A 72,089-nucleotide genomic window follows, 5' to 3' on the forward strand; every position below is an offset into this window, starting at 1 on the left:
CCTCAGGTTTCATGTGTCTGGGTATATTTGTAACTCCTAAATTCCAGCAAATGTACAAAGCCAATTGTGTTCCCTTGTTTGATACAATAAGACAGGATCTGGAGTGCTGGAACTCTCTCCCGATTTCTTGGTTGGGTAGAATATCCCTCTTGAAAATTAACATTTTACCTAGACTACTTTACCCAATCCAAATGATCCCAGTATTACTCTCCAATAAGGTAATAAAGGATGTAAATGGATGGCTAAGTTCCTTTATATGGAGTAAACGCAAGCCAAGACTTAAGATGGCAATATTGCAGCTGCCAAGTTCTATGGGCGGCTTGGACCTGCCCAATATCAGGTTCTATCAATGATGACTCCTCTATTTGGTTAGACATTGAGACTTCTCTTTCAAAATACCCCTTACAGGATCTTTTATTTTTCAGAAGTTTCAAGTCTGTAGAAGATCACTGAAATAATCCTGTTACACTTAACACACTCAAAGTATGGAGGTCAGTTCAACGCTTCCTGGGAAGGTCCAAACTAACCTCTGCTCTTACCCCAATTCTTAACAACCCAGATTTCAGTCCAGGATTGCTGGATGCTGGCTTTAACTTGGCTTAATAAGGGCATACGCAGGCTAAATTACTTATTTGCTGATAAGATTTTATTGTCATTTGAGCAGATAGTAGAGAAATATCGACTCCCAAAGCAGGAATTTTTCTGCTTCCTTCAAGTAAGACATTATATTCTGAAGAGCACCACCTTAATTGGTAACCCTGATGTGTCTGTCATTGAAATAATGCTTTTTTCCCACAATGGAAAATGTCTGTAAGTCTGTTTTATGATACTTTAAGATCCTTTTCTGCTGTCAACACACAGAGGGTGAAACAAGTGTGGGAGAAAGAATTGTCTGTTACTATTGATGAAGAAATGTGGGAGGACATTTGGAGATATGCAAAAACAATATCTATATGTAATCGTACTAGAGCAATCCAATTAAGAATAATACACAGATTGCATATATCCCCAAATCGCAGACATGCTTTTAGCCCCACTTCCTCTTCCCCTCAGTGTCTTAAATGCAAAACTGATACAGGCACCCTAACACATTGTTTATGGTCATGTACCAAAATACAAAGATACTGGTCTGGTGTTCTGCAAGAAATTGAAAAGATCCTAGGGGTTGATCTAGAATTGGACCCAGTTTCTTTACTGTTAGGTCTCCCTAGTAGGCATGTTACTTCTGTGGGTAAAAGAAGGCTTTACAACTTCCTTACCTTCGCAGCGAGGAAAAACATATTTTTACAGTGAATTAGTGATAAGGTTCCTTCTATTAAAGATTGGCATAAGATACTATTTGAATGGGTGCCTCTGGAATATCTAAAATAGACCAGTTCTACAAAGTATGGGAACCTTATCTAAATGACCTAGAACCTGAGGTATCAGCTATTATGCTGCAAGTATTCTCCTAGAATGACGGGGATCTATGTATTTCAGAACTACACTGTACGTTCCATGTGTGGAACCTAACTTCTTGGTTTAAACGGAGCTTTTTTGTTTAATTTCTGTTTGTAAGTTTGTTTAAAATGTATGTATTGAGAGACGCAATGATGGGGATGGGGTGAGAGAAGCACCGAGCGGGAAGAGGAAAATGGTGTACGTATGTATGGGTGTGTGTGGTATGTATGTATGTGTGTGTATGTATGTGTGTACGCGTATATATGTGTATATGCATGTGTGTATGTATATGTATGTGTGTGTATGTATGTATATATATATATATATATATATATATATATATATGCGTAGGTATGTGTAAGTGAGTGTTGTTTTTTTTGTGTGCTTTGTCTCTGTTGTTGTATCTCTTAATATGGGTGAAAATTGTGAAATTCCAATAAAAATACTGTTACAAAAAAGCCAGACTTTCCAACTGCACATGGGAACAAAGATCGTACTTTTTGGAGAAATTATAAAACAAAAGTAGAACTGTTTGGCCATAATGACCATCGTTATATTTGGAGGAAAAAGATGGAGGCTAGCAAGCCGAAGAACACCATCCCAACCGTGAAGCACGGGGGTGGTAGCATCATATTGTAGGGGTGCTTTGCTGCAGGAGGGACTGGTGCGCTTCACAAAATAGATGGCATCATGAGGTAGGAAAATGATGTGGATATATTGAAGCAACATCTCAAGACATCAGTCAGGAAGTTAAAGCTTGGTTACAAATGGGTCTTCCAAATGGACAATGACCCCAAGCATACTTCCAAAGTTGTGGCAAAATTGCAAAAGGACAACAGGTCAGGGTATTGGAGTGGCCATCACAAAGCCCTGATCTCAAACATATAGAAAATTTGTGGGCGCTACAGAAAAAGTGTGTGCGAGCAAGGAGGCCTACAAACCAGACACAGTTACACCAGTTCTCTCAGGAGGAATGGGCCAAAATTCACCCAACTTATTGTGGAAGGTTACCTGAAACGTTTGACCCAAGTTAAACAATTTAAAGGCAATGCTAGCAAATATTAATTGAGTGTATGTAAACTTCTGACCCACTGGGAATGTGATGAAATAAATAAAAGCTGAAATAAATAATTCATATTATTCTGACATTTCAGATTCTTAAAATAATGTGGTGATCCTAACTGACCTAAGACAGGGATCTTTTATTAGGATTAAATGTCAGGAATTGTGAAAATCTGAGTTTAAATGTATTTGGCTGTGTATGTAAACTTCCGACTTCAACTGTATATTTGAGGCAAGTGTATTGCAGTTAATTTTGTCTTTGACTTAACAAATAAAATATCTTTGAATAGTTAACAAGGGAACAACAACGAGTCCCAGACAGTTTGCAATAGAACATTCCAGAGGGGGCATCTTTTACAAGGCTACCTAAATTATTGGGATCATCTGGTTACCACAAGTCTTTGGAATTACATTGCTCATTGACAAAACAGACCATGTAACGCCTTTTCACATGCAGATCCATGGTGGGTCTATGTAAATTATGTGATTATATTGGAGACAGGTTTATAGCAGTGAATGTCATCAATTCATTTACTCTCATAGTATTTCTAAATAGTACCCATATGAGCAAGGGAAACTTTATGAAACTATCACTTTATGATAGAACATTCAGATTTGTCTGCCTGGGGGGCATTTTACTGGAATTATTAGGATTTTCTTGTGATCACAACAAAACTACACATTTTGCTCAAATAGATATGTAATTAAATTGTGTTTTCTTTGAAAAGATGGCCCTGGCTGAGAAGAGAATATTCAGTTTTCTGCCTGATTGTTGTGCTGTTTACTGCAATTTTCTGGATTATTGTCACCAGAACAAAACTACTTATTTTACTCAACTAGAGATTGAAATAAATTGTGTTTCTTAAAAGAAAAAAAATGGTCCTGACTGACATGGACTGTTTCCTCACCTTATTCTCCTTGTGGTTACCCATGGTTGTTGGTTATTTACCAGGTAACTAGAATATAAAAAATATTCAAGGAATGAAGCAATAGACTCCTTACTCAACTAGAGATTGAAATAAATGGTGTTTCTTTGGAAAGATGGGTCTGGCTGACATGAAAAATACATTAAGGGGAAAGGATCCAAAGACACAAAGGCTGATTATCTTTCTGCACATCTCTTTATTTACAATGCTGGCTGCCATGGTTAACACAAATGCAGGACATTAAATGCTACCTGAATTGAAAAGTAACATAAGTAGGCCCACAGTATCACAGCGAGATCAAACAGACGTGTGTATATATGTGTTAGTCAGAATATCCAGTGTCCACAGAAACACTATTGGTTATTCAACAACACCACACACAACTGCAATGCAACTAATTCATCTCATTGGTACATGAGTGTTCAGTCTGTTGAATATTTAATCAATGAAAATATGGATTTCTTGGCTGAATTAAGGTTTTATTAAAACTTCAAAATGGGACACACACACAATAAAGGGTGTTTTTCAAATAAAGTAATTTGTTTGCTTAACTGGGGGAATGGGATGGAGAAATGGTTTACAATAGGTAGGGTGGGGCTCATGGCTACATAGAGCCATGACTACATGGAACTCTATTCCACATCAAGCAACTTATGCAAGCAGTAAAATCACATATTTTAAATTTTTTAATTGTTCATTTAACCTTCATTTATTTAACTTTTATTTAATATACCCCTTGTGCCTTATTGCTTAATTATACAATGGATGGGTCTAATCCTGTACGCTGATTGGTTAAAACCGCATTCCAGCTGGTGTGTATTTCACACGTTACCACCAGCTAAAGCTATGGCGTTGCAATTCTTATTTACCAGTGGCGTGTATTTGTGGGGAGGGAAGCCAAAAATAATTTACCATTAAACATCCATTCAGTCAAGTGACATCAGGCGGCCTGCTGTTCTGTAGTTACGTCATGATGAGCCCAGCACCCACATCCTTCCAAGAGAGAGAGCGCCCATGATATCTAAGTGCCTGCTAGTCAAAAATTGTTGAGCTCTCTGTTCCCATGTATCTGACTTCCCTAACATCAGAGCAGAGAAGCAGAGAAATATAACACATCTCACCCTGCTCCAACAATAGCAGTGTGTACCACAATGTGCTCACCTGACTCCAAGAACATACCTTTGACTTTGGAGATTCCCCTGAGCCTGCAGAGTGGAAAAATAGGGTTACTGTCAGACCCTATCCTTTTCAAACAGAGGCCAAGGCCTATCCACCCATCTGACTGTAAGGCTGTGACACTTCACCTAAAATAGCATCAAGCTGCAAATATAATTTATGAGTCTGAAAGCCCCTTCGCATCTCCATTGTGGTTGTGAAGAAGAAGAGTGGAGCAATTGGGCTGTGCATATACTACCAAAAGCTAAACAACCAAGCAATCAAGTATGCATATACCTTGCCAAATATAGAGGAAACATTCTCTGCACTGATAGGCTCTAAATGGTTCTCTGTCGTGGATCTAAAGTCTGGATACTACCAAGTGGAAATGGAAGAAGAAGACAAGCAAAAAAAACACTTTTATTACACCTATGGGGTTCTATGAATTTAACAGAATTGCCAAGGGAGAAACAAACACACCCAGCACCTTCCAGAGAGTTATGGAGAAGTGTGTGAACCTCGAAGTTCTAGTCTTCCTCGACGACCTGTTTGTTTTCTCTAGCACCCTGGAGAAACATGAGTACTGTCTGCTACGGGTACTGAATAGGTTGCGTCCCGCCTATCCCAGTGAGGTTAAGAGGGCTGTCACTGACACATTTTTTGACTACCTTTTGTGGGGCAAAATTCACTATAGTGACCAACAACAACCCATTAACGTACGCACTGATGTCTGCCAAAGTAGATGCAGGGGGACATCGTTGGCTTGCTGCTCTTTCCAGTGTTGACTTCAGCATTCCATGCAGACCTGGGGAGTTGAAACCTGGGAAGTTCAGCAGTTCATTGTTCGGTTTATACAGGAAAGAAAGGATACTTATTTTCCTGCAGAAGCTGTCAAAGCTATTTGCCAGAGACACTTGCTCACCCAAGCTTCTGACACAGAGCCAGAAAACACTGACTTACCCATGTCAGTCAATTTCCTTGCCACCAACAGTGCCACCCCTGCAGAGTTTTGCCAAGCTGATATCCTCCCTGGATCCTGTACCCTGCCCCGTATGTCACAAGACTGGGCCCTAGAGCAAAGGAATGATCCTGCCATCAGTAGGGATATAACCATACTGAACACTGGAAAACCACTGTCCAGCTGATACTCAGAGTAAGGGAACAACTCGTCTTGAACAATGAAGGTCTCTACAGGAAGAATGGCATCATGTGAGAACCCTCCTACCAGCTGGTTCTACCAAGCAGTTACAGAAGAGCAGCACTTGAAGGTCTCCACGTTGCTGTTGGACACATGGGTGTCGACCGAACCATGGACTTGGTTCACACACAGTTCTATTAGCCGCCTATGGCCATGGATGTAAATGAGAAGATCCAGACCTTTTGAGAGGTGTACTCAAAGGAGAGTTTGAGCAGAACGGAATGCTCCTCTGGTAAGCATCAAAACAAGCCTGTCTTTGGAACTAGTCTGTATAGACTACCTTTCATTTGAGCCTGATAGAAGAGGGACTAAAACCATCCTAGTCATCATGGTCCACTTTACCAAATATGCAGTAGCGATTCCCACCACAGACGAGAAGGCAAAGACGGTAGCAAAAGATTTTGTGGAACCACTTCATCCGTTATGGATTTCCAGAATGTTTGCATAGTGACCAAGGTCATGACTGAGTCTACCCTAATCAAAGAAATGTGCTCACTGCTTGGTATAAAAAAGACAAGGGCAACTCCATATCATCCATGCAGGAATCCCGTGGAGAGGTTAAATCAGACCCTTCTTGAGATGTTGGGAACCCTTGAAGAGGAAGACAAGGTTAGGTGGAGGGATTTTGTGCAGCCCTTGGTTAATGTATATAATTGCACAAGAAATGACACGAAATGACACGACTCTCCATATTAATTTATGTTTGGGGGACAACCATGCCTGCAATTGATCTCACTTTTGGGTTGAACCCTGAAGGATGCAGCAAAGTGTCTCACTCAGAGTATGTCAAGAAGCTCAGAGAAAGCATTCAAGAGAGCTATACCCTTGCTATTGAGCGTAGTGCAAATATTGATCAACATAACAAACAGAGATTTGACAAAAAGGTTAGAGAACCTGTTTTGCAGGCCGGAGATCGCGTTCTGGTATGGAACATCGGGATCCCGGGGAAGAATAAAATTGCAGACTGTTGGAGTGAGACTACTTACACTGTTGTGAAACAGATCAAGAACTCCCCTGTCTACGTTGCGGTATTAGAGCACTCAGAAGTGCCTGAACGGGTGTTTCATCTAGACCTACTCCTACCTTGTGGCTTCTTGTCATCAAGTGACGAGGAGCTACATCAGCGTAGGCCATCAAGGAAGCCAGACAGCTCACAGCATACTCCAGCTGCTGAAGTGAATAATAATACTGACCAGGCACAGATTCCTGAAGGTGATTATGAGGTTGAGTATTTATTTCCTCACTCTGGGTTCTTGGACAACACAGTAGTCATTGAAATTGAGAATGGTAGGACTTACAAAGCTGAATAACAGGAATCCAGATCAGAGGAAAGATCTTCAGGACTAGAGGAACAAGTGGAAGAGGAAGTTCAATCAGAAGAAGAGAGTGAGGAAACAGAATCTAGTCAGGAAGTTTCTACACTTAACCCCATAGCCCAAACGTTCCATCCTCAAGAGGCACAAATGGATTGAAACTTGGAAGGGAACGAAGTACAATATTTACCTGTGGATCAGTGTAGAAGTTGTAATAGAGAATATCCGAGATGAAACTATGGACACAAGCCAAAGTGCACAATCTGTGGAGGAAACCAAAAAGGATCCGGAACCTGAAGGAAAGGAAGAACAGGAGAATGAAGAGAGGCTTAGAGTTTCAGAAGGTGGTGAATCAGTCCAGGATTAGGAGATGGAATTGAGGAGATCCTCCATAAAGAGAATAGCCCCTAGAAACTGACTTACGCTACATTAGGAAATCCCCTAGTCTTAGTCATGCAGTCAATCTTAAGTGATTTGGATCAAGTATTCTCCCAAGCCCTTGATTTTTACACTACTCCTTACATGAGTCAGCTCAGAGCTATGTCTTCAGAGAGCGTTTAAGGTATAGTCTTATCACGTGCAAGGATGCATGCTGATTCAGGAGGGGAGGATGTAACCCTGTTAATTTGATCACTGTCAGAGAAGGGTTAATTGTTGCCTTGTATGTTTTACCTAGTTCCAGTAGAGGGAGTTAATAGGGTTTTGCAATAGAGAACTGCGTCAGAACTTTCTAGAGTGGAATGAAGGTGATTTTAGAAAAGCAGCTCAGAGATAGAAAGTAAAGTTCGAAACAATCGAATTAACGAGCTAATGTTAGCTACATAGCGTTAAAAAAACAACAGAGTTCAGTTAATTATTGCTGTTTCTACAGTAGATGCCACAAATGATTACATTTTGGGTTGTTTATCCTGATTCTCTGGTTGTTTGAGAGTGCTCAGTGATCAGTGAGCCAATGAACGCTGCACTTGACGCATTTATGAAACTACTTATTCCAGTTACTAAAAAGCACACACCCATTAAGAAAATGACTGTAAAAACTGTAAAAGTGATTGATGAGTAACTTAATAATTGTATGGTTCAGAGGGAGGAGACAAAAGGTATGGCAATTAAGTCTGGAAGCCCAACTGATTGGCAAACGTACTGCAAATTAAGAAATCATGTGACTAAATAAAAAATAAACTGCTCTATGAAACAAAGATAAATTATATAAAGAATGATAGTACCTTAAATTAAATTTTGGGGAAAAAAAGCCAACTCGGCTCCTTCATTTATTGAATCAGATAGCTCATTCATCACAAAGCCCACTGATATTGCAAACTACCTTAATGACTTTTTCATTGGCAAGATAAGCAAACTTAGGGATGACATTCCAGCAACAAATGCTGACACTACACATCCAAGTATATCAGACCAAATTATGAAAGACAATAATTGTACTTTTTAATTCCGTAAAGTCAGTGTGGAAGAGGTGAAAAAATTATTGTTGTCTGGCAAACAATGACAAGCCACCAGGGTCTGACAATCTAGATGGAAAATTACTGTGGATAACAGCAGACGATATTGCCACTCCTATTTGCCACATCTTCAATTTAAGCCTACTAGAGAGCGTGTGCCCTCAGGTCTGGAGGGAAGCTAAAGTCATTCCGCTACCCAAGAATAGTGAAGCCCCCTTTACTGGCTCAAATAGCCGACCAATCAGCCTGTTACTAACCCTAAGTAAACTTCTGGAAAAAATTGTGTTTGACCAGATACAATGCTATTTTGCAGTAAACAAATTGACAACAGAATTTCAGCATGATTATATGGAATGACACTCAACAAGCACAACACTTACACAAATGACTGATGATTATCTGAGAGAAATTGATGATAAAATGTTTGTGTGGGCTGTCTTGTTAGACTTAAGCGCAGCTATGACATTATTGATCCTTGTCTGCTGCTGAAATAATGTATGTGTTATGGCTTTACACGCCCTGCTTTAAAGTGGATAAAGATTTACTTGTCTAACAGAACACAGAGGGTGTTCTTTAATGGAAGCCTATCAAATATAATCCAGTTAGAATCAGGAATTCCCCCGGGTGGCTGTTTAGACCCCTTGCTTTTTTCAATTTTTACCCACGACATGCCACTGACTTTGAGTAAAGCCAGAGTTTCTATGTATGCAGATGACGCAACACTTTACACGTCAGCTACTACAGTGATTGAAATGACTGCAACACTCAACAGTTAGTTTCAGAGTAGGTGGCAAGGAATAAGTTAGCCCTAAATATTTCTAAAACTAAAAGCACTGTATTTGGAACAAAACATTCACTAAACCTTAACTAAATCTTGTAATAAGTAATGTGGAAATTGAGCAAGTTGAGATGACGAAACTGCTTGGAGTAACACTAGATTGTAAACTGTCATGGTCAAAACATATTGAGGTAGTAGCTAAGATGGGGAGAAGTCTGTCTATAATAAAGCGATGCTCTGCCTTCTTAACAACACTATCAACAAGGCAGGTCCTACAGGCCCTAGTTTTGTCACACCTGGACTACTGTTCAGTCGTGTGGTCAGGTGCCACAAAAAAGGACTTTGCAATTGGCTCAGAACAGGGCAGCACGGCTGGCCCTTGGATGTACACAGAGAGCTAATAATAATAATATGCATGTCAATCTCTCCTGGCTCAAAGTGGAGGAGAGATTGAATTCCGTATGTGTTAGTTCATAGTTGTGAGGTCTTCACTATTATTCTACAATGTAGAAAATAGTACAAATATAGAAACATCCTGGAATGAGTAGGTGTGTCCAAACGTTTGACTGGTACTTGCTTAATTAATTTCATTAATATTATGGTGTTTCTATTCCATGAAAACTATTTAAAAAAAATGGATTTCTGTTAGGATGGAACGGAAAATATAGCACTGTACAACATGATGGTCGGCAGTACAGTACTGGGCTATTTAGCTAAAGAATACATGTGTCCTGTGGACGGGAGACCTGGGTTCAATCCCCCAACGTGGAGGAAGGAGTAGGCTGTCCTTGTAAATAAGAATGAGTTCTTAACTGATTCCATATGTGTTATTTCATAGTTGTGATGTCTTCACTATTATTCTACAATGTAGAAAATAGTAAAAAAATATAGAAACATCCTGGAATGAGTAGGTGTGTCCAAACTTTTGGCTGGTATTTGCTTAATTAATTAGATTAATATTATGGTGTTTCTATTCCATGAAAAACGCAAAACCGTCTGGGTAAATTCAGACCGTTTCGCTCTCGGAGCGCACACTGGACGTTCGGCCCGAGGCAGTAAAGCACCCAAGCAAACGTTGGCTAGCTTGCTAGCTACTTCAAGTCACAAATAAGACCACTCTGACCATTTTACTCGCCCTAGCAGAGCTGGTTAGGCAGTTTTCGTGTTAACCAAAGCGTTGGTGACTGTAACTGTGCTGCGGGAAACAATTTAATTACGCTTTTTTTGCCGACGTTTACTGACACCGGCCATAATCAACGGGTGTCGAGCGCCCGTAAATTCATTAATCTGCGCTCTGGGACAGACGAGAGTGCTCTGAAATCGGAGTAGATAGCCAGAGATAGCACCCGAATGTCCCATTGAGAACGCACGCCGACTATACCATTTAGCAAAGCTAAGAATGACAGGAATAATCTAGTCAATAAACGTTGGGTAGTTAGATAGCCTATAGTTAATATACTGTCAAGTTTGATGTATAACTACTAACGTTGGGTAGATAGGTAACATACCGGTACATACTGCTGTAATGATATGCTATGTGCTTCGTAAGGACAGCGTAGCTAACAAATTGTCAGCCAATATAACGCTAAGGTCATTTATTTGAAAACGTCATTACTTTATTTCATTGACTAGCAAGCTACCGCGAGAACACGCTCTGCGGCTTGAGCACGCTTTTGGTGCACTGTCGATAGCGCGCTGGACTTCGGGATAGAAGGTTGAGTGTTCGAAACCTGCTCCCTGCTTGTTTCATTTGAAGTCGTGCACAATTATCAGTTTCTTATTTGGTTTATATTGCCCATTCATTGTCAGTTAGAGACAGTAGTGCATAGGGACCCAAAAGCATAATCAGTGCTCTAACTACCACTTGGCCGTTAAGGTAAATCTGGTCTGTGGTAGGACGTTTTTTTTCTCACACCTAGCTCGGCTATAAGACTATTCTTTAGTAAAGGTTGAATAGTCTATTGTTCAGCTATTAGCCCCCCTCCCCAACTTTTAACAAATGGATGTCTTTTTGACGAGAGAAAAACTTTTTTTATTGTCAAGTCAAAAATCATTTTTCTGAAAGCAATTTTTTTTTTCTTTCAATCAAAAATAATTGTTCTGAAAGCAAATACGAGGCATTAAATTAAAACAAAAAATGTTTTGCAATCAAATATTTTGTAAGAGAGCGCAAAACATTTTATTCACCCAAAAATATTTCGAGAACAAAACATGTATTTGAAAACAGAACTTAATTTCGCTATCAACCACCCTCCATTTTGGCCATTTTTTGAGTGTCAGTTTGGCTACAACAAATACTGTTCAGCCTTTCTTTCCCACACAAAGGAAGTCATAGCGGACACCCACGAAGAAAGACTTGTTTGATGATGTAAGCAGCACACAGGTAAGCAGCACTGGGCGTTCTTCCGTCCAACTTTTACATAGCTAGTAGTTCGCTCCTACGATTCAGTGTCGGTTCATAACATTGTACTATATTACATAGATACATACATACCGTAGAGTGATAAATAATGCCATTATTATTACTATTATTATCATGCTAACCAAAAGCATTTAGCTACGAACGACTGTTCTCGCCATTTTCAGTTGAATTGATCTAACTTTCTTTCATGGCAACTCATAAGCAGACCATGTCGTATTTGTTTCATAGTCGATATATAATCATATTTCATGTCAGTGTAACGGTTAGCTTTGTTTACAGAAGGATGAAAGAACACTATGTCTGTCAGGGAATGCTAATCTGATATGTGAGATGAAGAGTTAGAACAGAAAGTCAGCGCCATTAAGGCAAGGATGCCCCCATGCGGGCTTTAGAATGGTCAAAGGACGTCTCAGAGTAACGGGTCATCGTGTAGGGAGTCTTTGCAGCGGGTATCATTGCCAGAATGATCCAGCTGTTCCTGCTCCCCTGTCTCTCGTCCACATGAATATACATTGATAAAGTACTAAGCTGTATAATGTCTCCATCAAATCTAAGAAGTTATTTTAACATTTTTAATTCTTATTCCTAGACACGTTTTCAATGATGTATGAAATTGGAGTTGTTCTTCATCAACTGGTAATACGTAAATAATGAAGCAGGTTAATAGGTTAAACATTTCACTTTTATTTCCAATTCTTTTTTCCAAGATACAACAGGTAAGTATATTATTTTGTATACAAACTGCATATTTCCCATCACCTAATGAACAACCACAATACCAGTCTGGTGTTAAGCTTTCTGTGCTGTATTGGCGTATCCTGAAAATGACATCTGCTTTAGATTGAACGGCCATATCTCAGTTATCTACAAAAAATAAGCTATTGTCTTTACTTTCAGAGTGCGGGCTGATCAAGGGGTGGAAAATGTAGATATTGCATTGTCCGAGGAACAGGCCGTGGAAGCTATATTGCTGGCAAAAGTGTCCATAACCAGAGGTAAACATTTTATTTCACCTTTATTTAGCCAGGTACTAGTTGAGAACAAGTTCTCATTTACAACTGCAAACCTGGCCAAGATAAAGCAAAGCAGTGCGACACAAACAACAACACAGAGTTACACATGGAATAAACAAACATACAGTCAATAACAATAGAAAAAGTCTATATACAGTGTGTGCAAATGAGGTAAGTTAAGGGAGGTAAGGCACTGTTCTGTGTTCTTTTTCTCTCTTCCTCTGCCTGTCTTGTTGTACATGGAACCTGTCTCACATGCACAGTTTTGGAGGAAGAAGGATACCTTGACCTGTCGAATTCTATCCACTTCTTCTGTGTGGGATATGTGTTCCTATCTCGTCTGCGGGCAGATCTGCAGCATTTCACAGTGAGTTGGAATAATCACCCTTTAAGTACAGAGGCGAACCTGACACCTCACCAGCTGTGGCATATCGGAATGCTCCAAACACCTGTGCACATTTTAGTTTTTGCCTTAGCACTACACAGCTGATTCAAATGATCAAGTCATCATCAAGCTTCAAGTGGTATTCATGTCTTTAGCCTCTTAGTGTGGACACCAGGTGAGACCACACACACTGCTATACCAGCAGAGGGCAGCCTTGTTCATTTTATGTCGACATGTTTCTTTCCCCAGCGACCATTCCTATACATGAAGTGTGGTGCAGTGGCCTCAGGGAGAAGATAGCCTACACCTACAGTAGATGGAGATGTTTACCGACCACCGACAAAGGTACCCTATATAAACAAACTGACCTTAGATCAATGCTTTCAGGCAACTTAGCTGGTGTAGTGACATTTTACATCACTAGATGAGAGATGGGGTTGCATCCAAAATGGCACCCTATTCCCCATAAATGATATGATGTACTACTATTGATCAAAGCTATAGTTAAAAGTAGTGCACTATAGGAATAGGGTGCCATTTGGGATGCAAATAGGGAGTGAAAGGACTTGTGGTGCCAGATGTCGCTCAGACGCTGTGAGCCCACAAACATAAATTTGAAATGGAAAAGCCTCATGCTTTGTCAGTATGGCATAAACTGGTTTGGATTTTCTAGGTCATAGAAAAGGTTTTGCAATAGGACAATGCACATTGTTAAATGGGTAGCACATCATGAAGTGCTACTAATTTAGTAATAGTATGGTAACAAGTTATTCATAATACATTATTTTTCCCAGATACCCCTTCATTTCATTGTAATTATATTATTATTTCAGAGTAGTACACAATGCATGGTAAATATAATGCAGGAAAATTGCTCCAAAATAAAAGTTATTGTCACTGTCTGTGCTGTTAAGGGAACTCTTTAATATGTGTTCATGTTTATAGCGTTAAGATATTGCAGCTTTTCATGAAAAAGTCCTGAGGTCCCTGAAGTTTGCTGCTATGGTTTTTTATGTTTTTATGTTTTCCTCCATCATAATAGGATCATGTTTCTTCTTTATTTGCCATTGCCTCAGACTTACGAGTGTACCAAACATGAAATAGCATTTGAAGACCGAAAGCATTAAGTAACACATATGATAAGTCAGACACGCACACGCACGCACACACACACACACACACACACACACACACACACACACATACATACACACACACAGCCACCCTCAGCTCTGAATCAGACCTTCTAAGCATCTTCCCTTCCCCCTCTCTACATCTCTCCCCTTTTTTGTCCCCCTCTCCTTTTCCCTCCCTCCCTCCCTCCCTCCCTCTCACTCGCTCGCTTTTAGCCTGCAAGCACTATTTCAATCCTCTGTCTAGGAGAGAGCGAGACAGGCAGAGACAGAGAGAGCAAGCACGAGAAAGAGAAAGAGGGAAAGGGGAGGGTATGGCGGGATTTAGGGTTCAAGTGCATGTGTAGAAAATGGCCTGAATAAAACAGAGAGAGAGCAGAAAGTAAGCAAGGAAAATGGAAGGCAAAAAGAGGCAGGACACAAAGCTGAAAGAAAATGTATTAACCCTGGAATGAGGGTAAAAATGCAAGTCCAAAAATCGAACACTGGGAGAGTGAGAAAGAAAATATTCCAGCAGCCCCCTCCCCTTCCCTCTCTCCCCAACGACACACTCCTCTTCCTCTATCCCTCCCTCCTGGATATTTAATGAACCCCCAGTCGTGCTAGCTTTCCCTTCTCTCCTCCCACCTTTTTACACATAGGCACACACATGCACACACACCCGGGCTGACTCCTTCCCTCACGCGCGTCTACTATCCACTTTCGCCTGAGACCGCAGCAAACCCAGGGCTTTGTTTTTTTTGTTCTTTTTTATTTGCTTGCTTTGGGTTTTTCCCTCATGTACAGAGAGACTAGACCCACTTCACCCTTACTCTGCAGAGAGAGTGCCCCTGAAAACATAGGCCCTGGATTGTTCATGCATCAGACTGCATGCTATCAATTGATTTGTGCATTTACGCCTCCCTATTATTTTTGCTCTTTCTAAAAAAAAATATTGCTCGCTAACTTTCATTTTGTATTCAGTCCACTTCGAACAAATTTCTTCACATACCCATTCTGGAAGAGGGGACGAAGAAAAGAAGAGAACGCTTGCGGAATGCACAGATGAAAGGGGACAGCAAAAATAAAGAGTGAGAAAATGGAGAGCATGTTCTGTGGGAGAGCAAGAGAGGTAGGAGAGAGAATACCGGCATTACCAAGAAACATTTTAGGGCGAGAACAGAAGGGGGACCCGTAGGGGGAGAGAAGAAGGGAGGGATGTCTGGATAGGACTCTTCAAAATTGCAGGAAAAGGAGGGAAAAAGAGAGAAAGAGACAGAACTGGATTTATCTCCTAAACCTGTGCTGGTAGTTCACTTTTATATTTTTGCGCTTTGACTTGTCCAAATGTTTTATAATTCCTTCCATCTCCCTCTTGCCTCTGTGTGTCTGTTCGTATCCTTTTCCTCTTCATACACTCATCCTTTATTGCTTTCTTTCTCCTAGATTCTCCTTTCTCCCGCCCTCCTCACGCCTTGCTCTATTTTTCAACTTTTTACTTTTTGCTTGAAAAATATGTTACCTAAGATCCTAATCCCCCATCCTATCCCCTCTCTCGCTCTCGCACTCCCTCTCTCTCTTACTCTCCCCCCTCTGCTGTTCTCTTATGTGGGTTCATATCTCATATGCTATCCTCGGTGCCTCTCCCTGTAGAATTACCCTTGGTCACATTTAGATTAGGATTTTGGAGGGGGCTGCATTCAGAGCATCCAGTTCTGAGGGCCCAGTCACTCTTATGTGACCCCCTGTGCATGCGTGGGGTTGGGCCAATCACGTTTCATGTTATATATCAATGTGTGTATCGAAAATATGTGTGTTATAATTCAACTTTAAGAGAGACATGAAGGGCATGGCAGCATGGCTGGTGAGAACCAGGTTGTATTATTTTAGCATTACAATATATGGCGATGGTATTGGAAGTTAGAAGTATAGGGTCGCCATTTCTCTCTTTCCGTTATACGCTCATCTTTTTCCCCTTTCCGGTCCCATCTTCCATCCATTCATCTGGGTACCCCTTGATCTGTCTGTCCTCCTGTAACTAAAGACAATATCCACAAATCATCATGTGGTCTGATGTCATCAATCTGAGTAAATGAACTGCTGGTTCCAAAACACTGAAAGTGATAGAAATGTTTTTTTTAAGTTTGTTCGATTATCTTTCCTGCATGTTTTGGGATGACTTGTTTGATGTGGGGATATTTACTGGTAAAGAGAGAGGCTTGGTATGTGCAGTGCTTCAGACCCATCCCTTTTTCCACATTTTGTTACGTTACAGCCTTATTCTAAAATTGTTTTTTTTATTTAAATCTCATCAATCTACACACAATACCCCATAATTTTTGCAAATGTATAAACCAAAATATTAAATTTACATAAGCATTCAGACATTTTACTCAGTACTTTGTGAAGCACCTTTGGCCTTTTGGCAAACTCCAAGCGGGTTGTCATGTGCCTTTTACTGAGGAGTGGCTTCAATCTGGCCACTTTACCATAAAGGCCTGATTCAATGACGAGTGCTGCAGATATGGTTGTCCTTCTGGAAGGTTCTCCCATCTTGGGGCGGCAGGGAGCCTAGTGGTTAGAGCGTTGGACTAGTAACCGAAAGGTTGCAAGATCGAATCCCCGAGCTGACAAGGTAAAAATCGGTCGTTCTGCCCCTGAACAAGGCAGTTAACCCACTGTTCCTAGGCCTTCATTGAAAATAAGAATTTGTTCTTAACTGACTTGCCTAGTTAAATAGAGGTAAAATAAAATACATCTCCACAGAGTAACTATGGAGCTCTGTCAGAGTGACCAAAGGGCCTTCTCCCACTATTGCTCAGTTTGGCCTGGCGGCCAGCTCTAGGAAGAGTCTTGGTGCTTCCAAACTTCTTCCATTTAAGAATGATGTGTTCTTGGGGACCATCAATGCTGCAAAACATGTTGGTACTAACAGATACTTCCCCAGATCTGTGACTCGACACAATCCTGTCTCGGAGCTCTACAGACAATTCCTTCGACCTCATGGCTTGATTTTTGCTCTGACATGCACTGACAACTGTGGGACCTTATATAGACAGGTGCGTGCCTTTCCAAATCATGTCCAATCAATTGAATTTACCACAGGTGGACTCCAATCAAGTTGTATCTCAAGGATGATCAATGGAAACAGGATGGACCTGAGCTCAATTTCGAGTCTCATAGCATAGGGTCTGAATACTTATGTAAATAAGGTATTTCTGTTTTTATTTCTAAGAAATTTGCTAAAATTTCTAAAAGCCTGTTTTCACTTTGTCATTATGGGGTATTATGTGTAGATGGCTCAGGATTTTGATTTATTTAATCCATTTTAGAATAAGGCTGTAACTTAACAAAATGTGGAAAAAGGAAAGAGGTCTGAATACTTTCCGAAGGCACTGAGCTTTTGTTTATTTCCTGAATATAGGACAGACACTTCAAAACCGTATTCCTTATGATTTATTTTTTTACTGTGTTTTTTTGCTATTTATTTATGCACTATTCAATTTGTTTCTATGGGCTATAGCAGTAAAGGCCAAATTCAATATTTTCTTCAATATTTTCTCAACGTCTTAGAGTCTCAAGAAATAAACGGTTTATCGCCCAAGCCTAAGCATTATGTTGTTTATATTAATGTAATGACTTGTGAGGCACTGGCGAATCACACTACGTATGTGATTGTTATGTTATTGTTGCTAGATAAAGGCCCAAATCTACGCTACCTCAGCTGCTAATCTGTCCATATGTACGGTATTGTGTGTCCAGTATTGTATGTCCAGTACCAGTATGTAAACCCACCATCTCTCCATCTCCATGATCAGCCACATATATTTCTCCCTCTTCCTTTCTCTCTTCCCTCCCCTGTGTTATCTGCCTCCCTACTCTGTGGTTGATTTATATAGGTACTAACTATCTCCCTGCTTTCTCTGTATCTCAATCCGTGCGTTTGTGCATGGTGTGCATCTATGGCTGAGATTGTGCTACGGTATCTATAGTTGCGACTGGTGTACATACATATTTGCAGGGGCCCCTGTGTGTGCGTGTGTGTGTGTCTATCTGTTGTGTTCGATTGCGAGTATGCCTGTACGTAGTGGCGGCTGTGGCGGTCATGAAATTCTGTTAGCCAGTGATTGTCAGGCAAATAACTGCTGGTCTCACGGTAATTTACCATTAATTAACATAAACACGTTTATCATCTCCTGCTTTCCACTCATAGCCTTCAAGCCACTGATGCAGGCCTTTGGAACATGTAGGTCTAATAAATCTATTTAATATGGCCTACAACATCACAATAAACCCATTATTTATTTTAGACAGTTCTAAAGAAACGTGATATGAAGAAAATGTAGTCTATTTCAGAAGAACAGAATAGCATACTGTGATGTTGATCCCTGATCTGGCTATGTCATATGGCTGTGGGCTACACTAGTTAATTTAGCAGACAACATTTGCTTAGAATTCCGTGGCATTATTTGATATTATTTTATTGTATGAATAATACAATTGAACATAGCTGAATAAAATAGAAATGACATTTTTTCCAAATGATTTCCGAGGACTATTCTGTGTTGAGTGGTTAACAAAGAAATAGGTCCTCCAATTTGCTTAATTTAGAGATATTTATGCAACTTTAGTTGTGATACAAACGTTGGGCTACAGTGCCTTGCGAAAGTATTCGGCCCCCTTGAACTTTGCGACCTTTTGCCACATTTCAGGCTTCAAACATAAAGATATAAAACTGTATTTTTTTGTGAAGAATCAACAACAAGTGGGACACAATCATGAAGTGGAACGACATTTATTGGATATTTCAAACTTTTTTAACAAATCAAAAACTGAAAAACTGGGCGTGCAAAATTATTCAGCCCCCTTAAGTTAATACTTTGTAGCGCCACCTTTTGCTGCGATTACAGCTGTAAGTCGATTGGGGTATGTCTCTATCAGTTTTGCACATCGAGAGACTGAAATTCTTTCCCATTCCTCCTTGCAAAACAGCTCGAGCTCAGTGAGGTTGGATGGAGAGCATTTGTGAACAGCAGTTTTCAGTTCTTTCCACAGATTCTCGATTGGATTCAGGTCTGGACTTTGACTTGGCCATTCTAACACCTGGATATGTTTATTTTTGAACCATTCCATTGTAGATTTTGCTTTATGTTTTGGATCATTGTCTTGTTGGAAGACAAATCTCCGTCCCAGTCTCAGGTCTTTTGCAGACTCCATCAGGTTTTCTTCCAGAATGGTCCTGTATTTGGCTCCATCCATCTTCCCATCAACTTTAACCATTTTCCCTGTCCCTGCTGAAGAAAATCAGGCCCAAACCATGATGCTGCCACCACCATGTTTGACAGTGGGGATGGTGTGTTCAGCTGTGTTGCTTTTACGCCAAACATAACGTTTTGCATTGTTGCCAAAAAGTTCAATTTTTGTTTCATCTGACCAGAGCACCTTCTTCCACATGTTTGGTGTGTCTCCCAGGTGGCTTGTGGCAAACTTTAACCGACACTTTTTATGGATATCTTTAAGAAATGGCTTTCTTGCCACTCTTCCATAAAGGCCAGATTTGTGCAATATACGACTGATTGTTGTCCTATGGACAGAGTCTCCCACCTCAGCTGTAGATCTCTGCAGTTCATCCAGAGTGATCATGGGCCTCTTGGCTGCATCTCTGATCAGTCTTCTCCTTGTATGAGCTGAAAGTTTAGAGGGACGGCCAGGTCTTGGTAGATTTGCAGTGGTCTGATACTCCTTCCATTTCAATATTATCGCTTGCACAGTGCTCCTTGGGATGTTTAAAGCTTGGGAAATCTTTCTGTATCCAAATCCGGCTTTAAACTTCTTCACAACAGTATCTCGGACCTGCCTGGTGTGTTCCTTGTTCTTCATGATGCTCTCTGCGCTTTTAACGGACCTCTGAGACTATCACAGTGCAGGTGCATTTATACGGAGACTTGATTACACACAGGTTGATTGTATTTATCATCATTAGTCATTTAGGTCAACATTGGATCATTCAGAGATCCTCACTGAACTTCTGGAGAGAGTTTGCTGCACTGAAAGTAAAGGGGCTGAATAATTTTGCACGCCCAATTTTTCAGTTATTGATTTGTTAAATAGGTTTGAAATATCCAATAAATGTCGTTCCACTTCATGATTGTGTCCCACTTGTTGTTGATTCTTCACAAAAAAATACAGTTTTATATCTTTATGTTTGAAGCCTGAAATGTGGCAAAAGGTCGCAAAGTTCAAGGGGGCCGAATACTTTCGCAAGGCACTGTATATGTTTAGATTTTTTATACTTTCTAAGGGTGCGTGATTCACTGTAATGATGTTTTGAAAACAGTTGCATGAAAGGCACGAGCTCTGCTTTGTTTCTTGTGCAGGCTGCACACACTTCATCAGTCTCTCATTCACAATTTGACAAGCACTTAATAATATTCTCACCAGGCCTCAAATTTCCTAGTTGCATCCACCTTGTGTGGCCATAATTCCCCCTAAAAAATCTATTGCCTTTTGCGACCAAAGTGGCCATTGTGTCCTTGGGCTGAATATAATAATTGTAATTCCCTTATCCCAGCAGCTTTGCTCTGAAGCAGCTCTCACTCACATGGCTCTAAGAAATCTCAATGCTTATTCATTATGGAATTCCGAGGCTCATATTGAAGATGTTAGAAATGTCCACATTTACTTTTCGTCAGCCAACAAGATGAGTAGGCCTAACAAACAGAAAACACACTAGCCTATGTCAATCTACTACACTTTATAGTACAAAAGTTGACCTATTCTATTGGTCAACTTGTCCTTCTGTGCGAGAAATAAATATTCCAAACATACTCTGGGACAGTTGTGGTATACAATAGATCCCAAATGAATACAACCACTCGCATCGAAAACACGTTTAAAAGCAATGAGGCTGATGCAACAGATCAGAACGTTTAGCTTAAGATGTTGATAAACTATTAGGCTATTTCTTCACATTATAAGCACAGCAATGCGCACACGGCAGTAGGCTATAAGCGCAAATGTTCCCAAATGCAATCAATTAGCGGGAAAACACTGTTCTCAAAAGTGACCACAAATGTGATTATGCATAAAGGTACATTTTTATGGTGAAAATGATCTTCCCCAAACTTGAAACTCACTCACCACCTATGTATGCCAGTTAGGCTCTACACCATTTGTAAAGCAGAATAATGTGCTTAATATTAAGAAGTTATTTGGCCACCTTATCAAAAAATATAGGCCTATGGGCTAGGCTACATGAGGTGTACGACTATGATTTGAAAAAGTTGCAAAAAAAGGGGTGTGCTGTTTATGCCTTTCTGCACACACTGGACATCATTCACACGTGATAGGCTAATATTGTCACCCATCTGACTGTTCTTAATTTAATCTTGTCTTTACATATAGCCTACTAAATAATATACTGTATGTGTGAAATTAGTTTTGATTTAGAATGTACCATTATCATGCACCTGTCTCGTAACAGGGGCATGGGAACAATTATACATGTCATCTACACACTTCATTTGTGAATGGAGGACGATTTCCCATGATTAAATTTCATGCCAGCCAAGTATGCTGTACTCCTGTTGTAAAGCGAAGCAATGAGCTTAATATTAGGAAAGTTGAGAAATAAATATAGGCCTAGCCTATAGAAAGCTGACGGGATCCTCTTCTTTTTAATAGAGGCCCTCAACTTTGTTTTCTCAAGCAATTGCATAGCCTAAAGAAATGTTGCGCAACATGAGCTCATGGGCTCTCATGGAATGTTTGATTTGATTTTCAATTACATTTTCATTGATGTCAGAGTGATTAGAGGGACACTAGAGTGCTGAGTACCTGGCAGTTAGCAAGTTTGGTTGGTTACAAATGACCATCCGCAGCATCAGAACAGCCCTACTGTAAATAAGCTCTCAAACGCCTTGGATTGAATTGAGCTGAACAGTGCGCTGAATGCTGGACTATATTCCCAACATTTTACGGTAGACCCCGTTTTCGAACATTGTTGCACAGTACTGTGTCATGAGCTGTGTGTATGGAGTGACCTTATTACAGGCAGTTTGAGAGTTTATTTACCAGTTTGACTGGCTTTGTTACTTTTGTTAAATAGTAATCAGCCGCTATGCGTCAAGGACACCTGTGCACCCTTTTTATACTCTGCCTTTACTTTATCTTTGTTATAGACTCAGTAGTAACTGTAAGTTCTCATTTATGTTTTTATACAAACTGCTTGAGGGATATCATGTAGTAAATGTGTGCTAGAGGTGTCACTACAGACCCAGGTTCGATCATGGGCTGTACCACAACTGGCAGTGATCGGGAGTCCCGTAGGGTGGCACACAATTAGCCCAGCGTCGTCCGTGTTTGGGGAAGGTTTGGCCGGGGTAGGCCATCATTGTAAAATAAGAGTTTGTTCTTAACAGACTTGCCTAGTTCATTAAAATCACACATCATCTTATTATGCTGAAATGGAGAATTTGAACAAATATAGTACACTGAATGAATATGGCACCCCCCCAGCAGTTCATGTGATATTTCCAACATGTTCTGGGAATACATACAAGCCCATAGCTAGGCTTAGTCTCAAATGGAACCCTATTATAGTGCACTACTTTTGACCAGATTTATATGGGGGCTCTGGTCAAAAGTAGTGCACTATATAGGGAATAAGTATCCCATCGATGTGTAACATTGTTTTAGCATCTAAAGGTTCCTCTCTTCAGGTTCAATTCTTCTGTCTGGGAGTCTGTTGTGTTGCTCATTCATAAAACATGATATTCAACCACATACATTAACTGGATCAATGCAGACCTCAGGACTTCGAAGGCAGGCAGGCTGTGTGTGTGGATGGGGTTGAATCATTGAGATATATAGGGGTTGAATGTTAATTTTCACCCACAGAAATCTGTTGATATATCATACACTGGTCATTGATGATATATACTGTACATACCCCAACCACAAGCCATCGATTACAAACAACATCCCCACTGAGCTAAAGGGTAGAGCTGCCGCTTTCAAGGAGCGGGACTGTAACCCGGAAGCTTACAAGAAATCCCGCTATGCCCTCCGATGAACCATCAAACAGGCAAAGCGTCAATACAGGACTAAGATTGAATCGTGTCTGAAGCTCGTCGGATGTGGCAGGGCTTGCAATATTACAGACTACAAAGGGAAGCACAGCCGCAAGCTGCCCAGTGACACGAGCCTACCAGACGAGCTAAATTACTTCTATGCTCGCGTCGAGGCAAGTAACACTGAAACAAACATGCAAATAATGTTCTTCCCCAAAAACATAGCAAAACAACAATCTAGGTGTCATCTAAAATAACAAATTTTTTATTTATTTTTTAATATATATATTTTTTAAATTATTTTTAATTGTTTTACCCTGTTTTCTCCCCAATTTCGTGGTATCCAATTGTTTAGTAGCTACAATCTTGTCTCATCGCTACAACCACTGTGCCACCCGGGAGGCCTCAATAACCCTATTTTTAAGACAGTTCTTATTTGATTAATGGTGGCCAGACCCATCTATGTGAAGCTAGCCACAATAAGGATTAGCCACAATAGTGGACTTTGCGGTTAGCCTTCAAAATAAAAATGGCATAATTCTACTATTTGTATTCATTTGCATTACTGTCAATGACATACTGTTATTTTGAAGGCAAACTGCAAATTCCACTATTGTGCCTAATGCTTATTGTGGCTAGCTTCACAACACAACCCGGGGCGATCGAGCCTCACTAGCCAGATGAAGCTAGCTGGCTGCTTATAACTTTAGCTTTGGGCAACAGGGTTAAGTAGCTGGCTAGCTATTTATTTTCATGAACTGAAGTTCAATTTCAATAGGCGACCAACAAGTGGCAACCTAGCTAATACCTACTCACATGGATTCCTAAATCATTGCTAAGAATAATGAAAATGACTGCAGGTTCTACTGGTCATTGTTTTCAGGCTGGTTGTATTGGTGCTAGCTAGGTACCAAGCTAAAGCTAGCTACCCCAGAAGTTGTGGTCTTACAAATTATGCTTTATTACCAACGCGGTATTGTAAACACATCGTTAGTGGCCGGTGTTTGCTTGTTTGCAGAATTCTTTTGTAAAGCTTTGACAGTGCTACTGTATCTTTTTTGACACGCAAAGACCCAAACGGCGTTCCATAGTATGTACAGTGGGGCAAAAAAGTATTTATTTTCCACCATCATTTGCAAATAAATTCATAAAAAATCCTACAATGTGATTTTCTTTCTCATTTTGTCTGTCATAGTTGAAGTATACCTATGATGAAAATTACAGGCCTCTCTCATCTTTTTAAGTGGGAGAACTTGAACAATTGGTGGCTGACTAAATACTTTTTTGCCCCACTGTATGTCGTGAAGCTAATAGCAGTGACACTATTATTGTGTAACTCCGGTAAGGCAACATCTGAAAAACAGCGCACTTGGTAGTGTGTACCGGTGCTCGACCAGTCGGCGAAAGCCAACATCACCCACGACAGAGAACGATTGATTGTCAAGGGTAATGAATTCCATTATCTTGCCTTTAATGGATTTCGCCTTTGAGTTGTCTCGCTGTTGTTACTCTTTCAAATTACATTGTGGGCTAGTTTAGGAATGCTGTGTTGCAGGTATAGCGCCAAATTTTACATGGCGTCATTACGTCATGTACCTACGTCATGTACCTTCTGTCATATAGGTTTTGCACATCGGGCGTTAAATTAGACATCGGCTGATACCGATGTTGGAATTTGTAGCTAATATCGGCGGATTCCGATATGTTCACAAATATATCGTGCATCCCTAGTTATTTTACTGCTGCAGTTTAATTATTTGTTACTTTATTTTCTATTTTTTACTTAACACTCTTTTTATTAACTTCTTAAAGCATTAAAGCATTGTTGGTTAAGGGCTTGTAAGTAAGCATTTCACTGTAAGGTTGTATTTGGCACGTGACAAATAACATTTGATTTGATTTGAAGTGGACATTCATATATAACATAGACATACTGGGAACAGACAGGTGGATGTACTGTAAAAGCAACAGGCAGCCTTACAGACAAGCAAAGACAAATATAGAGAAGACAGAGGCTACCTTTCTTCAGGTGTAAAAGCATACATCATTAGAACGGGACGTTTTTAAAATAAAAAAAAGACATTACAAAAAATGGTGAACCTTAACCTATAGTCAGGATGTTTGTTTCTCTTTTTCAGATCTGACCTACGCACCCAACATAGCCACTCCCATTCCATATAGCCCAAGACCTGAAAGGTAAGGAGATATTTTAATTTTCAATGAAAATTAACCAACACAAATCATCCATCATACTTCACTTATCCTTCAGGGAAGTCATGTGAATGTGAATAGAAGTGCCCTATCGGTCAAGTTTTTCCTCAAACATCCAGCAGTGAGGAAGATCACTTGGTCAGCCATTTTGAGTTCTGAACCGATCGACCCATTGATTTACCTTTAGAACAATTGAATTAAGGTTGTTCTCCCACAAAAGCTTAATAGCAAAATAATATGATCTACAGTGATTAGAGGTCGACCGATTATGATTTTTCAACACCGATACCTATTATTGGAGGACAAAAAAAGCTGATGCCGATTAATCGGACGATTTTTACAATGTATTTGTAATAATGACAATTACAACAATACTGAATGAACACTTATTTTAACTTAATATAATCCATCAATAAAATCAATTTAGCCTCAAATAAATAATGAAACATGTTCAATTTGGTTTAAATAATGCAAAAACAAAGTGTTGGAGAAGAAAGTAAAAGTGCAATATGTGCCATGTAAGAAAGCTAACGTTTAAGTTCCTTGCTCAGAACATGAGAACATATGAAAGCTGGTGGTTCCTTTTAACATGAGTCTTCAATATTCCCAGGTAGGAAGTTTTAGGTTGTAGTTATTATAGGAATTATAGGACTATTTCTCTCTATACCATTTGTATTTCATATACCTTTGACTATTGGACGTTCTTATAGGCACTTTAGTTTTGCCAGTGTAACAGTATAGCTTTCGTACCTCTCCTCGCTCCTACCTGGGCTCGAACCAGGAACACAACGACAACAGCCACCCTCGAAGCAGCGTTACCCATGCAGAGCAAGGGGAACAACTACTCCAAGTCTCAGAGCCAGTGACGTTTGAAACACTATTAGCGCGCACCCCGCTAACTAGCTAGCCATTTCACATCACATTGTTACACCAGCCTAATCTCGGGAGTTGATATTCTTGAAGTCATAAACAGCAGAGCTGCTGGCAAAACGCACAAAAGTGCTGTTTGAATGAATGCTTACGAGCCTGCTGGTGCCTACCATTGCTCAGTCAGACTGCTCTATCAAATCATAGACTTAATTATAACATAATAACACACAGAAATGCGAGCCTTAGGTCATTAATATGGTTGAATCTGGAAACTATCATCACTAAAACAAGACGTCTATTTTTTCAGTGAAATACGGAACCGTTCCGTATTTTATCTAATGGGTTGCATCCATCAGTCTAAATATTCATGTTACATTGCACAACCTTCAATGTTATGTCATCATAAAATTCTGGCAAATTAGTTTGCAATGAACCAAGCGGCCCAAACTGTTGCATATACCCTGACTCTGCGTGCAATGAACGCAAGAGAAGTGACACAATTTCACCTGGTTAATATTGCCTGCTAACCTGGATTTCTTTTAGCTAAATATGCAGGTTTAAAAATATATACTTCTGTGTATTGATTTTAAGAAAGGCATTGTCCTTTTTTGCGAATGCGCACTGCATCGATTATATGCAACGCAGGACACGCTAGATAAACTAGTAATATCATCAACCATGTGTAGTTATAACTAGTGATTATGATTGATTAAGTTTAATGCTAGCTAGCAACTTACCTTGGCTTCTTACTGCATTCGCGTAACAGGCGGGCTCCTCGTGAGGCATGTGGTTAGAGTGTTGGACTAGTTAACCGTAAGGTTGCAAGATTGAATCCCTAAACAAGGCAGTTAACCCACCGTTCCTAGACCGTCATTGAAAATAAGAATGTGTTCTTAACTGACTTGCCTAGTTAAATAAATATTAAATAAAGGTGTAAAAAAAAATATACAAAAATGACAGATTTCCGATTGTTATGAAAACTTGAAATCGTCCCTAATTAATCGGCCATTCCGAGTAATTGGTCAACCTCTAACAGTGATAGGTATTTCATGTCACATTTGAGCTTTGTACAATGGGGGTTGCCAGTTTGGTCTTTGACACAATGTATCTCTTACTGAGTTACAAGTGGTGAGTTTGCCAGTTGGTCATGTCCTGGTATTGTAAGTAGTTAATTACTAGGGAATCAGGGAGACACAGAGGGGTATAAAGAAGAGCTTGTGGCTTTGAGAAGCTTCACATTACATTTGTGTCTTTGTGTTGATGTAACCCCCCGTCCCCACCAGGAGAATAAGAGCTACATTCTGCCTCAGCGACACAATAGAGTCCTTCATATCCAGATGTTGTCACAATGTGTTTTTGTAGCGCCATACAGTGCCTTCGGAAATTATTCAGACCCCTTGACTTTGTCCACATTTTGTTACGTTACAGCCTTATTCTAAAATTGATTCAATATATAAAAATCCTCAGCAATCTACACACAATACCCCATAATGACAAAGTGAAAACAGGGTTTTAGAAATTTGTCCTAATTAAAAAAATAAATAGAAAAAAATACCTTGTTTACGTAAGTATTAAGACGTTTTGCTATGAGACACGAAATTAAGCTCTGGTGCATCCTGTTTCCATTGATCATCCTTGAGATGTTTTTATAACTTGATTTGAGTCCACCTGTGAATAATTAAATTGATTTGATATTATTTGGAAAGGCACACACTTGTTTATATAAGGTCCCGGTGTTGTCAGTGCATGTCAGAGCAAAAACCAAGCCACGAGGTCGAAAGAATTGCCCGAAGAGCTCCGAGACAGGATTGTGTCGAGGCACAGATCTGGGGAGGGGTACCAAAAAAATCTCTGCAGCATTGAAGGTCCCCAAGAGCACAGTGGTCTCCATTATTCTTAAATGGAAGAAGTTTGGAACCACCAAGACTCTTCCTAGAGCTGGCTGCCCAGCCAATCTGAGCAATATTTAACATCTGCTAAATATGTCTATGTGACCAATACAATTTGATTTGAAGTTCTACAGCAGCAAGGACTGGGAGACTAGTCAGGATAGAGGGAAAGATGAACGGAGCAAAGTACAGAGTGATCCTTGATGAAAACATGCTCCAGTGCGCTCAGAAGATTCACCTTCCAACAGGACAACGACCCTAAGCACACAACCAAGACAACACAGGAGTGGCTTTGGGACAAGCCTCTGAATGTCCTAGAGTGGCCCAGTCAGAGCTCAGACTTGAACCCAATCAAAGATCTCTGGAGAGACCTGAAAATATCTTTGCAGCGACGCTCCCCATCCAACCTGACAAAGCTTGAGAGGATCTGCAGAGAGGAATGGGAGAAACTTCCCAAATACAGGTGTGCCAAGCTTGTAGCGTCATACCCAAGATGATTCGAGGCTGTAATCACTGCCAAAGCGGCTTCAACAAAGTACTGAGGTAAGGGTCTAAATACTTATGTAAATGCTATACTACAAGTTTTTTATTTGTAATACATTTGGTAAAATTTCGAAAAACCTGTTTTTGCTTTGTCATTATGGGGTATTATGTGCAGGTTGATGAGGGAAAAAATATATTTAATCCATTTTAGAATAAGGCTTTAACAAAATGTGGAAAAAGTCAAGGGGTCTGAATACTTTCTGAATGCACTGGATCAACCTCTCACTCATTCTTCCTGCTTCGCTGTTTTACTTTCTGCTGAGAGTTAGAGAGGCCAGACTGACAGATCTTTGAAGTTCTATCACTGCATAACCCCAAACCGACTGCACGCGTGTATACATTTATTTTGTCCCCCCACACCAAACGCGATCACGACACGCATGTTAAAATATCAAAACAAACTCTCAACCAATTACATTAATTTGGGGACAGGTCGAAAAGCATTAAACATTTATGGCAATTAAGCTAGCTTGCTTGCACCTGCTAGCTAATTTGTCGTATTTAGCTAGCTTGCTGTTGCTAGCTAATTTGTCCTGGGATATAAACATTGAGTTGTTATTTTACCTGAAATGCACAAGGTCCTCTACTCCGTCAATTAATCCACACATGAAACGGTCAACCGAATCGTTTCTATTCATCTCTCCTCCTTCCAGGCCTTTTCTTCTCTGGACTTTATATTGCGATTGGCAACTTTCATGAATAAGGTGCATTATCGCCACCGACCTCGTTCATCTTTCAGTCACCCACGTGGCTATAACCAATGAGGAGATGGCACGTGGGTACCTGCTTCTATAAACCAATGACGAGATGGGAGAGGATGGATTTGCAGCGCTATCTGCGTCACAAATAGAACTGACTAATATTTTAGTGCCTGGCAATACAGACGCTCATTGGCGCAATAATTGAATAATACAGATTTCTACATTTATTTTGCAGTGCACAGTGGTGTAGTCAGGGTATAAGGTATGTGTCACACACACACACACACACACACACACACACACACACACACACACACACACACACACACACACACAACTATACTTGTGTGGACTTTTTATCCTAAACCTAACCCTTACCTTAAACCTTATATCTAACCCTAAACCTAACGCCTAAGCCTAAAATAGCCCTTTTAGAAGTAAGAACCGGCAATCAAGGATCTCTCATTTTTGTGAGGACTCCACACACATACACACACACAGTCAGCCGGCCAAGTATCCCTTTCACCGGTCTAACAGAGAGAAATTGCCAAAGGTGGAAATTATAGTGTAGGCTCAAGGAGGTCGAATTAAGCAGTCCTGATGGTTACAGGACTGTTGAGCTCTTTGCTACAGACAGGTTTGTGTCAGTGGATGTGTCCCAAATGGCACCATAATCCCAATTTAATTCTTAGTACAAATTTAGACAAATTAAAAAGACCTAGCTAGCTAAAAGACAAAGTCAACCAGTTCCTTTCAAAATTGACATGTTCTTAGTGCATAGAAAGGGGTCTGGGAATATGGCTTAATATAAACAGTGTAGTTATTCCCTCCGCAAGGCAATCAAACAAGCAAAATGCCGGTACAGGGACAAGGTGGAGTCGTAATTCAACAGCTCAGACACGAGACGTATGTGGGTCTACAGGAAATCACGGACTACATAAACAGCCACGTCACGGATACCGACGTCACGCTTCCGGACAAACTAAACACATTCTTTGCCAGCTTTGAGGATAATACAGTGCCACCATTGCTGCTCGCTAACAAAGACTTCATCCCCCCCTCTTCTTCTTAGTGGCTGACGTGAGTAAAACATTTAAACTTGTTAACCATTGCAAGGCTGCTGGCCCAGATGGCATCCCTAGCCGCGTCCCCAGAGCATGCACAGACCAGCTGGCTGGTGTGTTTACGGACATATTTAATCGCTCCCTATCCCAGTCTGTTGTCCCATATGCTTAAAGATGGCTAACATTGTCCCTGTACCCAAGAAGGCAAAGATAACTGAACTAAATGACTACTGCCCCGTAGCACTCACTTCTTTCATCCTGAAGTGCTTTGAGAGGCTAGTCAAGGATCATATCACCGCCACCCTAGACCCACCCGTATGCATACCGCCCCAACAGGTACACAGATAACTCAATCGCCATCACACTGCACACTGCCCTATCCCATCTGGGCAAATAGAATACCTATGTAAGAAGGCTGTTCATTGACTACTGCTCAGCATTCAACACCATAGTGCCCTCCAAGCTCATCATCAAGCTGGTGGCCTTGGGTCTCAACCCCTCCCTGTGCAACTGGGTCCTGGACTTTCTGATGGGCCGCCCCCAGGTGGTGAAGGTAGGAAACAACATATGCACTTCACTGACTCTCAACACTGGGGCCCCACAAGGGTGTGTGCTCAGCCCCCAACTCAATCAAGTTTGCAGACGAAACAACATCAGTACCAACAACAGCGAGACAGCCTACAGAGAGGATGTGAGGGCACTCGGAGTGTGGTGTCAGGAAAACAACCTCTCACTCAACGTCAACAAAACAAAGGAGATGATTGTGGACTTCAGGAAACCGCAGAGGGAGCACCCCTCTATCCACATCGAAGGGATCAGATCACCGAGAAGGTGGAAAGTTTTAAGTTCCTAGGCGTACACTTCACAGACAAGCTGAAATGGTCCACCCACACAGACAGTGTGGTGAAGAAGGCATAACAGCGCCTCTTCAACCTCAGGAGGCTGAAGAAATTTGGCCTGTCACCCAAAACCCAGACAAACTTTTACAGATGCACAATCGAGAGCATCCTGTCGGGCTGTATCACAGCCTGGTACGGCAACTGCACAGCCCTCAACCGCAAGGCTGGTGCTGGGTGGTGCGGTCTGCACAACGCATCACCGGGGGGCCCGAGCCACTGCTTGTTCACACTGCTATCATTCAGAAGGCGAGGTCAGTACAGGTGCATCAAAGCTGGGACCGAGAGATTGTGAAACAGCTTCTATCTCAAGGTCATTAGACTGCTAAACAGCAATCACGAACTCAGAGAGGCTTGCTGCCTACATTGAGACCCAATCACTAGTCACTTTAAACAATGGCACTTTAAATAATGCCACTTTAATAATGTTTACATATCTTACATTACTCATATCACATGCATATACTCTATTGAGACCCAATCACTGGACACTTCAATAAATGGATCACTAGTCACTTTAAACAATGCCGCTTTAAATAATGCCACTTTAATAATGTTTACATTACTCATACCACATGTACAGTATATACTATATTTTATACCATCTACTGCACCTTACCTATGCCGCTTGGCCATAGCTCATCCATATACGTATATGTACATATTCTCATTCACCCCTTTAGATTTGTGTGTATTAGGTAGTTGTTTGGGGAATTGTTAGATTACTTGTTAGATATTACTGCACTGTTGGAACTAGAAGCACAAGCATTTCGCTACACTCACATTAACATCTGCTAACCATGTGTATGTGACCAATAAAATTTGACTTGAATTGAGATAAATTAAAAAGCCCTAGCTAGCTAAAATACAAAGTCAACCAGTTCCTCTAACAATTGCAGTTCATTTTCTGAAATCGTGTTTGGACCTGGTCAAAAGTTGTATTTTTCCACTGGCCAGCGCTATTGTAAAATGAACGCTCGTTGGTGATTTCGACCGCCGCTCTGCTATTTTCTAATACTTGCACCAGGGTTGGTAATTTACTTATATTACATGAGCTCACTTGCGCTAAAATGGGAACGGTGGTACAATATCTGGTGTGTGCTTAAAAACGTGTGCCAAAGTTCCAATTTCAGGCAGCGTTGGTGGGGATATTTAAGACCAACCAAAAGCTGATCTTATTGGTAACGCGGTAAGTTATGGCATTGATTTTGACAGTGGAAGCGCAGCCTATCCAACCGTGATGCATAGTGCCCATATGCGCATGGTACAAGAGAGATGTGCTTTTTGTGCCCCCAAACTTCATGTTTAGAAACACAAAAAACAAATGTTTGTTCCCATTTAATTTAATTTGATTAAAAACCAAGCATAGCCTCCCCTCCTCTCAATTATTTTATTTTGTCCTGCCCAATACATTCGCCAAGTAGTCAAAACTATCAATAAAAATCCCTTCCTATAGGCAGAAACTCAAACAGGAAGTACCCATGCTAAGGTCTATTCAACGCTGGTCTGACCAATCGGAATCCATGCTTCCAGATTGTTTTGATGAGGCGGACTAGGATATGTTCCAGGTTGCGTCTGATAATAACTTTGACGTATACACTGGCACGGTGACTGAATTCATCAGGAAGTGTATAAGGGATGTTGTTCCCACTGTGACTATTAAAATCTATCCAAACCAATAACCGTGGATAGATGGCAGCATTCACGCAAAACTGAAAGCGCGAACCACCGCATTTAACCATGGCAAGGTGACTGACAAAGTGAATTTGAAATTCAGCTGCTCAGACATGAGACGTATGTGGCAGGGACTCCAGATATTCACATATTACAAAGGGAAAACCAGCCACATCGCGGACACCAACGTCTTGCTCCCGGACAAGCTAAACACCTTCTTCGGCCACTTTGATGATTACATAGTACCACCAACGCCGGCTGGTCCCGAGGACTATGGGCTCTCCTTCTCCATCGTTGAAGTGAGTAAGGCATTTAAGCGTGTTAACCCTCGCAGGGCTGCCGGCACAGATGGCATCCCTAGCCTCGTCCTCAGAGCATGCGCAGACCAGCTGGCTCGAGTATTTACAGACATATTCAATCTTTCCCTTTCCCAGTCTGCTGTCCCCACTTACTTCAAGATGTCCACCATTGTTCCTGTACGCCAGAAAGCAAAAGTAACTGAACTAAATGACTATCAACCCATAGCGCTCACTTCTGTCATCATGAAGTGCTTTGAGAGGCTAGTTAAGGATCATATCACCTCCACCTTGCCTGACACCCTAGACCTACTGTAATTTGCATACTGCCCCAATATATCCATAGACGATGCAATCGCCATCACACTGCACACTGCCCTATCCCATCTGGACAAGAGGAATACCTATGTAAGAATGCTGTTCACTGACTACAGCTCAGCCTTCAACATCATAGTACCCTCCAAGCTCATCAATAAGCTTGGGGCCCTGGGTCTGAACCCCACCCTGTGCAACTTGGTCCTGGACTTCCTGACGGGCCTCCTCCAGGTGACGAAGGTAGGAAACATCACCTCCACTACTCTGATCCTCAACACAGGGGCCCCAAGAGTTTAATCAGGGACTACAGGAGACAGCAGAGGCAGCACGTCCAATCCATATCAACAGGGCCACAGTGGAAAAGGTGAAAAGCTTCAAGTTCCTCTGCGTAAACATCACTGGCAATCTGAAATGGTCCACCCACACAGACAGCGTGGTGAAGAAGGTAAAACAGCGCATCTTCAACCTCAGGAGGCTGAAGAAATTTGGCTTGGCCCCTTAGACACTCACAAACTTGTACAAATGCACCATTGAGAGCATCCTGTCGGGCTGTATCACCACCTGGTACGGAAACTGCACCGGCCGCAACTGCAGGGCTCTCCAGAGTGTGGTGAGGTCTGACCAACGCATCACCGGGGTCACACTGCCTGCCCTCCAGGACCTACAGCACCCAAAAAGATAATCAAGGACATCAACCACCTTGTTCACCTCGCTATCATCCAGAAGGTGAGGTCAGTACAGGTGCGTCAAAGCTGGGACTAAAGAGACTGGAAAACAGCTTCTATCTCAAGGCCATCAGACTGTTAAATAGCCATCACTAGCCGGCATCCACCCAGGACCCTGCCCTGAACTTAGTCACTGTCACTAGCCGGCTACATCCGGTTTCTCAAACCTGCACCTTAGATGCTGCTACCCTATGTACAGTGCCTTGCGAAAGTATTCGGCCCCCTTGAACTTTGCGACCTTTTGCCACATTTCAGGCTTCAAACATAAAGATATAAAACTGTATTTTTTTGTGAAGAATCAACAACAAGTGGGACACAATCATGAAGTGGAACGACATTTATTGGATATTTCAAACTTTTTTAACAAATCAAAAACTGAAAAATTGGGCGTGCAAAATTATTCAGCCCCTTTACTTTCAGTGCAGCAAACTCTCTCCAGAAGTTCAGTGAGGATCTCTGAATGATCCAATGTTGACCTAAATGACTAATGATGATAAATACAATCCACCTGTGTGTAATCAAGTCTCCGTATAAATGCACCTGCACTGTGATAGTCTCAGAGGTCCGTTAAAAGCGCAGAGAGCATCATGAAGAACAAGGAACACACCAGGCAGGTCCGAGATACTGTTGTGAAGAAGTTTAAAGCCGGATTTGGATACAAAAAGATTTCCCAAGCTTTAAACATCCCAAGGAGCACTGTGCAAGCGATAATATTGAAATGGAAGGAGTATCAGACCACTGCAAATCTACCAAGACCTGGCCGTCCCTCTAAACTTTCAGCTTATACAAGGAGAAGACTGATCAGAGATGCAGCCAAGAGGCCCATGATCACTCTGGATGAACTGCAGAGATCTACAGCTGAGGTGGGAGACTCTGTCCATAGGACAACAATCAGTCAGTCGTATATTGCACAAATCTGGCCTTTATGGAAGAGTAGCAAGAAGATAGCCATTTCTTAAAGATATCCATAAAAAGTGTCGGTTAAAGTTTGCCACAAGCCACCTGGGAGACACACCAAACATGTGGAAGAAGGTGCTCTGGTCAGATGAAACCAAAATTGAACTTTTTGGCAACAATGCAAAACGTTATGTTTGGCGTAAAAGCAACACAGCTGAACACACCATCCCCACTGTCAAACATGGTGGTGGCAGCATCATGGTTTGGGCCTGCTTTTCTTCAGCAGGGACAGGGAAGATGGTTAAAATTCATGGGAAGATGGATGGAGCCAAATACAGGACCATTCTGGAAGAAAACCTGATGGAGTCTGCAAAAGACCTGAGACTGGGACGGAGATTTGTCTTCCAACAAGACAATGATCCAAAACATAAAGCAAAATCTACAATGGAATGGTTCAAAAATAAACATATCCAGGTGTTAGAATGGCCAAGTCAAAGTCCAGACCTGAATCCAATCGAGAATCTGTAGAAAGAACTGAAAACTGCTGTTCACAAATGCTCTCCATCCAACCTCACTGAGCTCGAGCTGTTTTGCAAGGAGGAATGGGAAAAAATGTCAGTCTCTCGATGTGCAAAACTGATAGAGACATACCCCAAGCGACTTGCAGCTGTAATCGCAGCAAAAGGTGGCGCTACAAAGTATTAACTTAAGGGGGCTGAATAATTTTGCACGCCCAATTTTTCAGTTTTTGATTTGTTAAAAAAGTTTGAAATATCCAATAAATGTCGTTCCACTTCATGATTGTGTCCCACTTGTTGTTGATTCTTCACAAAAAAATACAGTTTTATATCTTTATGTTTGAAGCCTGAAATGTGGCAAAAGGTCGCAAAGTTCAAGGGGGCCGAATACTTTCGCAAGGCACTGTATATAGACATGGAATCATAGTAACTTTATAAATGGAACACTTGTCATTTTAATAATGTTTACGACTGTTTTATTAATTTCATATGTTTATACTGTATTCTAGTCAATGCCATCCTATTCAACTATTGCTGTATATATAATATGCTATCCTACGTATCCTACAGATATACTAAATATTCTATCCACATACTGTACTGTCCATAATGTCTATAATGTCTATACATCCCATCACACTATTTGTATTTGTATTTAATATGGATCCTCATTAGCTGCTGCCAAAGCGGCTGCAACTCTTCCTGGGGTCCAGCAAAATTAAGGCAGTTTATACAATTTTAAAAACATTACAATACGTTCACAGATTTCACAACACACTGTGTGCCCTCAGGCCCCTACTCCACCACTACCACATATCTACAGTCCTAAATCTGTGTGTATGTAATTAGGGTTGTGTGTGTGTATGTGCCAATGTTTGTGTTGCTTCAAAGTCCCCACTGTTCCATAAGGTGTTTTTTAATCAGTTTTTAAAATCAAATTCTACTGCTTGCGTCAGTTACTTGATGTGGAATAGAGTTCCATGTAGTCATGGCTCTATGTAGTACTGTGCCTCCCATAGTTTGTTCTGGACTTGGGGACTGTGAAGAGACCTCTTGTGGCATGTCTTGTGGGGTATGCATGGGTGTCCGAGCTATGTGCCAGTAGTTTAGACAGACAGCTCGGTGCATTCAACATGTCAATACCTCTCATAAATAAAAGTAATGATGAAGACAATCTCTCCTCCACTTTCAATCAGGGGAGATGGACATCTCTGTGTACATCCAAGGGCCAGCCGTGCGTCCCTGTTCTGAGCCAATTGCAATTTTCCTAAGTCCTTTTTTGTGATGCGACAAAACTAGGACCTGTGGGACCTGCCTTGTTGATAGTGTTGTTAAGAAGGCAGAGTATTGCTTTATTATGAACAGACTTCTCCCCATCTTAGCTACTACTGCATCAATATGTTTTGACCATGACAGTTACTCTAAGCAGTTTAGTCACCTCAAATTGCTCAATTTACACATTATGTATTACAAGATTTAGTTGAGGTTTAGTGAGTGTTTTGTTCGAAATACAATGCTTTTAGTTTTAGAAATATTTAGGAAATATTTATTCCTTGACACCTACTCTGAAACTAACTGCAGCTCTTTGTTGAGTGTTGCAGTCATTTCAGTCGTTGTAGTAGTTCATGCGTATAGTGTTGATTCATCCGCATACACAGACACTCTGGCTTTATTCAAAGTCAGTGGTGTGTCATTAGTACAAATTTAAGAAAGCAAGGGGCCTAAACAGCTACTCTGGGGAATTCCTGATTCTAACGGAATTATACTTGATAGGCTTACATTAAAGAACACCCTCTGTGTTATGTTAGACAAGTAACTCTTTATCCACATAAAAGCAGGGGGTTTAAAGCCATAACACATACGTTTTTCCAGCAGTAGACTATTATTGATAATGTCAAAAGCTGCACTGAAGTCAAACAAGACAGCCCCCACAATGATTTTATTATCAATTTCTCTCAGCCAATCATCAGTAATTTGTGTAAGATGTGGCAAATAGGAGTGGCAATATCGTCTGCTATTATCCTCAGTAAACTTCTATCCAGATTGCCAGACTCTGGTGGCTTGTTATTGTTGATAGACAACAACAACAAAAAATTCACCTCTTCCACACGGACTTTACAGAATTCAGAAGTACAATTCTTGTTTTTCATAATTTGGTTCGATATACTTGGATGTGTAGTGTCAGCGTTTGTTGCTGGCATGTCATATACATTACCAGTCAAAAGTTTGGACACACCTACTCATTCAAGGGTTTTTCTTTATTTTTTACTATTTTCTACATTGTAGAATAATAGTGAAGACATCAACACTATGAAATAGCACATATGGAATCATGTAGTAACCAAAAAGTGTTAAACAAATCAAAATATATTTTAGATTTAAGATTCTTCAAAGTAGCCACCTTTTGCCTTGATGACAGCGTTGCACACTCTTGGCATTCTCTCAACCAGCTTCACCTGGAATGCTTTTCCAACAGTCTTGAAGGAGTTCCCACGTATGCTGAGCACTTGTTTACTGCTTTTCCTTCACTCTGCGGTCCAACTCATCCCAAACTATCTCAGTTGGGTTGAGGTCAGGTGATTGTGGAGGCCAGGTCATCTGATGCAGCACTCCATCACTCTTTTTCTTGGTCAAATAGCCCTTTCACAGTCTGGAGATGTGTTGGGTCATTGTCATGTAGAAAAACAAATGATAGTCCCACTAAGCGCAAATCAGATGGGATTGCGAATCGCTGCAGAATGCTGTGGTAGCCATGCTGGTTAAGTGTGATTTGAATTCTAAATAAATCACAGACCGTGTCACCAGCAAAGCACCCCCACACCATCACACCTCCTCCATGATTAGTTATGTCCAAACATTTGACTGGTGCTGTATGTTTATACTGCGGACTCCAACTTTGCTTGTCCTAATATTTATATATTTCTTAATTCTTTTACTTTTAGATCTTTGTGTATGGTTGTGAATTGTTAGATATTATTGCACTGCTGGAGCTAGGAACACAAGCATTTTGCTACACCCGCAATAACATCTGCTAAACATGTGTATGCAACAAATACAATTGGATTTGATATGATTTTAAAAGGTTTGGCTCTTAAGACCGCTTTGAAATAAATCATAATCACCAAAGCTACCTTGCAAGATCAAGTTTGGGAGCAGCAAAAATGTAAATTTCTGTATATTATTTTAGCCAGCTCCTGTTATTATTTTGGGTGTGTGTAAAACCCCCTCCATGTAGGCTACATGTCAATATACCTGTCATGGAATGTGAGATGAGCTGATGGAGGTGACCCTAATTAGAAATATGTTATTTTCCTGTAACATTTGCTTGTTATCCTTTTCATGTGATTAAAAAACAAGCCCTCAGTAAGCTACCCTCACCCTAGGCCTGCTAAACTCAGCAAAAAAATAAAGTCCCCTTTTCAGAACCCTGTCTTTAAAATACAATTTGTTAAAATCCAAATAACTTCACAGATCTTCATTGTAAAGGGTTTTAACACTGTTTCCCATGCTTCCCAGGTTTAATGAACCATAAACAGTTAATGAACATGCACCTGTGGAACAGTCGCTAAGAAACTAACAGCTTACAGACGGTAGGCAATTAAGGTCACAGTTATGAAAACGTAGGACACTAAAGAGGCCTTTCTACTGACTCTGAAAAACACAGAAAGAAAGATGCCCAGGGTCCCATCTGTGTGAATGTACCTTAGGCATGCTCAGACTGTCCACAATAGGCTGAGAGAGGCTGGACTGAGGGCCTACGCCTGTTGTAAGGCAGGTCCTCACCAGACATCACCGGCAACAACCCTACAGCATGACAATGCCACCAGCCATACTGCTTGTTCTGTGCATGATTTCCTGCAAGACAGGAATGTCAGTGTTCTGCCATGGCCAGCGAAGAGCCCGGATCTCAATCCCATTGAGCACGTCTGGGACCTGTTTGGATTGGAGGGTCAGGGCTAGGGCCATTCCCCCCAGACATGTCAGGGAACTTGCAGGTGCCTTGGTGGAAGAGTGGGGTAACATCTCACAGCAAGACCCACCCCTTTGTTCAGGGACACATTATTCAATTTCTGTTAGTCACATGTCTGTGGAACTTGTTCAGTTTATGTCTCAGTTGTTGAATCTTGTTATGTTCATACAAATATTTACACGTTAAGTTTGCTGAAAATAAACGCGGTTGACATTGAGAGGACGTTTCTTTTTTTTGCTGAGTTTATAACGAAAGCTGTTTCAACAGCAATGCGTTGGTTGTGTTTCTTATGGCCATTTATTATCCAAGCAGCCTATCCATAAACTGTTTCTAAATGGTCTACTCTTGAGGCATCTGCTGTCATGCGTTTGCATTTTTTACAATTCACATATGCCTACCTGCAATGCAAACTCCATTCAGCTTGTATCCCTCCCATTTTCAAATTATACCTCGTCTGGTTACCAAACATATTCAAATTATTCAGTCCTATAGGCCTTGGCTATGTCTTGCTAATTGATAATTTACATCACACATAAAAATACTTGGCTCCAGTAAATTGTATTGTATTTGAGGAGAAGTGCGATTCGTACAGACATGTAGGCCTATACTCATTGAACCCAATTAGATTTTTTTTTAAATTGAATATCCGAAACATACAATATACTTGCAGTGAAGCCGCTCAACAGCTACACCATACCAGTCATCCAACAGCCTCCCATTCAAAGCGACACACAGAAGCATCCAGGGTCAATGCCCTGCTCAAGGGCACATTGACAGATCTCCCACCAGGCCAAAAAACATGAACCCAATCCTCCAAGATCCCTCGCACAGTTCCCAAATAGTTGTCCCTCAAACATTCGAGACCCCTCCCACAGTCTCCCTCAAGAAGAAAAATAAATATTTCAATCAATTCCATTCCCCACCCCCAAGAACCCCCCCCACTGCACCAACAACCAGGAAAATTTCAACAATGTTGACTGTGAACACTCCAAACATATTGAGCAAACTGTAGTATCAATCCACAGTGGAGTAGGATGAGAATATTGTGTCCCCAACCGAATTGGAGATGACACCGCAAAGATTGTCAATAACCTACAAAACTTGAGACAACAGCATGCTGTATTAAGCCACAAAACGTGTTGATTGACCAGCGAGGGGCCAAGCCCTCGTCACACCTCCCATTGATTTATTTATCAAAACACAGGCCTTTTGCGCCACCGCCAGCTACTGCGTCCATAATTGTGGTTGTGAAAATAGAAAAAAATATTTGACACATCCCCAAACCTATAGCTCTACCTCCAGTACTAAGATTTACCATTGCATTAGGTTTGTTAAAATAGAGCCGTAAGTACACTCCATGGCCAAGAGTATGTGGACTCGCATTCAAATTTGTGGATTCTGCTATTTCAGCCACACCCATTGCTAACAGGTCTACAAAATAGAGCACACAGCCATGCAATCTCCATAGACAAACATTGGCAGTAGAATGGTGTGTACTGAAGAGCTCAGTGACTTTCAGCGTGCCATCGACATGCCACCTTTCCAACAAGTCAGTTCATCAAATTTCTGCCCTGCTAGACCTGCCCAGTCAACTGTAAGTGCTGTTATTGGGAAGTGGAAACGTTGGTTCGGCCGCGAAGTGGTAAACCACACAGAACGGGAGCGCCGAGTAGTGAAGCACGTAGCGCTTAAAAATCACCTGTCCTCGGCTGCAACACTTACTACCAAGTTCCAAACTGCCTCTGGAAGCAACGTCAGCACAATAATTGTTCGTAGGGAGCTTCATGAAATGGGTTTTCATGGCCAAACTGCCGCACACAAGCCTAAGATCTGGGGCCGTTTTTCATGGTTCGAGCTAGGCCCCTTAGTTCCAGTGAAGGGAAATCTTAACGCTACAGCATACAATGACATTCTAGACGATTCTGTGCTTTCAGCTTTGTGGCAATAGTTTGGGTAAGACCCTGCACAGAGCCCTGACCTTAACCCCATCGGGATGAATTGGAACGCCGACTGCGAGCCAGGCCTAATCGCCCAACAGTGCCCGACCTCACTAATGCTCTTGGGGCTAAATGTAAGCAAGTCCCCGCAGAAATGTTCCAACATCTAGTGGAAAGCCTTCCCAGAAGGAGTGGAGGCTGTTATAGCAGCAAAGGAGGTTCAACTATCAGGTATGAAGGTAAGACCCAGATGCAGACCATGTTGAATAAACAATAGTTTAATGTTCCAACAGGGACAGGCAACACACAGGTCAAGGCAGGCAGGGATCAGAAATCCAGAGGTGGGGCAACAGTATCAGGTGGCAAGCAGCCTCAGTGTCAGGGTAAGGTAGAGGTCGGTAAATCCAGAGGGGGGCAAAGGTACAGGTCGGCAGGCGGGCGGGCTCAGAGTCAGGACAGACAAGGGTCAAAACCAGGAGGGAGATTTGTATGCGGAAGCTTTTCTAATTCAAATGTGTCTCAAGTGCTGAGGAACCTTGAGTGAGATGGAGAGCAGGTACAATACCACTCAGTAGCCAGGTGTTTGTTTTCCCCACTTCTTTCACATCAAAGAAGTCTCATCTAGTCTAGACTCCTAAATGTCCCTCGAAACTTTGATCTCGCCACTGAGCGATGAGGCGTTGAAGAAACCCCAAGTAATCCTATTTTCACTTTTGTGATGTGTGAAGACATTGGCTGAAAAATTTAAATATTTGTCACGATAGAAAGAAAATCCCAGTCTGAAAAGAAAATTGATAGTATGAATATATATATATAATGTAGATACATATGATTTACTATATATGCTTATTTTTTTTAAAGACACATGTGCTTTAGGCTGTGGGGTGACAGGTTGAGGGTCAGAGTTCACTTGGCCCTCAGCTGCAGCATGTCTGCCTCTATCAGACAGCCAGATGTCAATGACTGGGGTTCAGCAGTCAAGGGTAGGTGACACACAGTCATACCCTGCTCCCCCTCCAGACCATGGCTTCACCCCAGTTGGCACCATATTCCCTGCATAGTGCACTACTCATACAGCTCTGGTCAAAAGTAGTGCAATATGTAGGGAATAGAGTCCCTTTTGGGATGTTGCCCGTCTCTTAATTGCTAGAATGCCACTTGGTGCTTGGTCAGTTTGCAAAGTAATGCTTTCATGATGGTAGAACTATAACAACAAGAAAGAGGAGAAACAATAAGGAAGAGAAGAGAAGGAGATGCATGTCCAATTCCCTCTCATATCTCAGTCCTGGGATCTCAAGTCTGAGTCACTGCTTTAACAGAATATCAATAACAATGTAGGAAGGTTGAGTTAGTCTCCAGTATCTCTCTACTCTCCTCTCTCTAATCTCCTTGGCCCTCTTTCTTCACTGTCATTGACTTCTAGAGTCTAAGCACTCATGTTGTGCTGTAGAGATGACTGGTTTCTACCTAGTGTACAGTTAGCCAGTGCACTAGTACTAACAGGCAATCCCCTGTCCAACCCACCACCTCCATCTTCGTCCCCCTCCTCCCTTTTCTCTCTCTCACCTTCTCCTTCCTTCACTCTCTCTCACTTGGCTTCATATTGATCTGAATTCATTTGTTTCTTATTGATCCGACACTACCCTCTGGCGCATTAAACAAGCACACACACACCCACTCACATAGGACATACGTGAACTTCATATATGCATACATGTTGTGAAGACAGGTCTCAATTGGAATTGTATTGAAAGGCAATACCACTTTCCGTGCATAAACAGGCACTCTGCACTATTCCAGTAAATATGTGTGTATCTTTCTCTCTCTGTCACACATGCATGCAGGTAGGGATGCACACACACACAACCTCGTTTTCTGCAGTCACACTCACAGGTTTTAGAGGTTGAAGACATTGAGGCTTAGAGAGGTCTCTCCTCAACAATCAGACAAGCTAATGACACAGAATGGAGCCTAGATTCCATATTGATCCAACACTTAAGAGCTGAATTGAAAACAGAGTCAGGCCTTGCAGGTAACACAATTTTTCAGTGTTGCTGTTTTTGAAGGGTCTTTTTAATGGGGCTTTACGTTGTTTAGTGTTGCATTGTCATTGGTGTTGTTTTTTTCAACATTGTGTGGTGCACACACATACCATTTATTCATAGAAGGATGTCTAGTATGCATGGAAATGTATGAAGAACACAAGTGAAAACTCACTGTGCATCCAGACAGATATAAACACAACATGCAACTATTTTAAAGATTTTACTGAGTTACATTTCATCCAGTATAAGGGAATCAATATTCACATGACTGGGAATACAGTTAGTCACAGATACCTTTACAAAAAAGGTAGGAGCGTGGATCAGAAAACCAGTCAGTGTCTGGTGTGACCACCATTTACCTCATGTAGTGCGACTTGATCAGGCTGTTGATTGTGGCCTGTGGAATGTTGTCCCACGCTGTTCGAAGTTGCTGGATATTGGCGGGAACTGGAACATGCTGTCGTACACGTCGATCCAGAGCATCCCTAACAGGCTCAATCAAATCAAAATCTAATTTTATTTGTCACGTGCCGAATGCAACAGGTGTAGGTGTAGGTAGACCTTACAATGAAGTGCTTACTTACAAGCCCTCAACAAACAATGCCGTTTTTAATGAAAAGTAAGAGATAAGAAACAAATAATTAAAGAGCAGCAGTATAAAACAATAGCGGGGCTATATACAAGGGTCCCGTTACAGAGTCAATGTCAATGTGCGGGGGCACCGGTGTCGAGGTAATTGAGGTAATATGTACATGTAGGTAGAGTTATTAATGTGACTATGCATAGATAATAACAGAGGGTAGCAGCAGCGTTCCAGGGAGGGGGGGGGGGGGCAATGCAAATAGTCTGGGTAGCCATTTGATTAGCCGTTTAGGAGTCTTATGGCTTGGGGGTAGAAGCTATATATAGGAACCTCTTGGACCTAGACTTGGCACTGCGGCTCGCTTGCCGTGCGGTAGCAGAGAGAACCGTCTATGACTAGGGTGGCTGAAGTCTTCAACCATTTTTAGGGCCTTCCTCTGACACCGCCTGGTATAGAGGTCCTGGATGGCAGGAGGCTTGACCCCGGTGTTGTACTGGGCCGTACGCGCTATCCTCTGTTGTTCCTTGCGGTCTAGTAATATCATCAACCATGTGTAGTTAATTAACTAGTGATTATGATTGATTGTTATTTATAAGATAAGTTTAATGCTAGCTAGCAACTTACCTTGGCTTACTGCATTCACGTAACAGGCAGTCTCCTTGTAGAGTGCAACGAGAGAGAGGCAGGTCGTTATTGTGTTGGACTAGTTAACTGTAAGGTTGCAAGATTGAATCCCCCGAGCTGACAAGGTGAAAATCTGTCGTTCTGGCCCTGAACGAGGCAGTTAACCCACCGTTCCTAGGCCGTTATTGAAAATAAGAATGTGTTCTTAACTGACTTGCCTAGGTATAAAAATATATATATAATAAAAAAAAAATGTTTTTATCGGTGCCCAAAAATACAGATTTCCGATTGTTATGAAAACTTGATTAATCGGTCGACCTCTAGCTTGGGCCATGTTAGTTTGTTGGTGATGTGGACACCAAGGAACTTGAAGCTCTCAACCTGCTCCACTACAGCCCTGTCATTGAGAATGGGGGCGTGCTCGGTCCTCCTTTTCCTGTTGTCCACAATCATCTCCTTTGTCTTGATCACGTTAATGTATAGGTTTTTGTCCTGGCACCACACGGTCAGGTCTCTGACCTCCTCCCTATAGGCTGTCTCGTCGTTGTGTCATCAGCAAACTTGATGATGGTGTTGGAGTCGTGCCTGGCCATGCAGTCATGAGTGAACAGGGAGTACAGGAGGGGACTGAGCACGCACCCCTGAGGGGTCCCCGTGTTGAGGATCAGCGTGGCGGATGTGTTGTTACCTACCTTTACCACCTGGGGGCTGCCCATCAGGATGTCCAGGATCCAGTTGCAGAGAGAGGTGTTTAGTCCCAGGGTCCTTAGCTTAGTGATGAGCTTTGAGGGCACTATGGTGTTGAACACTGAGCTGTAGTCAATGAATAGCATTCTCACATAGGTGTTCCTTTTGTCCAGGTGGGAAGGGCTGTGGAGTGCAATAGAGATTGCATCACCTGTGGATCTGTTGGTGCGGTATACAAATTGGAGTGGGTCTAGGGTTCCTGGGATGATGGTGTTGATGTGAGCCATGACCAGCCTTTCAAAGCATTTCATGGATACAGACGGGTCAGTAGTCATTTAGGTAGGTTACCTTAGTGTTCTTGGCCACAGAAACTATTGTGGTCTGCTTGAAACATGTTGGTATTACAGACTCAGACAGGGAGAGGTTGAAAATGCTCGGAGTACACGTCCTAGCAATCCGTCTGGCCCTGCGACCTTGTGAATGTTGACCTGTTTGATGGTCTTACTCACATTGGCTGCGGAGAGCGTGATCACACGGTTGTCCGGAACAGCTGATGCTTTAATGCATGTTTCAGTGTTACTTGCCTCGAAGCGGGCATAGCAATGGGTGACATTTCTGGTGAATATCCAGACCATGGACGAAGTCGGACATTTTCAGCTTCCAGGAATTGTACACAGATCCTTGCAACATGGGACCATGCATTATCGCGCTGAAACATGAGGTGATGGCGGCGGATGAATGGTACGACAACTGGCCTCAGGAATCTTCAGGAGGCAGCTTGTGGTATAGAAATTAACATTAAATTATCTGGCAACAGCTCTGGTGGACATTCCTGTAGTCGCCAGCATGCGAATTGCACACGTCCTCAAAACATGAGACATCTGTGGAATTTTGTTGTGTGACAAAACTTCACAGTTTAGAGTGGTCTTTTATTGTCCCCAGCACAAGGTGCACCTCTGGAATTATCATGCTGCTCACTAACAAGGATGTAAACAAATGTTTGCAATTTTTTTGAATTTGTTTTGAGAAATAAGGTTTTTGTGCATCTGGAAAATTTCTGGGATCTTTTATTTCAGCTCATGAAACGTGTTTACATGTTGCGTTTATATTTTTGTTCAGTGTACATTTTAAGAAGCATCAATATTTTAAGCTCAACTTCCTTATTGCTGATTCAGAGCCAGAATGATGTGTCTCTGATAATGACCCCCTGACAGGTGGTCTGACCTCCCCGGGCATCCCCCCTTGCAATCTCTGGTTGATGGCATCAAGTTGCCATGACACCAGACTGTTTAGCCTGGCCTTTGGCCTCCTTTAAGGGCATGCTGTGCTCAATCAGAAATCTCCAGCCATGGTTTTAATTCAAAGGGATGGGGGGGGGGGGGGGGGGGGGTGAACTTCCTCTGGGGATGCACTGCAGGCAACACTTGCTCTATCTCATACTAAGTGCATGCATACACTTAGATACACCCAGTGTGTGTGTGCACAACTCCATCGCACAACTCCATCTATGTGAGTGTTATTGTGTTGAGATATCATAATTATTGCATTTGTTTGGCTCACTACTATTTAATTTATGATGTTGAATGATGTTGTTCATCATTATTAATTTATTATTCATCACGGTTGTCTTTAAACATATATTCATGGCTTTGTATATCATGTTCTATTCAATCTTTGTCAATAGCACAAAGCATTGTAATAATTTCACTCTTCCACTTTCCCTTTCATTATCTTCACAGATAATAGTGTGGATACACTCTGTTTCCCGACTTAAGGCTATGAGTTACTGTGTTTTTGGTTCAATTACTCTGCTCTTGTTTTTTCTACCACTATTTCAGTCATTTTGGCTTTTTCCATGATTTATTCACAAATGTTTATCTTAAATTATGCAATGCTCTATGTTTCCATCAGAAATAGCACTGGACAAGGTCAGCCTATGTTTTGTTGTTTCAGGAATGCTGTGGTCTACTCTTGTCTTGAGTCTGTGGGAACTCCCCACTAAGGAGGAACTATGGGAAGAATTTCAGTTCAGCCTCAGTGAGGTAAATCTGCCTCAAATCTCTCTGTCTCTCTTTCTCCCTCTCTCGCTCTCGCTCTCACCCTTTGTTTCTTTCCCTTTCTCACTCCCAAATACTGCTTATTTCTGTATCTATCCTCTATCTCTCGCTCTCTCTCTCAGACACACACACACACACACACACACACACACACACACACACACACACACACACACACACAGAAACAAGCACATATACATATACACTGGGGGGGAAAAACTAATTCTGATTGTCTGAGCCTGGCCCAGTGGGGTGGAAGCTGCCAGTTGAGGACTTGTGAGGTGTCTGTTTCTCAAACTTTTTGCGCTGTTCTGTGAAGGGAGTAGTACAGAGCGTTGTACCAGATCTTCAGTTTCTTGGACATTTCTCTCATGGAATAGCCTTCATTTCTCAGAACAAGAATAGACTGACAAGTTTCAGAAGCAACTTTGTTTCTGGCCATTTTGATCCTATAATCGAACCCACAAATGCTGATGCTCCAGATACTCAACTAGTCTAAAGAAGGCCAGTTTTATTGCTTCTTTAATCACAACAACAGTTTTCAGCTGTGCTAACATAGTTGCAAAAGTTTTTTTTAATGATCAATTAGTCTTTTAAAATTATAAACTTGGACTAGCTAACACAACGTGCCATTGGAACACAGGAGTGATGGTTGTTGATAAAGGGCCTCTGTACGTCTATGTAGATATTCCATAAAAAATCTGCCGTTTCCAGCTACAATAGTCATTTACAACATTAACAATATCTACCCTGTATTTCTGATCAATTTAATGTTATTTTATTGGACAAAACATTTGATTTTCTTTCAAAAACAAGGACATTTCTAAGTGACCCCAAACTTTTGAACGGTAGTGTGTGTATATGTATATATATATATATATATATATATATATATATATATATATATATATATATATATATATATACATACATACATACATACATACATACATACATACATACATACATACATACATACATACATACATACATACATACATACATACATACATACATACATACATATATATATATATATATATATATATATATATATATATATATATATACACACACACAGTACCAGTCAAAGGTTTGGACACACCTACTCATTCAAGAGTTTTTCTTAATTTTTACTATTTTCTAAATTGTAGAATAATAGTGAAGATATCAAAACTATTAAATAACACATATGGAATCATGTAGCAACCATAAAAGTAAAAAAAAAAAAACGTTTTAAACAAATTAAAATATATTTTAGATTCTTCAAAGTAGCCACCCTTTGCCTTGATGCCAGTTTTGCACACTCTTGGCATTCTCTCAACCAGCTTCATGAGGTGGTCACCTGGAATGCATTTCAATTAACCGATGTGCCTTGTTAAAATTTAATTTATGGAATTTCTTTCCTTTTTAATGTGTTTGAGCCAATCAGTTGTGTTGTGACAAGGTAGGTGTGGTATAAAGAAGATAGCCCTATTTGATAAAAGCTCAAATAAGCAAATAGAAACGACAGTCCATCATTACTTTAAGACATGAAAGTCAATCAATCCGGAAAATGTCAAGAACTTTAAAAGTTTCTTCAAGTCGCAAGAACCATAAAGCACTATGATGTAGCTGGCTCTGATGAGGACTGCCACAGGACAGGAAGACCCAGTATTATTCTACAATGTAGAAAATAGTAAAAATAAAGGAAAACCCCAGAATGAGTAGGTGTGTCCAAACCTTTGACTGCTACTGTATATACAGTGGTTTCGGAAAGTATTCAGACCCCTTGACTTGTTCCATATTTTGTTACGTTACAGCTTTATTCTAAAGTTGATTAAGTCTTTTCAAAAGGCACCTAAAGACTCTCTGACCATGAGAAACAAGATTCTCTTTTGGCCTGAATGCCAAATCAAATCAAATGTTATTATTCACATGCACCGACTACAACAGGTGTAGACCTTGCACCAACAGTGCAGTTTCAAAAAATACGGTGAAGAATAAGAGATAAAAGTAACAAGTAATTAAATAGCAGCAGTAAAAAATAACAATATATACAGGGGGTTGCCGGTACAGAGTCAATGTGCGGGGGCACCGGTTAGTTGAGGTAGTATGTACATGTATGTAGAGTTATTAAAGTGACTATGCATAGATGACAACAGAGAGTGGCAGTGGTGTGGGGAGGGGGGGGGGGGCAATGTGAATAGTCTGGGTAGCCATTTGACTAGATGTTCAGGAGTCTTATGGCTTGGGGGTAGAAGCTGTTTTGAAGCCTCTTGGACCTTGATTTGGCGCTCCAGTACCGCTTGCCATGCGGTAGCAGAGAGAACAGTCTATGACTAGGGTGGCTGGACAATTTTTAGGACCTTCCTCTGACACCGCCTGGTATAGAGGTCCTGGATGGCAGGAAGCTTGGCCCCAGTGATGTACTGGGCCATTCTCACTACCCTCTGTTGTGCCTTGCGGTCGGAGGCTGAGCAGTTGCCATACCAGGCAGTGATGCAACCCGTCAGGATGCTCTCGATGGTGCAGCTATAGAACCTTTTGCCAAATCATTTCATTCTCCTGAGGGGGAATAGGTTTTGTCGTGCCCGCTTCACGACTGTCTTGGTGTGCTTGGACCATGTTAGTTTGTTGTTAATGTGAACACCAAGGAACTTGAAGCTCTCAACCTGCTCCACTGCAGCCCCGTCGATGAGAATGGATCATCTGTGGATCTGTTTGGGCGGTATGCAAATTGGAGTGGGTCTAGGGTTTCTGGGATGATGGTGTTGATGTGAGCCATGACCAGCCTTTCAAAGCACTTCATGGCTACAGACGTGAGTGCTACGGGTCGGCGGTCATTTAGGCAGTTTACCTTAGTGTTCTTGGGCACAGGGACTATGGTGGTCTGCTTGAAACATGTTGGTATTACAGACTCGGACAGGGAGAGGTTGAAAATGTAATTGAAGACACTTGCTAGTTGGTCAGCGCATGCTCACAGTACATGTCCTGGTAATCCATCTGGCCCCGCGGCCTTGTGAATATTGACTTGTCTTTAAGGTCTTACTCACATCGGCTGCGGAGAGCGTGATCACACTGTCTTCCGGTACACCTGGTGCTCTCATGCATGTTCCACTGTTATTTGCCTCAACGCAAGCATAGAAGTAGTTTAGCTCGTCTGGTAGTGCTTCTCTTTGTAGTTCGTCATGGTTTGCAAGACCTGCCACATCTGATGAGCGTCCGAGTCGGTGTAGTACGACTCGATCTTTGCTGGTTTGATGGTTCGTCGGAGGGCATAGGAGGATTTCTTATAAGCTTCCAGGTCCCGCTCCTTGAAAGCAGAAGCTCTAGCCTTTAGCTCAGTGCGGATGCTGCCTGTAATCCATGGCTTCCGGTTGGGGTACGTACGGTCACTGTGGGGACAACGTCATCAATGCACTTATTGATGAAGCCAATGACAGATGTGGTGTACTCCTCAATACCATTGGAGGAATCCTGGAACTTATTCCAGTCTGTGCTTGCAAAACCATCCTGTAGCTTAGCATCTGCTTCATCTGACCACTTTTTTTATTGATCTGGTCCTTCCTGCTTAAATGTTTGCTTGTAAGCAGGAATCAGGAGGATAGAATTATGGTCAGATTTGCTAAATGGGGGGTGAGGGAAATCTTTGTATGCATCTTTGTGTGTGGAGTATAGGTGGTCCAGAGTTCTTTTCCCTTTGGTTGCACATTTAACAGGCTGATAGAAATTTGGTAAAACTGATTTAAGTTTCCCTGCAATGAATTCACCGGCTACTAGGAGCGCCACCTCTGGGTGAGCGTTTTCTTGTTTTCTTATGGCGGAATACAGCTTATTCAATTCTATCTTAGTGCCAGCCTCTGACTGTGGTGGTATGTAAACAGCTACAAAGAATACAGATGAAAACTCTCTCGGTAGGTAGTGTGGTCTACAGCTTATGATGAGAAACTCTACTTCAGGCGAGCAATAGCTTGAGACTTTCTTAGATATTGTGCACCAGCTGTTGTTTACAAAGATACATGTACCGCCGCCCCATGTCTTACCAGACGCCGCGGTTCTATCCTGCCAGTACATCGTATAACCAGCCAGCTGTAGGTTGATGTTGTCATCGTTCAGCCACGACTCCGTGAAGCCTAAGATGTTACAGTTTTTAATGTCCCGTTGGTAGTTTATTCTTAAGCTTAACTTGTCGATTTTATTGTCCAAAGATTTCACATTTGCTACATAATTGAGAGAAGTTTATTCGATCGCTTTTAACTTATCAGTAGGCAGCCGGCTCTCCGACCTCTCTTTCTCCGCCTCCTCTTCACGCAGATCACGGGGCTCGGGGCCTGTTCCCGAGGGAGCCGTATATCCTCAGAGTCGTGAAAGAAGAAAAAGGATTCTGCTAATCACAGTCCTGATGTCTAGAAGTTTTTTTCGGTCCTAAGAGACGCTAGCGTCAACATTATGTACAAAATGAGTAAAAAAAATAAGTTACAAACAACGCAGAAAAACGAACAAAAAAAACACAATGTTTTGGGGGTGCGTAAAACGTCTGCCTTTTTATTTCAAGCGTCACTTCAGGAGGAAAGCTGGCACCATCACTACGGTGAAGCATGGTGGTGGCAGCATCATTCTGTGGGGATGTTTTTCAGCGACAGGGACTGAGAGACTAGTCGGGATCAAGGGAAAGATGATCGGAGCAAAGTACAGAGAGATTATTTGTTACTTTTAGTATCTATTTTTTACTTATCTATTTTTATCTATTTTTATATATTTAAAGCATTATTGGTTAAGGGCTTGTAAGTAAGCATTTCACTGTAAGGTTGTATATGGAGCATGTGACAAATACAATTTGACTTGATTTGATTTAGATGAAAACCTGCTCCAGAACGCTCAGGACCTCAGATCTTCCAACAGGACAACGACCCTAAGCACACAGCCAAGACAACGTAGGAGTGGCTTCGGGACAAGTCTCTGAATGTCCTTGAGTGGCCCATCCAGAGCCTGTACTTGAACCTGATCGAACATCTCTGGAGAGACCTGAAAATAGAGGTACAGCGACACTCCCCATCCAACCTGACGGAGTTTGAGAGGATCTGCAGAGAAGAATTGGAGAAACTCCCCAAATACAGGTGTGCCAAGCTTGTAGCATCATACCTAAGAAGACTTGAGGCTGTAATTTGTGCCAAAGGTGCTTCAACAAAGTACTGAGGAAAGGGTCTAAATACTTATGCAAATGTGATTTTTTTTGTTATTAATACATTTGCCCAAATTTCTACAACCTGTTTTTGCTTGATCATTACGGGGTATTGTGTGTAGATTAATGATTAAAAAACTAAATGTAATCAATTTTAGAACTATATATATACAGTGCCTTGCGAAAGTATTCGGCCCCCTTGAACTTTGCGACCTTTTGCCACATTTCAGGCTTCAAACATAAAGATATAAAACTGTATTTTTTTGTGAAGAATCAACAACAAGTGGGACACAATCATGAAGTGGAACGACATTTATTGGATATTTCAAACTTTTTTAACAAATCAAAAACTGAAAAATTGGGCGTGCAAAATTATTCAGCCCCCTTAAGCTAATACTTTGTAGCGCCACCTTTTGCTGCGATTACAGCTGTAAGTCGCTTGGGGTATGTCTCTATCAGTTTTGCACATCGAGAGACGGAATTTTTTTCCCATACATCCTTGCAAAACAGCTCGAGCTCAGTGAGGTTGGATGGAGAGCATTTGTGAACAGCAGTTTTCAGTTCTTTCCACAGATTCTCGATTGGATTCAGGTCTGGACTTTGACTTGGCCATTCTAACACCTGGATATGTTTATTTTTGAACCATTCCATTGTAGATTTTGCTTTATGTTTTGGATCATTGTCTTGTTGGAAGACAAATCTCCGTCCCAGTCTCAGGTCTTTTGCAGACTCCATCAGGTTTTCTTCCAGAATGGTCCTGTATTTGGCTCCATCCATCTTCCCATACATTTTAACCATCTTCCCTGTCCCTGCTGAAGAAAAGCAGGCCCAAACCATGATGCTGCCACCACCATGTTTGACAGTGGGGATGGTGTGTTCAGCTGTGTTGCTTTTACGCCAAACATAACGTTTTGCATTGTTGCCAAAAAGTTCAATTTTGGTTTCATCTGACCAGAGCACCTTCTTCCACATGTTTGGTGTGTCTCCCAGGTGGCTTGTGGCAAACTTTAAACGACAATTTTTATGGATATCTTTAAGAAATGGCTTTCTTCTTGCCACTCTTCCATAAAGGCCAGATTTGTGCAATATATGACTGATTGTTGTCCTATGGACAGAGTCTCCCACCTCAGCTGTAGATCTCTGCAGTTCATCCAGAGTGATCATGGGCCTCTTGGCTGCATCTCTGATCAGTCTTCTCCTTGTATGAGCTGAAAGTTTAGAGGGACGGCCAGGTCTTGGTAGATTTGCAGTGGTCTGATACTCCTTCCATTTCAATATTATCGCTTGCACAGTGCTCCTTGGGATGTTTAAAGCTTGGGAAATCTTTTTGTATCCAAATCCGGCTTTAAACTTCTTCACAACAGTATCTCGGACCTGCCTGGTGTGTTCCTTGTTCTTCATGATGCTCTCTGCGCTTTTAACGGACCTCTGAGACTCAGAGATCCTCACTGAACTTCTGGAGAGAGTTTGCTGCACTGAAAGTAAAGGGGCTGAATAATTTTGCACGCCCAATTTTTCAGTTTTTGATTTGTTAAAAAAGTTTGAAATATCCAATAAATGTCGTTCCACTTCATGATTGTGTCCCACTTGTTGTTGATTCTTCACAAAAAAATACAGTTTTATATCTTTATGTTTGAAGCCTGAAATGTGGCAAAAGGTCGCAAAGTTCAAGGGGGCCGAATACTTTCGCAAGGCACTGTATATATATATATATATATACTGAGTGTACAAAACATTAGAAACACCTGGTCTTTCCATGACATAGAATGACCAGGTGAATCCAGATGAAAGCTTTGATCCCTTATGATCCCGTACACTCAACATAGATTTTTCTATTGTGTTATTGACTGTACGTTTGTTTATGTGTAACTCTGTGTTTTTGTTTCACTGCTTTGCTTTATCTTGGCCAGGTCGCAGTTGTAAATGAGAACTTGTTCTCAACTGGTCTACATGGTTAAATAAAGGTGAAATTTAAAAAAAATATATAGATGTCACATTTTAAATCCACTTAAATCAGTGTAGATGAAGGGGAAGAGGTAGGTTAAATACGGATTTTTAAGCCTTGAGATAATTGAGACATGGATTGTGTATGTGTGCCTTTTAGAGGATGAATGGGCAAGACACAACTTTTAAGTGCCTTTGAATGAGGTATGGTAGGTGCCAGGCACACCGGTTTGAGTGTGTCAAAAAAACAAGAAACTGTGGTTGCAGTGGGCTAAAGAAAGAAAACACTGGACACTGGAGAACTGGAAAAACATTTCCTGGGCTGATGAATCCCTGTTCCTGCTGTTTCACTCTGATGGGACTAGGGTATGGAGAAAACCACGTGAATACATGTAACCGTCCATGCCGATGGGTATCAACATTGCAGGCTGGTGGTGGTGTGATGGTGTTGGGTGTGTTTTCATTGCACACATTGGGTCCCTTGATAAAAGTGGAGCAATGTTTGAATGCCAACAGGATAGCTGACCATCATTGCCAATCTGGTGCATCCCTTCATGGCAGCAGTGTATCCATCTGTGAATTGATTTTTTTTGCAGGATAATGCCACAAGGCTACGATTTTCCAGGAATGGTTCCACAAACATGACAGTGAATACAGCTTACTTCAGTGGCCTGCCCAGTCACCAGATCTCAATCCAACTGAGCATCTGTGGGATGAGATGGAACTAGCTATTCGGAGTAGAGATCCACTACCAACCAACTTGACACAACTGTAGGAAGCATTGGCGTTAATAATGGGCCAGTATCCCTGTGGAACGCTTTCAACACCATGTCCATGCCGATGAATTGAGGCTGTTCTGGGGGCAAAGGGGGGTGCAACTCAATATTAGGAAGGTGTTCCTAATGTTTTGTGCACTCAGAGTAGCGCATATGTGAATGTTCTAGCAACTTCAAATCTCATTCCACTCACGAACACTTCAACTAGTAGCTATTTCATATAGATGGTGGACAGTATGAAATACAGTAGAGAAGATCTGCTTTACATAAAACATGAAATAATGGGCTATATCAACTTTTTCCATGGGCTTCATTAGAATGGGGTACAAATACATTGACTTGCATAGGCTACACAAACGTTGCATACACACGCGCGTGCACGCACTCTCAGGATTGGCACACTACCCATAGCAACTGACAACGGTGCCCTAGCAACCATTGGGCATCTTGCCAAGCAATTGAGGTTGCCAGGCAATCTCAGTGTTCCCATGGTAACATTTTATTTGCTGCATTTGTAAATAAGGTATGGGGAGAGATAAAAGGGGGTTTGGGAAGGATAGCTACTACAGCATCTCATATCATCTTGAGAAAGCTAATAATTTATGGTCTGGGAGTGGCAGATACTTACCCTGGCATTAAATTAAGTTGTTATCTGGCTGAAAAGGGAATGTTTGTCTGTGGGGTGGTCTGAGCCTTGCTCTCCCATACAGGTCACCAGACCCAAGGTCTGAATGTGACTCCGGAGAGGAGTATAACACACTCCCCAACGTCTAACAGTCACATAACCACACTCTTATAAAAATTATCAAAATAAAAGGGAAAATAATTACCACATATCTACACAGTACACACAGTTTATACTCCTACCTGCCTAAGCTCTGGTGATGTAATGCCTGTCACGTCGACTTGCCGTCCAACTTAATCCGGTTTTCCAGTTAGGGGAGGAGACAATGACAATGATAATAGTGGGAGATCGAGCCACACACAGTAGCTTAGCTGTCTGTCACTCATATCACAGAGGAGACCGTCTTAAGACGTTTCACTTTTGAAGTGTGTCAAAGGTGTATCTGTCACCTGAGCTCATTATTTTTAGCTTTGTATCCAGAGAAAATAATATCAGTAATTGGCAAAGATGTCTGTGAAGACGGTGACAGACAGGCACATTTGATACCAATGCAGCTGTCATATCGATCTAGTGTCTCTCTCCAGTCAATCTAGTCAGAAGCATATCAATGTAAAAGCTTTTGTTTTTGCGTTCTTTCCCTGGTTACGTTAAAGTTTATTCTCTTCATTCCTAAAAGCTGCATCTAATTTAAGACTTTGTCAATCTCTCAACTTTTGAGTACAGAAACAGATGTTAAGCTTATTCTTTCAACAAACAAGCTTTTGTTACTTTTGTTTCTCATTTTTTCCCTTATATCCTTAATGGATAAAAAAAAAAAATTAACTACCAGAAGTCAGCAATGGGCTAATGTCCTTCTATCTTCCGTGAATATCCAGTGGGACACCTGTGTGTCCCAAATGGCACCCTATTCCCTGCATAGTGCACTACAATGGGCCCTGGTCAAAAGTTGTGCCCTATATACAGTAGGAAATGAGGTGCAATTTGGGACGTAGACACGGCCAGTTATAGAGATGGACTGGGAGGGAGCCACCCACTGTAAAACAGCTGAAAAGTGTGACCATCCATCAGTCAACTGTGCAGTACCAAATTTGTCTTCCGTCGACGGATGTGCTTCCCTCTCTCACCTTAACAAGCCCAACTCTGAAGTTTGGTGTAAAGTCACAGATTTCCAGATAGCTTGATAAGTGCATGTATTGTCACTTCCTGAATATACTGAGGAATTTCTAATTCATTTTTTATAAATATTCTGTATCACTTTTTTTCTTGACAGTGGATCTCTATGCTCCGAGCCTCTGACCCTCTCAGTGATTTTTGGGTCAATCAAGTGGTTTGAATGGTAACCTACAATAGCTTTACCCGACCCCAAACCAACTGGGGTTCATAGACTCTGCCATCCAACATGAGGGCTTTCCATCAGGCTTATGTTGGCACACAAACACACACAAGCAGACGGGCAGAGAGCTGGCATTGGCACAGCCATGCCGCATACACGCGTGATTCGACTGCGAATTAGACAGTGAGAGAGATTGAAAGGGGAGGAGTGGAATCAAGGGGGATGAAAAAGGGAGACCTGTATGAAAAGAGAGATTGTCCCTAAAAAAGAAAGAGTTGAATTGATTTCTCAGACAGAAATGGACTAACAAGAGGCACTTAAGCCGGCCAATGAAAGTGAATGAAGGGTAGACATGAGGGTGGGGTAGAGCGAAGGAGAAAGAAAGCGAAAGAGAAGTGGCAAATGGGGTTTGCAGTTGGATGCCATTCAACATGAGTTTAAAAAAAATATGTTTATGATCTGTCATGTCTCCACTGCTCACACTTGAAATTCGCACTAAATCTATTGAGGGAAATAATAGTTGGTCTTTCCCACCTGATATACATAACCAGTCAAAAGTTTGGACACACCTACTCATTCAAGGGTTTTTCTTTATTTTTACTGTTTTCTACACTGTAGAATAATAGTGAAGACATCAAAACTATGAAATAACACATGGATTTAACACAAAAAGTGTTACAACATCCTTGGGATGTTTAAAGCTTGGGAAATCTTTTTGTATCCAAATCCGGCTTTAAACTTCTTCACAACAGTATCTCGGACCTGCCTGGTGTGTTCCTTGTTCTTCATGATGCTCTCTGCGCTTTTAACGGACCTCTGAGACTATCACAGTGCAGGTGCATTTATACGGAGACTTGATTACACACAGGTGGATTGTATTTATCATCATTAGTCATTTAGGTCAACATTGGATCATTCAGAGATCCTCACTGAACTTCTGGAGAGAGTTTGCTGCACTGAAAGTAAAGGGGCTGAATAATTTTGCACGCCCAATTTTTCAGTTATTGATTTGTTAAATAGGTTTGAAATATCCAATAAATGTCGTTCCACTTCATGATTGTGTCCCACTTGTTGTTGATTCTTCACAAAAAAATACAGTTTTATATCTTTATGTTTGAAGCCTGAAATGTGGCAAAAGGTCGCAAAGTTCAAGGGGGCCGAATACTTTCGCAAGGCACTGTATATATAAATACAAATATTACATATATTAGAACATTTGGAAAATTCTCGAAAATGATGTTGTGGCTTTAGAAGCTTCTGTCTCTTTTTTTTCTTCTGACTTTTTCAGTTCTGCCCACAAATTTTCGATGGGATTGAGGTCAGGGCTTTGTGATGGCCACTCCAATGCCTTGACTTTGCTGTCCTTAAGCCATTTTCCCACAACTTTGGAAGTATGCTTGGGGTCATTGTCTATTTGGAAGACCCATTTGCGACCAAGCTTTAAATGATGTCTTGAGATGTTGCTTCAATATATCCACATAATTTTCCTCCTCATGAAGCCATCTATTTTGTGAAGTGCACCAGTCCCTCCTGCAGGAAAGCACCCCCACAACATGATGCTGCCACCTGCTTGCTTCACAGTTTGGATGGTGTTCTTTGGCTTGCAAGCCTCCCCCTTTTTCCTCCCAACATAACGATGGTCATTATGGCCAAACAGTTCTATTTTTGTTTCATCAGACCAGAGGACATTTCTCCAAAAAGTACGATCTTTGTCCCCATGTGCAGTTGCAAACTAGTCGGGCTTTTTTAATGGCGGTTTTGGAGCAGTGGCTTCTTCCTTGCTGATCGATATTGGACTTGTTTTACTGTGGATATAGATACTTTTGTATCTGTTTCCTCCAGCATCTTCACAAGGTCCATTCCTGTTGTTCTGGGATTGATTTACACTTTTCGCACCAAAGTATGCTCATCTCGAGACAGAACGCGTCTCCTTCCTGAGCGGTATGACGGCTGCGTGGTCCCATGGTGTTTATACTTGTGTACTATTGTTTGTACGGATGAACGTGGTACCTTCAGGCATTTGGGATTTGCTCCCAAGGATGAACCAGACTTGTGGAGGTCTACATTTTTTTTTCTGAGGTCTTGGCTGATTTCTTTTGATTTTCCCATGATGTCAAGCAAAGAGCCACTGAGTTTGAAGGTAGGCCTTGAAATACATCCACAGGTACACCTCCAATTGACTCAAATTATGTCAATTAGCCATCATTTTCTGGAATTTTCCAAGCTGTTTAAAGGCACTGTCAACTTAGTGTATGTAAACTTCTGACCCACTGTAATTGTGACCCAGTGAATTATAAGTGAAATAATCTGTCTGTAAACAATTGTTGGAAAAATTACTTGTGTCATGCACAAAGATATGGTTGAAGTGGTTGAAAAACAAGTTTTATGTAAACTTCCGACTTCAACTGTGTATATATATATATTATATCACATTTGCAAAAAGTTCTAAACTTGTTTTTTCTTTGTCATGTAGAAACATCTCAAGGATGCTCAATGGAAACAGGATACACCTGAGCTCATTTTCGATTCGCATAGCAAGTGGTCTGAATAGCTATTTAAATAAGGTTTTCTGTTTATTTTTGTTATACATTTGTGCACAAATTTCTAAAAACCTGTTTTCGCTTTGTCATTATGGGGTTTTGTCTGTAGATTGCTAAGGAATTTTTGTTTTTATTCAATCCATTTTAGAATAAGGTTGTAACCAGGGTTGGGTAGGTTACTTTCTGAATAACAGTAACAGTTACTAGTTACCTATCCAAAATTGTAGTCAGTAACGTAACTTTTTGGATTAATTTTGGTACTCAGTAACATAATCTGATTACATTCAGTTACTTTAGATTACTTTGCCCTTAAGAGGCATTAGAAGAAGACAAAAATGTGTTTCAGCAATAGAATGACATTTATTGTAGGATAAATCAATGTTAAATATTACTTCATGGGTTGGTTGTGTATGCTTCTTCTAACCCATCGCTTTCTACTACATGTATTAATGATTAAATTATATATTTACATTAATATATATAATTTATAAGTCCAAAAATGGATGTAGCAACTACAGATTGACCCTTTAAGTCTATCAAAAGGATGCGAGTTTGAGCGTGTGTCCATTAGGCCTATGGATTAATTTTTTTTAGCAGCATGAATTAGATTGAGCAATAAAATACCCACTTTTATTCCATAGGCTGGGATCCACACTATGCAGCTTTTGCAAGAGCGCATTTTTCACTGACTGTCCATTGGTTTCAAAAACAATGATTGATAGGCAGCTTAAACTTCTTGAATTCAACCATTATTGGTTTTAAATACACATTTGGATTGCTCAACAGCCATCCACAACAACCACAATCCATTAGGCGCGAATAGCTAAATGAAAGAGCAGCAGTGTGACTCACATCATCGCCGTAGACTACACCCACGGTCTCATCTTTACCTCCAAGCGTTTATTCAAGTTGGGTAATCTTTGGATGCCGATATCAGTCGCACTATTGGAAGACATAGCTTGGACTATAGCCTACAAAAGCCTATTCCTGCTCTTTTCCCACAATCCATCTAACACATTTGGTGTGTCATCATAGTGGTCTCTGACTTGTGGTCAGACACGCTCAGGTGGAACAAATTTAAACTTGCGCCTTTTTTCAATGCTGATTTGAATGTCATTGAGAAAACAGAGAAGTGTCAAAGATATTTTTTTTTGCAAACATCCTTTCCCGTATGTAAACGTAATCCTCAAAGTAAATCATCTAGTTTTTCAAAAGTTTCTGTAATCTGATTACAATATTATTCTGGTAATGTAACAGATTACAGTTACTGTCTTTTTGTAATCCCTTAACAAAATGCAGAAAAAATACTTTACGAAGGCACTGTATGTTGTGGAGTGAGATAGATTGATTAATGGCGCTCATAAATGTCATCAATATTGAGGTGTAGTTCTGTATCTGTAACCCAAGATTACTCATATATTTTAGGAATTAAAAGAAAACCCGGATAAATACAGGATCTACCATCAGAGCAAGTGCTGCATCATTGAAAGGATTGAGAAAAGGGAATATAATATATTAGTACATATTAGTATAGTATATATATTATGTACTCCCTGTTTTAGGTTCTCCCATGTGATTATTTACAAGTGATTATTAAGACATCATTTCCACTGATACAATAATTATTCATGTTGTGGTGATTGAAAGTGTGCTAAAAGTAGGTACTGTATCTACCATAATAATTTCCAAATCATAAAACCTAATTTCCAAATCACTACACTCTATATTGGATGTTGTTTTATCACACTCTTATTTCCACCAATTGATATTCTAGTGAATACAGACCCTTTTGCCTGAGTAAAGTGATGATTAACAATTCAAAGAGCGACAATACTTCCGTTCCAATGTACTTTTTGTGGTTGACGAAAGAGAAAGTGAGAGAAAAATTATGAGACTGAACCCAGTCTTTCTGAACCCAGTCTTTTCAGAATAATGACGTTTTCTCCGTATTCATGGGGGTGAAGATTTCAGATGCACCACATTATTGTTTATGTAGGTCAGACAGACTGCAGATAGAGTGCCTGGCTGTGAGACAGTGAATGTGCGTACCAAATCGGATCCTATTCCCTAAAGAGCCATAAATAGTGCCAGATCTGGTCAAAAGTAGTGTGCTATAAAGGCAATAAAGTGCCATTTGGGACTTACCCAAGGTATTACCGTGAGTGAGGGAGAGGGAATATCTTGAAGGTTCAGTCATTTACCACAAGAGGGAGACAATACCACAGAAATGCATTGGGTGGATACATTGCTTAACCCAAACGCATTGTTGATCACTTTGAGTCTGTGAGTTCTATCATGCCACACTGTACAATGTTAGGATATAAGTTAACAAACCTGTTTAGAAAATGCACAAATAAACATTTTATTCAGGCTGACTTTTGAACAAGTATTGAATTTGATGATCAATCAGGTGAAAGACATACTGTATTCAGTGGTGTAAAGTACTGAATTAAAATACTTTAAAGTACTACTTAAGTAGTTTTTGGGGGGTATCTCTACTTTACTTTACTATTTATATTTTTGACAACTTCTACTTTTACTACATTCCTAAAGAAAATAATGTACTTTTTACTCCATACATTTTCATTTCCATTTTGACAGGAAAATGGTCCAATTCACGTACTTATCAAGAGAACATCCATGTTCATCCCTACTGCCTCTGATCTGGCGGACTCACTAAACACAAATGCTTTGTTTGTAAATTAATGTTAGCCATGGGCTCACTACAACACTATCTGTAGATTTTTTTAAATTAAGAAATTGTGCTGACAGGTTTGTATAATATAAGGAATTTGAAATGATTAATACTTTTACTTTTGATACTTAAGTACATTTTAGCAATTCCATTTACGTTTGATACTTAAGTATATTTAAAACTTACTGGGTGACTTTTACTTGAGTCATTTTCTATTAAGGTATCTTTATTTTTACTCAAGTATGAATTTTGAGTACTTTTTCCACCACTGACTGTATTTAGAGTGAAAATACTCAAAGGGACATGGTCAGAGAAACAGATAGGCCATTAAAGACAGACATCAGCGATGACCCTGCTCTAAGAGGGCTCTGCAGTGTGAGGTAGTTGGTTGTATGGTTTCGCATAATAAACAGTCCGGAGATAACTGTACAACCTTCTAGCTTTCCCTGCGGTGTCACCAATACATCAGTCAAAGATGGACCACTTCTCTCAACTCCCTTGTGGTAAGTATGAACAGTTGACTAAAGAACCCATGACAGTTCTTAGACAGAGTGGGGCATTTAGAAAGTGTCAGGTCTATGCTATAATGCTCTATTGCTCTAAGGGGGGTAACCACAATGTCAATTAGATTGAAATAGACATTTAAAACATAAACATTTTTGGACCTTCCACCTGCACCGCCTGGTATAGAGGTCCTGAATGGCAGGGAGCTTGGCTCCAGTGATGTACTGGGCCGTACGCACTACCCTCAGTAGTGCCTTGCGGTCCGAGGCCGAGCAGTTGCCATACCAGGCGGTGATGCAACCAGTCAGGATGCTCTCGATGGTGCAGCTGTAGAACATTTTGAGGATCCAAGGACCCATGCCAAATCTTTTCAGTCTCCTGAGGGAATAGTCATTGCCGTGCCCTCTTCACGACTGTCTTGGTGTGTTTGGACCATGATCATTTGTTTGTGGTGTGAACACCAAGGAACTTGACACTCAACCTGCTCCACTACAGCCTCGTCAATGAGAATGTGGACATGCTCGGCTGTCCTTTTCCTGTTGTCCACTATCATCTCCTTTGTCTTGATCACATTGAGCGAGAGGTTGTTGTCCTGACACCACACTGCCAGGTCTCTGACCTTCTCCCTGTAGGCTGTCTCATTGTTGTCGGTGATCAGGCCTACCACCGTTGTGTCATCTGCAAACTTAATGTTGGTGTTAGAGTCGTGCTAGGCCATGCAGTCAGGGGGTGAACAGGGAGTACAGAAGGGACTAAGCACGCACCCTCGACGAGCGTCGGAGACAGTATTGTAGGATACAATCTCAGTCCTGATGCTTTGCCTGTTTGATGGTTCGTCTGAGGGCATAGAGGGATTTCTTATAAACGTCCGGATTAGAGTCCCGCTCCTTAACAGCGGCATCTCTACTCTTTAGCTCAGTGCGGATGTTGCTTGTAATCCATTGGTCTCTGGTTGGTGTATATACACGTATGGTCACTGTGGGGACCACGTCATTGATACACTTATTGATGAAGCCAGTGACTGATGTGGTATACTCAATGCCATCAGATGAGTTCCAGAACATATTCCAGTCTGTGTTAACAAAACCGTCCTGTAGGTCATCATCTGTGTTATCTGACCACTTCTGTATTGAGCGAGTCACTGGTATTTCCTGCTTTAGCATGTAAGCAGGAATCAGGAGGATAGAATTATGGTCAGATTTGCCAAATGGAGGGTGAGAGTGTCACGTCTAATCAAGGTGGGTGGAATCAGGCGCAGAGAGCAGATAGCGATATAAAGTTTTATTCTCCGGTGAACAAAACAAACACGGTCAACCCAAACACACACAGGGTGAAATTATCCAACACAGGATAACAGACTAACCGGAGAATAAGAAACACAAAAACACTGATAGACGAAATGAATGACAACATAAACAATCCCGCACAAAACAAGGGTGGGACAACCTACATTATATACAGACACTAATTAACTAAACAACACACAGGTGCAACCAATCAGACAAAACCAACAGATACACGAAAAGGGATCGGTAGTGGCTAGTAGGACGGTGACGACGACCGCCGAGCACCGCCCGAACGGGCAGGAGAGCCAACCTCGGCGGAAGTCGTGACAGAGAGAGCTTTGTACACGTTTCTGTGTGTGGAGTAAAAGTGGTCTAGAGTTTTTTCCCTCTGGTTGCACATGTAACATGCTGGTAGAAATGAGGTAAAACAGATTTAAGTTTCCCTGCATTAAAGTCCTCAGCCACTAGGAGCGCTGCCTCTGGATGAGCATTTTCATGTTTGCTTATGGCTTTATACAGCTCGTTGAGTGCGGTGTTAGTGCCAGCATCGGTTTGTGGTGGTAAATAAACAGCTATGAAAAATATAGATAAACTCTCTTGGTAAATAGTGTGATCTACAGCTTACCATGAGATATTCTACCTCAGGCAAGCAAAACCTCCAATGATTGCACGTTGGCCAATAGGACGGATGGTAGAGGCGGGGTTACACACTCGCCGACGAATTCTAACAAGGCACCCGGCCTGGTATCTGGAGTAAACCCTTTGCGTCTGTCTTGTTAAAACTTCTTATGGCTGCAGGGGCAGTATTGAGTAGCTTGGATGAATAAGGTGCCCAGAGTAAACGGCCTGCTCCTCAGTCCCAGTTGCTAATATATGCATATTATTAGTACATTTGGATAGAAAACACTGAAGTTTCTAAAAACTGTTTGAATGATGTCTGTGAGTATAACATAACTCATGTGGCAGGCAAAAACCTGAGAAAAAAATACAAACAGGAAGTGGGAAATCTGAGGTTTGTAGTTTTTGAACTCAGCCCTATCGAATACACAGTGGGATATGGTTAAAGTTGCACTCCCTAGGGCTTCCACTAATGTCAACCGTCTTTAGAAACTTGAATGAGGCTTTTACTGATGTGTGGCCGGATGAGAACTCTTTGAGTCAGTGGTCTGGCAGAGAGCCAGGTCCTGGTCATGCGCATTTCACATGAGAGCGACCTGCGTTCCATGGCTTTTTTTTTATTTTACAGACAATGGAATTCTCCGGGTGGAACGTTATTGAAGATTTATGATAAAAACATCCTAGAGATTGATTCTATACTTAGTTTGAAATGTTTCTAATATAACTTTTTAAACTTTTCGGCCGACGTTTGGCTGGAACTGCACGAACGTTTGGATTTGTGTACTAAATACCCTAACAAAAGTAGCTACTTGGACATAAATGGACATTAAACAAATCAAAACATTTATTGTGGAATTAGGATTCCTGTGAGTGCATTCTGATGAAGAGCAAAGGTAAAGGAATATTTGTTATTTCTGTTGACTCCAACATGGCGGATAAATAAGATTATTGCATGGTTTGCTTTTTCCGTAAAGCTTTTTTGAAATCTGACACAGCGGTTGCATTAAGGAGAGGTATAGCTATAATTCCATGTGTAACACTTGTATTTTCATCAACATTTATGATGAGCATTTCTGTAAAATTGATGTGGCTATGCAAAAAAAATTAAAAAAATTAAATCACTGGATGTTTTTGGAACTTCTGAACGTTGCGTTACGCGCCAATGTAAACTTTTTATTTTTATAAATGAACTTTATCAAACAAAACATACATGTGTGTAACATGAAGTCCTAACAATCATTTGTGGTGCTTTCGCTGTAAAGCCTATTTGAAATCGGACACTGGTGGGATTAAACAAGATTACCTTTAAAACAGTATAATATACATGTCTGTTTGAGGAATTTTAATTATGAGATTTGTTTTGAATTTGGCGCCCTGCACTTTCACTGGCTGTTGTCATATCAATCCCGTTAACTGGATTGCAGCCCTAAGAAGTTAAGGAGTTCCTACATTTGAATGTAAAAATGAATTTTAACAAACAAAACTATACTACATTTTATCTCTGGGACCCTCAGGATGACAAATCGGAGCAAGATCATAGAATGTAACTAGATTATTTACCTTCAGAGGTGGTATCAAACCAGTTGCCGTGATAAAAGTTATTGCTGTGCACGCTCCTCAAACAATAGCATGGTATTTTTTCCACTGTAATAGCTTCTGTAAATTGGACAGAAGTGAAGCTTTCTGCCCATAAGACATGTCTATGTCCTGGAAAGTTGGCTGTTACTTACGTCATTCTAGTCACATTAGAAACAACTGTCCCGGTTTAGGGACACCGATCCAGAAGCTCTTTTCGGTCATAAGAGACAGTGGCAGAAACATTATGTACAAAATAAGTTAAACAAACATTGTGAAAAAAAATATACAAAAATAGCACAATTGGTTAGGAGCCCGTGAAACGGCAGCCATCTCCTCCCTTCGCCACTGATTGCTCAGTTTGGCCGGGCAGCCAGCTCTAGGAAGCGTCTCGGTGGTTCCAAACTTCTTCCATTATAAATGGAAGAGGTCATGGTGTTCTTGGTAAGACAGGGTTTACACTTACAAACACACACCACCAGTTCACGTGAAGGGTTAACACAGATTATTCTTTATTAGCTACCGGCAGTGTTCCTGATATACACAACTCAAACAATCAAAGTAAATTTGTCTTCACCAGTGGAAGGTCCTTTGGGGTTCACTCCGTGTTAAAATCTTCAGTTAGGTTATTCCGGTAAACCTCCTTCTCCACCGTATGTTCAGTCTCTCCAATAGCCGCCGCCGCCTTCTTCACCTGCCGGGGTCAAAGGAAAGACGAAGAAAGCAAACCCAGGGCGCGGTTAAGTAGAGGCCCTGAGTGGTTTCACCTCTTTGCAGTTTAGTCTCTAATTATAACTGGAGACAGGTGTGGCTGTTCTGCTGCAGTCTGGAAGTTTCCCCTGATCTGTCCCTGGTCCTGCCTCTGGGGAATACTTGTCATTGCTGTCCATGGTCCTGGCAGCCAGAAAACACAGAAACCACGCAGGCACATACCATCCATCCACCACACAACCCCTGAAACCGCTACAGACTCTAATATTTGATGTGTTTAATGAGTTGCATTTTTTTGGATTGAATTAAGAGATTGTTGTGGTTGTAATGTTTTTTCTTTGTTAGAGTGCTAATTTTGTGCTAATTTTGTACTATCTGAAAGGTAGACCCTAGTCTCAATTGGTTTCCCCTAAGTAAATAAAAGTTGCATTTAAAAAAGGCACACAGACTGAATTATATGGCCACTACCTTTGAATAAAATGGACTGTGAGCATTGTTATACTGTAATCTCTTAAATCTGCCATCTTCACAAGAGTCTGCTGCTCTGTGTGGTTTCAGGAAGTGTGACAATATGTACGGTCATTAGTATCAAAATGTCCAAATGCATGGGAGCTTGTGTGGGAGCTCCCCCACCGTACCGCCTCTCCCTCTCTCCTCTTCCTCTCCTTATATCCCCCCTCCACTCCCCTTAGTCCCCCCAGTGTGTCTGGCTAGTGGCTCAGACAGTCAGTATCCGCATTGCGCAGTGCTCCAGTAAGGAGGGAAAAAGAGCATATATCAGCAATCTGTGCCTGCCACCGCTCTTTTCTTTACGCTGACAAAGAAAGACTGCCTTGTTCTCTCCTCCAGTAGAAGAAATATACCCAGCATGGCACTAGTGCCAACTATTGTCTGCTATTTTGGAACTGTGTGCCTGCCATTCATGGGCTTGTTGGGGCATTTTTATTATTTTCGACTTTTCTTCCGTCAGCCATTCTTGATAGGATAACCAATTGTCTCACATGGAATTATCTTGAACTTGTGTTGGTTAAAAGTGCTACTCAAGTGTAGTGCAGAACAAGTGAACAACGTAACATGAAAATCATTTCACAGTGAACCTGTTCATGTGTGCAGTTAAGATAAATGTGCCTCTGCCAAATAGAAATGATCTATGAAGAGATGGCAGATGTATGCATATTATAGTTGGGATTCTAACTGTAAAATATTTATATTAAGAGATATTTATAAGCGGTAGATTCTTAGGGACATATTTGCTGCAGAGGGAATAAGTGTTGTTCAGATGTAGAGATGATGATAGATGTACAGTACCAGTCATATGTTTGGATACACCTACATCATACGTTTGGATATTTTCTACATTTTAGAATAAAGACATCAAAACTATGAAGTAACACATATGGAATCATGTAGTAACCAAAAAAAGGTGTTGAACAAATCAAAATATATTTTATATTTGAGATTGAAGTGTGAAGCGCATGTGAAATAACTCAGTTTGCCTTGCACTCCTTTTAAACAGAGCCATTTTTTGTACAACTTTGCAAAGGGTAAAGTCTACAAAACTTAGTCCACTCTGTTCTTAACAGATTCTAGTTTTGGGAACAGAAAACTGTATTGAGATCAAATGTTAAATTGATGAGAACATTTGCAGAATGTCGTCCAAAATCTCGTTCCATCTTCTCCCACTGCCCGCCAGTGGGCTTCTTCTCACTGGTAGTGAGTGGAAACTCCAACCGGATGCTTCACATTTATACATCCAGTGAAATATGTGTCTCATTGTTCTATCTGTGCTACACTTGACTGTTCAGTAGTGGGGCAAGACTCTGCGAAGATGACGTACGGCAAAGTGAAATATGTCTGGATGTAAACAGGGCATTAGTGTCTATCTGCTCCCGCTAATGCCTCCGTCCTCCACTCTCCCTCCCTCCAGCTCTCACACACATTTGCTCTCTTTCCCAAATGCACGAGCACAGCAGCGTGCACACACACCACACATGTGCACGTGCACACGCGTACAGACACACATGCGCACACACTTAGACTTCAAGATGGGCGAGACAAGACGTCACGCCTGAAAAAAGGGTGAGTATGAGCAAGAAAGAGAGACAAAGAGAGGGGGGAGTAGGACGAGGAAATAGATGGAGATGAGGGGAAATGGAGTGAGAGACAGAGATGGGGAGGCTGGGACAGAGTGGTGAGAGAGTCAGCAGGCGACAGAGTAAGAGAGGGACTGTAGGCTTGCATATGTGTGTTTGTGTGTGGGGGATGCATGTAGGTGACACAGATTTATCAAGGGAGTGGGTCAGAGATGGAGGCGCCGGCTGGTGTTTGTGGTATTGTGTTGGGAAATTATGGCTATAGGTGCAGCAGTAATGGAATCAATGTGATTGTCTTTGTGTACCTGTCTCACACCCTGGCTGCTTGGACTTTAATCGCCCAGAGAATTAGGGATCTGACTTAGCACAGGGAGACAGCCACAACAGGCAGGGACAGAGCCTGGGAGATGAAAAGAAGCAGGAGAGAGAGACAAATAAGAAAGAGAAAGCTGGGGGAGTAGAGCGACCACCTTTTTAATTTTACTGTCTAGGCTACAGCCCTGAAAAAAGGAAGACAGTGAAGATGGAGCAGTTTTAGGGTTTATTGTGCTTTATTTCCTTTACCGATTGAATAATTACATTTTTTCTCAAGGGGATAATGGATCAATAACTAATCAAGTGTGTGTGTGTGTGCAACTGTGCATGTTTGCGTGTGTGTGGCTCACTCTTGTGTATGTATGTACAGTATGTGCACACAGTCATGTGTGTGTTCATGTAAGCAACACACGTAAGTACCAGCTAGAGCCAAAATGGTGAGTGGACATAATCGAAAACTGCTCCATCTTCACTGTCTTCCTTTTTTCAGGGCTGTAAACCTATCTATCGAAAGCTATCTATCTGACCTCTTCGGCTAGCCTCCTTTATCCTCTTTACATTTTTCTCTCACAGTTTCTTTTTTCTTCTTTTTTTTCACAATTAGTTTTTGTTATACTCACCCTCTCTCTGGTTTTCTCCATCCACCTCCCTCTTGTGCTCTCATGCTTTGGCAAGAAAGGAGGAGCTCGTAAAACTGGGACAGGGGAAACCAAAGGGGAAAAGAGGAAAGAGGGGTCTAATTTCACAGACAGCGCAGTACATGCTCCATGCACTTTTGTTGTGTTGGGTTTATTTGTATTCCTTTGCACATGTATGTATGCATAGATTTTTTAAACATTTCTTGCTACAGCTGGCTTTTGATGTGCGCCATACAAGTACAAGTACGTCATGGCGGTGTAGCCAATACACTTAGGTTTTGTTTTACTGAGTTCAATGAGGACAGTCACACATTGAGTGGAGCCTGGTGACTGTATGTTCATCAGATGCTCCTCAAACACTAATTGTCTGGTTAGTTTAAACAATTAGCCTGCCAGTCTCTTTCAACAGTAACTGTTTGTCTGTCTGTCTACCACTAGGGGGTGACGTTAGGTACAGTGGGTAGAACAAGTATTTGATACACTGCCGATTTTGCAGGTTTTCCTACTTACAAAGCATGTAGAGGTCTGTCATTTTTATCATAGGTACACTTCAACTGTGAGAGACGGAATCTAAAACAAAAATCCAGAAAATCACATTGTATGATTTTTAAGTAATTAATTTTCATTTTATTGCATGACATAAGTATTTGATCACCTACCAACCAGTAAGAATTCCGGCTCTCACAGACCTGTTAGTTTTTATTTAAGAATCCCTCCTCTTCTCCACTCATTACCTGTATTAACTGCACCTGTTTGAACTCGTTACCTGTATAAAAGACACCTGTCCACACACTCAATCAAACAGACTCCAACCTCTCCACAATGGCCAAGGCCAGAGAACTATGTAAGGACATCAGGAAAAAAATTGTAGACCTGCACAAGGCTGGGATGGGCTACAGGACAATAGGCAAGCAGCTTGGTGAGAAGGCAACAACTGTTGGCACAATTATTAGAAAATGGAAGAGGATGACGGTCAATCACCCTCAGTCTGGGGCTCCATGCAAGGTCTCACCTCGTGGGGCATCAATGACCATGAGGAAGGTGAGGGATCAGCCCAAAACTACATGGCAGGACCGGGTCAATGACCTGAAGAGAGCTGGGACCACAGTCTCAAAGAAAACCATTAGTAACACACTACGCCGTCATGGATAAAAATCCTGCAGCACACGCAAGGTCCCCCTGCTCAAGCCAGCGCATGTCCAGGCCCGTCTGAAGTTTGCCAATGACCATCTGGATGATCCAGAGGAGGAATTGGAGAAGGTCATGTGGTCTGATGAGACACAAATAGAGATGTTTGGTCTAAACTCCACTCGCTGTGTTTGGAGGAATAAGAAGGATGAGTACAACACCAAGAACACCATCCTAACCATGAAGCATGGAGGTGGAAACATCATTCTTTGGGGATGCTTTTCTGCAAAGGGGACAGGACGACTGCACCTTA

General features: G+C 41.3%; 1 long non-coding RNA gene across 2 annotated transcripts; it reads left to right on the top strand.

Moving 5' to 3' along the window:
* The first annotated feature begins 11,604 nt into the window (after positions 1–11,604).
* Positions 11,605–54,565, top strand: LOC110488457 (uncharacterized). Of its 2 annotated transcripts, XR_005041374.2 has the most exons (7): positions 11,605–11,709; positions 12,646–12,743; positions 13,025–13,128; positions 13,396–13,491; positions 25,468–25,525; positions 47,728–47,816; positions 52,670–54,565. It is a non-coding gene; the product is annotated as an uncharacterized LOC110488457 (long non-coding RNA). The 2 variants fall into 2 exon arrangements; XR_016493687.1 differs by lacking the exon at positions 47,728–47,816 and having other exon boundaries at positions 52,670–53,194.
* Positions 54,566–72,089: the final 17,524 nt, after the last annotated feature.

This window comes from Oncorhynchus mykiss, chromosome 30, assembly GCF_057628025.1.
Source record: "Oncorhynchus mykiss isolate SJ-2025 chromosome 30, ASM5762802v1, whole genome shotgun sequence".
Classification (NCBI taxonomy): Eukaryota; Metazoa; Chordata; class Actinopteri; order Salmoniformes; family Salmonidae; genus Oncorhynchus; species Oncorhynchus mykiss.